Source organism: Pezoporus occidentalis, unplaced genomic scaffold (genome assembly GCF_034315485.1).
Source record: "Pezoporus occidentalis ecotype Australia unplaced genomic scaffold, CSIRO_AGI_Poc_V1 ctg3, whole genome shotgun sequence".
In the NCBI taxonomy this organism is placed as follows: domain Eukaryota; kingdom Metazoa; phylum Chordata; class Aves; order Psittaciformes; family Psittacidae; genus Pezoporus; species Pezoporus occidentalis.
Genome location: NW_026914940.1, coordinates 472,209 through 542,144, shown reverse-complemented (window position 1 = coordinate 542,144; position 69,936 = coordinate 472,209). Strand labels below are relative to the sequence as shown.

The 69,936-nt window shown below is 49.6% G+C and overlaps 2 protein-coding genes across 6 annotated transcripts; one reads left to right on the top strand and one right to left on the bottom strand.

Moving 5' to 3' along the window:
- Positions 1-9,891: 9,891 nt before the first annotated feature.
- On the bottom strand, positions 9,892-32,327 carry TOP1MT (DNA topoisomerase I mitochondrial). Of its 5 annotated transcripts, XM_062626889.1 has the most exons (20): positions 32,188-32,327; positions 30,993-31,099; positions 30,637-30,736; positions 30,449-30,525; positions 30,130-30,223; positions 28,505-28,563; positions 26,369-26,441; positions 24,867-25,792; positions 22,265-22,380; positions 20,266-20,387; positions 18,548-18,670; positions 17,854-18,041; positions 16,916-17,060; positions 15,964-16,107; positions 15,587-15,772; positions 14,873-14,941; positions 13,641-13,755; positions 12,971-13,098; positions 12,199-12,293; positions 11,009-11,162 (listed from the first exon to the last, which is right to left on the bottom strand). In XM_062626889.1, the coding sequence occupies exons 2-20, from the start codon at positions 31,031-31,033 to the stop codon at positions 11,009-11,011; spliced, it is 2,955 nt and encodes a 984-aa protein (XP_062482873.1). In that variant the 5' UTR covers positions 31,034-31,099; positions 32,188-32,327. The 5 variants fall into 5 exon arrangements, with proteins under 5 accessions (XP_062482872.1, XP_062482874.1, XP_062482875.1 ...); XM_062626888.1 differs by lacking the exons at positions 26,369-26,441; positions 28,505-28,563; positions 30,130-30,223; ... (2 more) ...; positions 30,993-31,099; positions 32,188-32,327 and adding an exon at positions 9,892-10,346 and having other exon boundaries at positions 11,013-11,162; positions 24,867-25,188; XM_062626890.1 differs by lacking the exons at positions 24,867-25,792; positions 26,369-26,441; positions 28,505-28,563; ... (3 more) ...; positions 30,993-31,099; positions 32,188-32,327 and adding exons at positions 9,892-10,346; positions 23,683-23,947 and having other exon boundaries at positions 11,013-11,162.
- A 2,790-nt stretch (positions 32,328-35,117) lies between these two features.
- RHPN1 (rhophilin Rho GTPase binding protein 1) lies at positions 35,118-67,135 on the top strand. Its single transcript, XM_062626887.1, has 15 exons — positions 35,118-35,949; positions 46,498-46,616; positions 52,221-52,349; positions 55,065-55,140; positions 55,523-55,600; positions 57,042-57,166; positions 57,458-57,624; positions 58,089-58,276; positions 58,406-58,562; positions 60,480-60,599; positions 63,430-63,624; positions 63,872-63,948; positions 65,128-65,274; positions 66,487-66,645; positions 66,765-67,135. The coding sequence occupies exons 1-15, from the start codon at positions 35,854-35,856 to the stop codon at positions 66,957-66,959; spliced, it is 2,028 nt and encodes a 675-aa protein (XP_062482871.1). The 5' UTR covers positions 35,118-35,853; the 3' UTR covers positions 66,960-67,135.
- Positions 67,136-69,936: the final 2,801 nt, after the last annotated feature.

The following is a 69,936-nucleotide window of genomic DNA, read 5'->3' as shown; positions in this document are numbered from 1 at the left end:
CTGACATGGACTTGCAGAGCAGGACAGCAGCGGTTCCTCGTTGAAAGAGGGCAGGAGATGAAAGGTGGGTAGGATGTGGAGACCAGCTCAGGAGGAAGCAGGGCCAGATACAGGGCATGAGGAGTCAACTTTCACACTATGCATTGGTGCTAGAGTAAAGGGGGTACACGCATGCTGGATCCAGGAAGGAGAAGACACTCTCTGAGAACAGGGAAAGTTCAGGTTGCATGTACGAAAGAAATTCTTTACTGTGAGGGTGCTGAGACACTGGCACAGGGTGCCCAGAGAAGTGGTGAATGCTCCATCCCTGGCAATGTTCAAGGCCAGGTTGGACAGAGCCTTGGGTGACATGGTCCTAGTGTGAGGCGTCCCTGCCCATGGCAGGGGGTTGGAACTGGATGATCTTCAGGTCCTTTACAACCCAAACCATTCTATGATTCTATGACCTGGAGCCCCATCTTTGGTTGGCCATTCAGGGTCAAGCCTGGAGCTTTGGGTTAGCACTGGGGGGGCCTTCTTCCCCCTGCATTTATGCCTATTTCTATCTCATGACTTAGTGCTGCTCTACCAGGCCTGTTATTCCAACCCTAAGCTTGGTGTGGTATCTGACAGATCAGGGAAGATTAAGAGACCCAGAGGAAGACAGGGATAAAGACGCAGTGCTACTGCAACAACCTCAAAAGCTCATATTATGGGTAAAGAACAAGCACCCTATGGATGTGAGCATATATATTATTAGCACCATTGTAGTCTTAACAGTCTGATCCAGGAATCATTGTTGGTCTAGATTTAACCACTATGAGAAACCAAAGAATAATCCTATATATAGAATATACATATATTTATATGTATATATAACACATAATTATTATTAATATTACTATTACACACACTTAGTGTTTTCTACCCCTTTCCTTGGTGTTATGCTCTCCCTTCCCACTCTTGGGGGTTTCATGCTGGTGACATTATATCGAGTTGGCAGCATCTGGAGCCCTGCACCAGGAAAAAAACCATGTTAATGTTATGTTTGATGGCTCCTTCTTCCTCTCCCCAGGTTCCAATCACTCATTTCAACGATGTTTGGTAACATTATTTCTTTTTACCTGCCTTTTTCCTTGGCCTGCAGCCACATGCTACATCCCAATTTACTACAGGCAGTGCAGGGCCTGGAGCACAAGTGTGATGGGGAAGGGCTGAGGGACCTGGGGGGTTCAGTCTGGAGAAGAGAAGGCTCAGGGGGGGACCTGATCGCTCCCTACAAGTGCCTGAGAGGAGGATGGAGCCAGGAGGGGCTGGGCTCTGCTCCCAAGGAACAAGGGATGGGACAAGAGGAACCGGCCTCAAGCTGCACCAGGGCAGGTTTAGATGGAGCTGAGGAACAATTCCTTCCCCAGAGGGTGCTCAGGCATTGGAACAGGCTGCCCAGGGCAGGGCTGCAGTCACCGTCCCTGCAAGTGTTCACACACCATGTAGGTAAGGCCCTCAGTACCATGGGTTAGTGGTGGCCTTGGCAGTGCTGGGGACCGGTTGGACTGGATGAGCTTAAAGGGTTCTTTCAACCTGGTCGATTCCATGCTTCATCACCCCATACCTGCACTCCTCTGCGGCACATCCCACATCTCCGCTTCCCAAGATCTTTGCTGTCGTACCAAGCCTGCACTTCTCTACACTGTGCCCTTGGGTCAGAGTCATTAATACCTCATTCTGCACAGAATAATGGCTTATTGCTGCAGTCTATAGAAACCTACAGCCGCACTATACAAAATACACAGGGAAGTAAAACAAATCAGTTGTAGCCACTTGATCAATGAGAAAAATCGCTCTTATCACTCAGCCAAGTTAATAAAGAAAAGCCTCAGGCAGGGCAAGACGAGCTCAGGCAGAGCCAACCTCACCAGCTCAACGCAGAGGTCTTGCAACCTCAGTAGAAAGCTCTTGGCCCAATACTAGCAATGGCAACGCCAAATGAAAGTGCTGAGGGATAACAAACCATCTTCTCTTAGAATCTCAATGGGGACAAACTGGACTGAGTTGTTCTCTGGTTTATTTATAGGATTGCATCTCCTGGGTTTGTGTTTTGGGGGTGGTAGTGGTTGTTTTCTCGCAGCACACGGGAACTATGAGAATAACCCAGCTCAGCCCCTTGGAGAAGCTCTTTCAAAGGTGACAATACAGGGAAAGGGGGGAAAAAAAGGAAGGGAAAAGGGGAAAGCAAGAGAAGGAGAAACAGAAGGAAAGGAGAAGAAAACTTAGGGGCTCTGAACCCACAGTCCATGCACTTTGCTTGCTTAAGGGCCCACACTGCCAAGCCTGCCCAGCTGGCTGTAGGGAAAGTGGAACTAAGTCCGTCACCACCAAGAGCAGTAAAAGACATCATGGAAGGAGTCCTGAGTGAATCTCAGCCTGCCACAGTGCAGACCACACACCAGTTGTGGAGATGCTCAGCTCTTTGCCAGCATGGCCAAGACCCCGTTGTGTGCTTATGTAGCTGCAGTTCGTGATCCCCCTTGAATGACATGGGGATGAAGCAGAAAGCTGGATGATAGAGGAGGCTGTAGCTATCCAATACAGGATCCCACAGGAGAAGGAAGAGAAGCACAATACAAAGATAAAAGGGGATTGTGCCACTATCCTGGGCCAGGAAGAGCCACCAGAGGTGCTGGGTCCAGCTCTTCATCTCCCCCTCACCACCTCCAAATGTCATCCCCAGGAAGGCAGCAGCAGAATTCACTTGGACTCATCCCATGCCTAATTTTGTTGGGAATCATAGAATGGTTTGGGTTGGAAAGGACCTTAAGATCATCCAGTTCCAGCCCTCTGTCATGGGCAGGGACACCTCACACTAAACCATGGCACCCAAGGCTCTGTCCAACCTGGCCTTGAACACTGCCAGGGATGGAGCATTCACAACCTCCCTGGGCAACCCATTCCAGTGCCTCAGCACCCTCACAGTAAAGAACTTCTTCCTTATCTCCAACCTGAACTTCCCCTGTTTCAGTTTGAACCCATCACCCCTTGTCCTATCACTCCAGTCCCTGATGAAGAGTCCCTCTCCAGCATCCTTGTAGCCCCCTTCAGACACTGGAAGCTGCTCTGAGGTCTCCACACAGCTTCTCTTCTCCAGGCTCAACAGCCCCAATGTTCCATACAGGAGGTGCTCCAGCCCCTGATTAGCCCTTCCTGCATAAAGAAACGGGGACAGTGCTGGGTCCAAGAATGCCCAGGAGGAATGGGCATTTAAACCCTTCGTGTCTTACCCTCTCATAGAAATGGTGTTTGCAGGACCAAGAATGAACTTTGGCAAGCCCGAGATCTGTTTCTGCCTTGGGGGACTACTAAGAATGAAACATGAGGCCCTAATTAAAAGCAGTTGTGATAATTGCCACCCTATTGTCTTCCACTTGGGCAAACTAAGCCTTCAGGAGTCAAAGAGTCCCACTAGAGCTTGAGAAATAGATGGAAGAGATTACACAGAACAGCTCTAGAACAAGAAAAAACAAAGCCAAATTGCTCATCCAAGTACAGACAAGCTGTAGGAAAGGATCAGAGACTTCCTTGTCTGTCCCACCTTGGCAGGTAACTCATCAGCCCTGTTTACAAGGGAAAGGGCAGTCTGTATGCAACTCACCAAGCCCAAATCACAGCATTCTTTTGAAAGGCATCAGCTCCCTGCCTCACCATCCCTCCTGCACCACAGGGCAGTACCAGGACAATAGAAGGGAACTTCTGGAAGCTACCTGAGGCTGCAGAGGGCTCACATCAAGCTCTTCTCTGGCTCACAACAGAAGGAACTCATGAGCACTCGTGGAGCTGTGAAAGCAGTTATTCAAAGGCTTATTTCTGACTCAAGACAATCACCTTTAATTGCAGCTTAATCCAGACTTGAATGAAGAATAGGAATAAAGCAATTTGTTGGAATTCCTCATGCCTCAGCTTGCAGGGGCTCAGGATTAAGGGCTTGAGAAGCTGTTCTCAAAGCTTGGGGCAACCTCAGCTGAAATGAGGTGTTATTCAAAAGGGAAATAAAGAACATCTGGCTGAAAACATCACTACTATAGCTAAAAAGAATGCATAGGAAGAACCAGCCTATGCCTTTCCCATTTATTCCCTGTGGGACATCCACAATGGGCAGCCATCCCCCTTCTGCAGCTGGATAGAGTAAGTGTCAGCTCTCCTTCATCAGGGCATAAACCTGATATCCTGGAGTTTCACCCTTGCTTTTGAAGCCTTTCCTCTATTAAACTGCCCTTCATTTTATCACAGGGATCCCATTTCTCACAGGTCAAGGGTTTGCTTTCCTTGGCATCAGCAGTGCTGCGTTACAAACACATGGCAGAGGTTAATTTTGGTCCCATTTGAGCTTATTTTACAGCAGCCTGAGCTTGGCTGACTGCTGATGAACACAGAGTACACCTGTAAACCCAGGGAGCTCCTTGAGCATGGTTTATTTATGCCAAACCACAGATGTGATCTTCTCTCCTGTGTTGGAATGGGAAATGCCTCCATCCATTCCATTCGGAGACAGAGGGGCCGAAGCACAGCAGCAACAGCCTCAAGTTAAATACTGCTCTACCCCTTTCTTCTTATACTGACAAAAACATTCCCCTTTGAAGTTTCTGTTCCATTTTTCACCATTTTTTCCCCATTTTACATCAGACCTCAAGGGAAGAAGGAGGAAAAACCCTCTGGAAACCCTTCGCATCTTCTCACATCCCCACAGGGGTTTCCCACCTATCAGACTACAGCTCTTCTGTTTTCTCACCAGGGAGAAGATGCAAAGCATAAGCAGGAGTTCAACAGCACGTGCTCCCTGCTGAAGGGTTTTCATCACACCCACCTCCCTCTTTGCACTGATTAAGATGAATCAGCCCAAAGCCCATCTCTCCAACCACCTACAGGTGAGCAAAGGCACCATCGTTAAGCAAACGAAAGAGCAACTAAAGCAGCTTCCGTATCTGCTCATCCTCAAAGTGGTTGAGTCACCATCCCTGAAGGTGTTTAGACAACACAGAGATGTGGTGCTTAGGGACATGGTTTAGTGGTGGACTTGGCAGTGCTGGGTTAATGGTTGGACTCTTGGAGCTTAAAGGTCTTTTCCAACCTAAAGTATTCTAGGATTCAAATAATGTGCTAGGACCCCCATTCCATCCCATGGGCTGCCAATCACAAATGCTATGGAAAGCAGCTTTGGGAAACAGGAGGTTGATGCAATTTTAAGGATCAAGAGGATCCCCATCAAGATGGGCACTCATCCTGAGCTTGACCCATTCCCAGGAGAAAGCATGTGGGAAGGTTTCCGATGAGCATAGCTTGGTCTAAGGACTTTAGAATCATAGAATAGTTAGGATTGGGAAAGACCTTAAACTCAATCCAGTTCAGTGCCATTGTGCCAGCTTTACGTTTCCATCCCTTTAGGATGCTGATGCAGAAGCAACAGGCAGGGACAGGGCTCTATTGGAGCCTTTAACTTCTTATGCAGGAAGAGGTATTGCTTGTGCATCCTCAAGCTATAGATTTGAGCTGGTCCTACCTCCTTCTGCCACATCCCCACATGCTCATGAAGTTCGGTGAAGTCCCATACGTGGGGCTGAATGACCCCATGCAACACAGCAGGCTAGAGGAGAGCAGGCTAAGGTGAGGCAAAGTTGCTGCCTTCAGCTATTCAATGGAGGAAGTAGCTATAGAGACACCCCAGCTCAAAGGCACACAGAGAGAAGACAAGAAGCTGGTTATGAGATGCATCAAGGGGAATTCAAACCAGGTAAAAGCAAGGAAGAAGAGTTTTCCTCAATAACCTCAATATTTCTTGGAAGAGACTGAATACGGGCAGCAGATGCCAAAGCAAGACAAGAGGAACTTCTCACCACCTCCTATCACCCAGAGGTGCCATCACATAGCACAGGATGGCCCCACCACATAGGCAGGGAGACAAACCCCATCTCCCAGAAGGCTCTTTTAAAGCATCATTGTGTAACTAGAGCAGCCCTAAGCCCATCCCAGCATGAGCAAGCAGCTCTGTTTGTGGTGAATTCATCTTGAGGTCTCCTCCCAACCAATATGAACAACAGGCATCTGTGAAAAGCACATTAGTAACCCAAGGCGTTCTAGGGGAAGGTCCCACTTCTGGTTTTGCCTGAAACCAGATCTTCCCTTTTTGGATTGTTTTAAACTGAAAAGAGAAGGAAGCAATTGCAAAGGAAAAAAAAAAAAAGCTCATTTTTTGACTTATTTCACCAGACAAATACTGGCAGAAATGGTAGTATCTTGACTTCAGGCTACCAAGTGTCTTAAGCATCAAAGCAGAGGCTTTTCTATGCTTATAGAAAGCACTTCTTTAGAGAAGCCAAGCTGGAAACAGCACTGGAAGAGCCAAGGCAGACAGGGTTCATCAGAATCATGGAATGATTTGGGTTGGAAAGGACCTTAAAGTCATCCAGTTCCAACCCCCAGCCATGGGCAGGGACACCTCACACTAGACCAAAGCTCTGTCCAACCTGGCCTTGGACACTGCCAGGAATGGAGCATTCACCACTTCTCTAGGCAACCCATTCCAGTGCCTCAGCACCCTCACAGGGAAGAGCTTCTTCCTTGTATTCAACCTGAACTTCCCCTGTTTCACTTTGAACCCATCACCCCCATGTCCTATCACTACAACCCTTGATGAAGGGTCCCTCTCCAGCATCCTTGTAGTCCCCTTCAGATACTTTCAGTTGCTTGGAGTCACTGAATAAGCCCAAACTGTTGGGCTGGGAGAGGGATTCTACCCTCAGAGATGTCTGACTGGGGGCGGGGGGGATGCTCTTCAGGGACTTGAGCAGTGCAAAACCTGTGTCATATGAGGCACCAGGCTACTGCTGCTTTGCACCACTGTGATATCAAGGATGAGCAGCTCAACTTCTCCAACCTGTATCTCACTTGCTTATGGCAAAAGGCCAGGAGGACACTGCCCAGACTTACCAGCCTCAAGCTTAGTTGTTCCAAGCACATTGTGTTACTCACCCCAGCATGAGCTCTTTGATACCTGGCACACACATGAACTCTCCACCTTGTTTTACTTCATACCTCCCACGCATTTAGGCTTCCAATCTTGATGCCACTGAGCTCTCTGACAGAAGTGATCAAGCCCCATAGGGAGACACAAGCCAGGGTGACACCCTTCTGGGGAAGGGACGCTTCATTTAAGCTCCTAATGAACAACCAACAGTTAGTGTTCTGCTGACACTGGCAGATCTTTGCAGCCCTGACATCCAGAGCATCCAAGCATGGCCAAGCAGCCCTACAGTGCTGCACAGAGCCCATCTGCCAGCCTGGACCTCCTTGTCTGCTGCAGGACAAGAAGCAAACACAAGGCTCCTTAGCTGAGCTCTCATTGGAGTTGAACCATCTCAGTTTTGCTCCAAGCATGGCCTCTTGGAGGGAAGCGGGATGCTTTGATACAGACAAGGGAGATGTGGAGGAAAGAACAGCCACCTAGAGAGTCATAGAACAGTAAAGGTTGGAAAGAGCCTTAAGATCACCCCATTCCAACCCCTTGCCATGAGCAGGGACACCTTCCACTAGAGCAGCTTGCTCCAAGCCCCTGTGTCCAACCTGGCCTTGAACACTGCCATGGATGGGGCAGCCACAGCTTCTCTGGGCACCCTGTGCCAGCACCTCAGCACCCTCACAGTAAAGAACTTCTTATCTCCAACCTGAACTTCCCCTGTTTCAGTCTGAACCCATCACCCCTTGTCTTATCACTGCAGTCCCTGATGAAGAGTCCCTCTCCAGCATCCTTGTAGCCCCCTTCAGACACTGAAAGCTGCTCTGAGGTCTCCACACAGCTTCTCTTCTCCAGGCTGAACAGCCCCAATGTTCTCAGCCTGACTTCATACAGGAGCTGCTCCAGCCCCTGAGCATCCTCTTGGCCTCCTCTGGACTTGCTCCAACAGCTCCATGTCCTCCTTACGTCAAGGACACCAAAAAGCATGAAGCACTGCATGCACCCCCTTTGTGGATCCACTGCCCCATCAACGACAGGGTGAGGAGGAACAGGGCTATGTGCTATGGCAATTACCCAGCTTTTCCACCCCATTAACTCAGCAGAGGATCACAGCACTGATGGGAACCTGCTGGAGGAGAGGCCAACGACCATGTTATTCATTTCCCTTTCCTATGGTTCAACAGAAACACCAATAATGCTCATCCAATTGCATCTGACTCCTTTTTCCTGCTACTAGTAGTGAGGAGGACTCTTTCATTAGGGTCTTGGCTACAATTCCTCCTTTATTTGGGATGCAACAAACTTCCTACCACAGTTTGTGGCAAAATAGTCACTTTAACCTCTTTTTGAAGGCCAGAAAGCATTTAAACAGGCTGGGCAGAAAACCATCTCCATCCATTCGGACCACACTGGTTACCTCTGTTACACCCAACACAGGTCAAGGCATCCTTGGCAGGTCCTGCCTGTTGCTTGTGCAGCTGGTAACTAGTCTACCTTTGCCAGAAACAGACCTTGCCACCATTCAGATTGATTTAGATCCCTGATTCAGGAGTCAATTGCCTGCATGAGCTCTTGGGGCTTGGGGAGACACTCATAGAATCATGTTAAGTCCAGTTAGGAGTGTCACAAGCTGTCACCTCTCAGCCAAGCAGAGGAACACATCCTGGTGCAGATGTTAGGACAGCACTGGCTTCACCCCTGCATCACCCCTTGTGTTTGTCACTCTGCTATCATGCAGCAGCTCAATTCTGGTAGCCCAGTTCTGTGCATGGGCCCTTAGGGACGAAGCACAACTGGGGTTTGAGACCTGCAAGCAAGCTCTTTGCTCGAGGACAAAGGATTTCCTATCAAGCCTCACCCCCTGTAGACAACTGAGCATACACAGACCCCAACAGAGAGGCTGGCTCGGATCTCTGCACATCAGCTCAGAGCAGAACCACATCTTGGCTGAGCTGCACAAAGCCTCCACTCACTGATACCCAGGGAAAGCAACACTTCCAGTTTTAATGAAATGCATTTCCAGGACCTGACTTCCAACCAAACCAGCAGGAGTTGAAACCCAAGAACAAGAGGCTTTAAATGAGTGCATGGGAAGCACCAAGAGCTTTGGATTAGAGTGACCTGAGCATCAGCCCTGAGACGCCGGAGAAGGCTGTGCTGCCAATGCAACAGCTTGCTTAACCTGGGATTCACTGGCTTGCAGGCTCACTGCTGCCAGGTACCTGCTGATATCCCTTATTGCTTTCCCCTTGAAAAGCAGCCAATTAAGCAGCAAGAACCAGTAGTTTGTGTATCAGACCCTGCCTGCTCCATGCCCATGGGGAGGATGCAGCCTGATAACAAAGCTCTCACCTCCAGCACGTTGGTACCACCCCCCAAGCTCATCCCATCAGAGCCTGGTCCAGCCCCACAACCAGCATCATCTTTTCCTCATTGTGGAAAGACAATTTAGTTTCTGCTATGGATACAATGAGCCGAACCAGAGCATCCTGAAGCAAGCAGGGGAAAGAATAGCCCCAAATGCAACATCTTCTCCCAGACCAAGGCTGAACTACACAGAGGTGGTTAAAGTGCACTTTGCTCTTGTCAAGGTGCATTTCATCCCTTCAACGTGAAACCTGCTTCTTAATCCATCATCTTCCCCTCCCTCTTCCTCCTCCTCCCGTGACATTCACTCCCTCCCACAGCATTTTTCCCTTTTAATTCTGTTTGTGCAATGGCACCATTTTCTCCTGGAGGAGAAAAGTCACGAACCACCCTCACATGTAAAACCCTTCTTCCCTTCCTCCCATTGCATCCCTGACCCAAGCCCAGGTCCTGTACTTGGTGCTGTCGTTGCCTTATATTTCCCCATTGAACTGATTCAGAGAGTCTGAAAAGGGCAGCACAGCTCCACTACATCAAGGAGATAGGATTAGATCTAATCTTGTTTATAAGCACAATTAAAGCTCTCATTCAAACTTCTTCCCATACTCTGGAGAAGGGAAAGAAAAGATCCAAAGCACTTGGCTACTCTGAAGAGGGATTAAAAGTTCACATCAAAGTCACTGCAGGCGGGATGAGTGTCACAATGCAGCAATACCTGGTTCAACCAGAAACCTGGTGTTTGCTTTTGTATCCAAAGAAAGGCACAAAATACCCATCTCAAACTCCTTCATTAGGCAAACCCCAGCCCCATTGCCTGCAATGACCACGCAGAACATACAAAACCAGCTTTCCAATAGCACCAAAGGAGCACGAGGTAACAGGAAGGGCATCATCTCAGAATTCAAAGTCCTCAGTGGTCATGTCGATCGCCCAGGCAAACTTTTCCCTCTGTGTCTTGTTGTAGATCTTCTCAATGGGCACACCAAACTTCTTACACCTATACAAAACATGGGATCACAGACTGGTTTGGGTTGGAAAGGACTTTAAGCTCATCCAGTTCCAACCTCTGCCATGGGGAAGGACACCTCACACTAAACCACGTCACCCAAGGCTCTGTCCAACCTGGCCTTGAACACTGCCAGGGATGGGGCACTCACAACCTCCCTGGGCAACCCATTCCAGTGCCTCACCACTCTCACAGTAAAGAACTTATCTCCAACCTGAACTTCCCCTGTTTCAGCCTGAACCCAAACGCATCAGTTGGAATGTGCTGCCCTCATCCCACCCTGCTCCCACCACAGTGGTCCTCGGCTCAGGGTGCAGCATCTTTCACCCAAACTCCTTCAGCCCCAAGCTCCTCAAGGAATTAGCTTTGTGTCAACGCCAATGAAGACATGCAAAGGGACCTCTTCTTGCCCTAAACCCAGAAGGAACATCCTGCAACCAGTTACTTGCAGCAAGGGAAGCCTTAGCTTTGGAATGCCCTATCCTTGGCAGTGCTCAAGGCAGGTTGGACATAGCCTGGGGCGACATGGTCTAGTGTGAGGCATCCCTGCCCACTGGAACTGGATGATCTTAAGGTCATTTCCAACCCAAATCATTCCATGATTGTATCTGCACATCTCTGAAGGAATGCTTACCCCATGGGATGCCCAACACTTACCAAGCTATACTAATCCTGGGGTCCAGGTAATTCAGCTTGGACGTGCCCAGAGCTATCTGCTTGTTCTCCTCTTTATCTGTGGCCTGGACATTCAACTTGGCGAGCTGCTCTTCCAGCTGCTTCAACTTCTTCTTCTTCTTCTCCACATTGCTAAGGGCAAAGGAAGAACACCACAGACAGCGTGGTAAAGGGGAAAAGAAACAGAGGTGAAACACAGAGTTCTCCTGGTCTGGTGCTGTGTGAACACATGATGGGAAGCCAATGAGCTTCAGTTTAGTCTCTACACTGACGTTATGTCCTGTAAGACCCGAACCTAGAAACACTCCAGAATGGCAGTTAAAGATGCCATTCAACACTAATCTGTTTCTCAAGTACTTTGACCTGATAAGACACCTTAATAAAGGCTATCACAATCAAGGCAGGGCAAGCACAAAGACCAGCATGCAAGACCATCTCCCTCAAATCCAGGCTCCATAAGCAAGAGTTGCCTCTGATAACCTGCTCTGCATCTCACTAACACAGGGAAACAAGAAACCCCAACAGCAGAAGTTAACATACAAGCCTTGTTTCTCTCCTCCAGCCTCCTCCTATCTTCAGGAATTAAGTCACAGTTGGGTTTTGGAAAGTTGGGAGCAAATCTGGACAGACCCCATGCAATGAGCCAAAGAAGTGGTGAATGCTCCATCCCTGGCAGTGTACAAGGCAAGGCTGGACAGAGCCTTGGGTGACATGGTCTAGTGTGAGGGGTCCCTGCCCATGGCAGGGGGTTGGAACTGGATGATCTTAAGGTCCCTTCCAACCCAAACCATTCTGTGATTCTATGATTCCTGCAGAGATCAGGCTACAATCTCCCACTCAAGCATCCCTCAAGAAAACATGCATCAAGGCCAGTCTGCATATCCCCGGCTCCAATCTCATGCACCATGGCATTTGTAGGATAAGCCCAAGCCACTAACTTGGGTTGAAGTCACAGTATTCAGTGAGGTTGCCCTATCACAAAGGAATTCTCCTTGAAGAAGCTCTATACAATCCTGCTGTTGAAAGGAATCATCCACAAGACCTTGACCCATCTACCAGGCTGCCATGGGACAAGAGGTACCCAAGCTGCACATGGGGTGTATGACCACCATCTCCATCTGAACTGAGATCCCTCTGCACAAGAGGGCTGTAAGGAAGAGTCACTCACGCTTCTGCTTTGGGATCTTTTGTGTCATTGAACTCATCTTCAGCTTTCTTCAGCTCTTCTTGGGCTTCCTCCACTTGCTGTTTCTTGGCATTGATCTGTGCAGGTAAACACAAAGTCAGCCCATGGTCTTCTCCCCCTCTTCTTTCATTTGACACACAACTCCTCACTTATGAGCCCTACTCTATCCCCAACAACTGACCCCTGCAGCACTTGCTGGAGCTCAAGCATTTCTTAGCATCTTGCAAAATAGGAACAGAAAAAGAGGTGATGGGTTTAAACCGAAACAGGGGCAGTTCAGGTTGGATATAAGGAAGAAGTTCTTCCCTGTGAGGCTGCTGAGGCGCTGGCACAGGGTGCCCAGAGGAGCTGTGGCTGCCCCATCCCTGGCAGTGTTCAAGGCCAGGTTGGATGAGGCTTGGAACAACCTGCTCTAGTGGAAGGTGTCCCTGCCCATGGCAGGGGCTGAGACTGGATAAGCTTTAAGGTCCCTTCGCACCCAAACCATTCTATGATTCTATGAAAAACCACCCAAACCCTGTCCCAGGTTGCTTCATCCAGCACTTGAACTTACCCTACCCCTCTCTACCTCTGTGTTGCTGCTGTCTCTGCACTGATTAAAAAGGCCTCTATTCCTGGTTCATCCTCTGTCATGCTTGATAAATGTGATCTCTTTAGGCATCAGGTTATTCTCCATCCCCTGCCTCCTCTAACCCCCAAAAAGAACACATCAGAGGGAAGATCATGTCTGGGGCTCTTGTTTGGTCTGTCTCACCTTGGTCTGGAGGATTTGCATTGATTTCTCATAGGTTTTTGGTGTAGACCTCTGATGGTTGCACAGGATGGCCACCGCTCGGTTAGCTCGGTTGTAGGCGAGGAGCTTTGCTGCAACGCTGTCTTCAGCTGGAAGGAAATGGAAGCATCACCATGTCTCTGGGATACAGTTGGGAAGTCAGGAAAGGCAGGTAACAAACCAACAGCAAGTTGTTTGCCTTTCCCAAGGGAGAACAATACTGGCTGTGGAAAAGGACACTTGAGCATCACCGAGTGATGCATGAGCGATGAAGCACAATATCCAAGGCAGGCAAAGATAATGCCACCAACCAGCAATGCAAAAGGGGGAAGGATCGTGACTATCTGATTTGCTATGACTCCCATCGTGGCTATCATGACCCTCCATGACTCCCATCGTGGCTATCATGACCCTCCATGACTCCCATTGTGACTATTAGTCAGAGAAAGTAGCTATTTCTCACTTAGCACAGTTGCCAACCTTCTCTATGCTCCCTTAAGTTTTGTGGTACATAACTTACAATGCACCCTACAACGTGGAGCATCACCTACCAAGGAGAGGACCTAGGGACCCAAAGGGATGGATAGACATGGCTGAGCCCATTGGTCACACAAAGCAGCTGGTGATACCACACACACTGTTAGTAACTCACAGTTAGTAAGGGCCTTGAGCTGCTCCTGCAGGGTGATGGAGGCGTTGTAGGTCCTGAACACTTTGGCAGTCAAACCATCCATCAGATTCTGGAGGTGTTTGTTCAGGATGGATGTCTGGAGGGAGGAAAACAAGACAAGTGTGGGGGAAAGGAAGGAAGAGAACAAACAGAAGTTGTGACAATAAAACCTTCAGACCCCTTCAGACACTGGAAGCTGCTCTGAGGTCTCCATGCAGCTTCTCTTCTCCAGGCTCAACAGCCCCAGTGTTCTCAGCCTGGCTCCATATGGGAGGTGCTCCAGCCCCTGATCATCCTCATGGCCTCCTCTGGACCTGCTTCAACAGCTGCATGTCCTTCTGATGTTGAGGACACCAGAACTGCACCCAGTGCTGCAAGTGGGGTCTCATCAGAGTAGAGAGTCAACAATTTCTGCTCATCCATGTCCAAAAGGACGCATCTCACATCTGACATACATCATATCTGATCTCTGTTCTATGGAGCACATGGGGCTGCATTAGGACTGGAAACAGGAGATGCTAAGTTATCTGTGGTTTGAATTACACCTTATTTGTACCAAGAAAGCCTGTCCCAGATAAATGCTACATAACCAGACAAGAGCAGGCTCTTCACTGGCAAGATGGGCAAGTAACTTTGTAGGTGATGCAGGCAGAGTGATGGGTGGCAGCTTTCTATTTCCCATACTGAGGAAGAGGAGGGTTTTGGAGGGGTGCAGCTTGTGCAGGAAGGCTGCAGCACCTCTCCCCAGCATCCCTGTGCTCCTGCAGCCTCTCACACTTCTGCTGAGCCCCAGCGAGGTGTAAAAGCAAAGAGCTGAGGTTTGACACCTCCAGCAATGCCCCAAGCAATGTATGTGTGGGCAAGTGTTCCCAGGGTAAAAATAGAGCCCAAGCAGATGAGTTAGAGGAGGGAAGGAGCAGAAAGCCACCTCCTCAGCAGGGACACAGGTAACTCGTGGGCGCAGAGAACCAGAGATGCTACCAGTGCAGAAAGAGGATGGAGAAAGATATCACAGCATCCCAACAGCCTGTTCCAACAGTTACAGTGATGCCTCTGGAGGGGAGATAGTTAAAACCAGGGTCAGGGGTGCCAGTGATGCAACACCACACGCTGGACAAGGGTGTCATGGGTTTGTTTCTACTCCCTCTGGGCCATCAGTGATGCTTTAAAAGCTTCCAACCCCAACTGTTCTATGATTCTATGTACCAACTCACTTTGAGCCTGTCAAAAAGCTCATCTGCAGGGCTCTTGTTCTTCATAAACAGCTTCAGGTTCTTGAACACCTAAAAGAAGAGGAAAGGATGGCTCTGGTCAGGGACAAGAGCAAACTACTCCCAGACATCTCATCTCCATCAGTGTCCTCATTCAGATAGTCCCTGATTCAGACTCATAATACACATCCTACCACACCTCCAACCTTCCCAATTTCATAGATCCCCAAAGTCACTGGTTTCACAGGCTGTTTTCCCCCATCTCTGCTATCCTTGGCACTCCAGTTCCCCCACAAACACCATTAAAGTCATCTACCCCAAGGGCAAAGCAAAAGAGCAAGATACCAATGAGGACAGTTCAAGTCCTAATGCCCACCAGTCAACTGAGGATGCTCCAGCAGGAGACAGGACTTCTCTGATGGTTTATGGGCTAGAAACCTTCAGCACCGTGAAAGCCCTACCCCTATGCTTGTCCAGGACAGGGTTAACAACTGTGTGTCCTCATCTTCAGGACAGGGTTAGTAACTGTGTGGCATCATCCAGCCCTGTTGCATGTCAAGCACATGCTGCCATCACGGTGTTAAGCGCCAGGAGGCATCTTTGGAAGAGGTTTCAATGCAGATTTGGGGCTGGTGATCCCTGAATAAACTGAGCCACCCATCTAACACTGCACTAAGTTGTGATGTTGGTCACTGCCTCCACTTCTGCCCCCCTCACCGGCTTCTCCACGGACACTTTGTTGTAGTAACGGATGGAGTCTTTCCCAAGGAAGTCGAACTCCACCACGTGCTTCTGCCCATCCAGCTCGGGGTGCAGCCTGATGTGCTCCACACGCAGGGAGCAGCAGCCAACTGTGTCTGCGGTCTCACCTTCCTCCTTCTCATTGCCAGCTCGCAGGGCCAACTGGAAGGAGACCACAGGTTACCCAGCCCAGTTCCCCTTTCTGAGGTTATCTGGGGCTGGAGAAGAGAAGCTGCGTGGAGACCTCAGAGCAGCTTCCAGTGTCTGAAGGGGGCTGCAAGGATGCTGGAGAGGGACTCTTCATCAGGGACTGGAGCAATGGGGACCTGGAAGCCAGGTGAGACCATGGATACCTTATCAATGAAGTAAAGGGCCACTGCTCTTTGCCGCTCCTTCATCTCCTTGGACTTCCAATCGATTTGGTACTGAGCACGGATCTTGTGGACAACATCCTTTAAGCGCCGAGCTAACTCATACTTCTGCCAGTCCTTCTGCCCCTGGAAACACAGGCAGAGACTTCTTCACCAGTGCCCCATCTTCCTTCCACCCCAACCAGTCAAGCCCTGCTCTGGGAGCACCTCCAAAACCTAAATACCGCCCAAACCCCATTGTGTTCCTAAGACCAATGAAGTGGCAAAATCAGAGCAGAAACAATTCCCATTGGGTTTCTGTGCCCTCTGCTGACTGGTTGGGTTTGGGATCCTGGACAAGTCTGAGCTGCTCATAGTCTGGTGTCCTCCATCAGCTAGCACAGAGCCAAATGGTCAAGCACTGCATGGCCATGACCACTGCGGCTTGGATACCACCATGGACTGACACAATGCACTTCAGCTGTGCCCAGCTTCCATGCAGTGTCCTTGCTTGCTTTGAGGACTGGAAATTGCTTTAAATCACCTTTCCCTCCCCAAAAAGCATTCACTCACTTCCATGGCACTATAGACTGATCCCACCTCCCCTACCACCCATTTAATAGCAGAAATGAATTCAACCCCATTGACTCTGGTCCTCTCAGCCCTTGTCTGGCCTTCAACATCCTTCCCTGGACACACAAGCAGTATGGCACAGGGATGGCTCCGCAAGTAGCAAGCCATCTCACTGAATAGGATTGATGCTTAACAGGCATCTCTGCCCTTTCCCCCCATCACCCAATGGCACACCAGTTTAGTTTAGCCCTTTTTGGGGTGGAAAAGTACGTTTTTGGTGACATAGAACCCACTTCTCCACTTTCCCCTGATCTTTCCCCCTGACTAAAAGCCAGTGGTCCAAAAGGCACCAGCTCTGCCTGAACAGCAGCATCCCTCCAACCTTCAGCTTGGAGCTGGGGTTCAGCATGATGTACTTCAGTGTGTGCTGGATGTTCTCTGTCCACGAGGCCAGCCAGGTAACGGTGTTATCGCAGCGCACCTCCTTCCACTTGTGTCCTTGTGGGGGCTCAGGGATCTTGGAGTCCCTGTGGGCAGAGCAGGGTTACAGCCCTCAGACCATGAAGAAACAGGTCATCAGCTCAACCCTTTCTTCACAGTCAGCCAAGGATGATCAAGATGTTGTAGTACCGCTTATAGTAAACACACAGCCCAACCAGAACTGCTCCACAACATGAACTGGATGATCTTGAGGTCCTTTCCAACCCAAACCATTCTATGATCAGGTCTTTCTCATTTGGATGCTGAGGAAGACAGGAGGACTTGCTGGGCTGGTGGGGAGGTGTTTTAAATCAAGGTCACAATGCCTTCATATGGGTGGTTTAAGACCAATCCAACTCCAGTAACTTAGAGGGCAAACCCTCTTAATTCAGTCACTGCTGTCCCTCGCTCCAGTGAGTATCATGATGCTTCCAGCCACCAAAAGGGACTCTTGTTTAGGAGGAAAGCCATTCCTAACGTGCTTCATCTGGGAGAGGAGCACAGAAGGAATACGCAGTTGTCCCTTCTTCAGAGAGACCACAGGAGCACTGCAGTGCTCGCAGTTAATGTTGGGTGAACAGTGTGGGCACCAGGGAGATGGGAGCTGCGCTAGCAGCTTCCTGCCCACCATACACTGATAAAGAAACCAAAAGTCAGACCTAATTGCAAAGCACACCTGTGGAGGTGATAAAAGAGCACCATCGAGCATCAAGTTCAAACCTCAGGGTGCGCAAAGGAGTGACTGTAGGAGATAGCAAACCCCACAGGAGCTGTAGGTAGAGGTGAGGTGCTCACCCCGGTCCCAAAAGCAGCCCCACAGCTCTTCCCATAGCAACTCACTTGCTGCAGTTGATGACAACATCTTCTGGCATGATCCTTTTCTTCAGCATCCCCATCTTGGGGTGGTCACCACGGCCACGGAAGAGCCCTGGCGGCTCGGTTTTGAAGTTGCCTATCTTCTCCCGGTGCCCATCCAGGATGCAATACCCATATTCCTCCTGGATCTTATCTGCCTCCTCCTTCAGCTTCTGGAATGAGCATCACACCACAATCATCCCATGGGATGATGCCGAAACCCCGTAACTTGAGACTACCTATCAGCATCCCTAGGGATGCTCGAAAGGCACAGAGCTCAAAGGGTTAGAGGAAACATGGGTCCAAATCCAATCCCCCAGCACAGCTCATCTCCACCTACTTTGCAAACACTCACAATGATGCCTTCCCAATGCAATATGCTGATGGAACAAGCCTACGTGCCACCAACCCATTAGCAAGTTCCACCATCTCTAGACCAAGCAGGACCCCAAACCATCGTCCAAGGATGAGGGGAACCCTACAAAACTACAGGACACACAGGATCTACAGAATGCAGTTTAATGAAGAGAAGGGTGATGGTCATGGGGACAGAGAGAGTCCAAAGGGCAAACAGGACAGGGCGTAACATGAAGAAAGGAAAGAAGCAGGAGCCAAAATACCCCAGGCTGGTCCCAAACCTTATCAGCCAGTCCTGGATGCCATAGGAAACAGTCCTCACCTGCTTCTCCTCTTTGGGGAGCGCTTTCCGTGCCTCATTTTTGTCCACGAAGTACTTGTGGATCTCACTGAAGTCGCACTTGTCCAGGTCCTTGATGATCTTCTGCTCCGCTGAGGTCATCTCCTGAGCAAGAGGTGAGAGGGGATGGGCAAAGCCAGGAGGCAAAAGGGACTCCACACAGAGCTGCTGCCTATGAGTCTCCTTCACACACAAGGAAGGAGACCTACATGGAACAGTCTGGGTTGGAAAGGACCTTAAGATCATCCAGTTCCAACCCCTGCCATGAGCAGGGACGCCTTCCACTAGAGCAGGGTGCTCCAAGCCCCTGTGTCCCACCTGGCCTTGAACACTGCCAGGGATGGAGCATTTACTGCTTCTTTGGAGACCCTGTGCCAGTGCCTCAGCATCCTCACTGAAGTGAGAACTTCTTGTTTATCTCCAACCTGAACTTCCCCTGTTTCAGTTTGAACCCATCACCCCTTGTCCTATCACTGCAGTCCCTGATGAAGAGTCCCTCTCCAGCATCCTTGTAGCCCTCTTCACACACACTGGAAGCTGCTCTGAGGTCTCCACGCAGCTTCTCTTCTCCAGGCTCAACAGCCCCAGTGTTCTCAGCCTGGCTCCATACAGGAGGTGCTCCAGTCCCTGTTCAACCTCGTAGCCTCCTTTGGACTTGCTCCAACAGCTCCATGTCCTCCTTATGCTGAGGACACCAGAACTGCACACAGTGCTGCAAGTGTGTCTCACGAGAGCAGAGCAGAGGGGCAGGATCACCTCCTTCAACCAGCTTTTGATGCAGCCCAGGACACAGGTTATCTCTGGGTTGTTAGAACGTGCCAGTTCCTCAGGAAGCCCAGCAGGAAGCAGCTATCACATCTATCCCACTCCATCCACCCTAAGGGCACACAGAGCTGCCATGGCAGGAGGGCAGGCTGCATGTGAGCTTGCACCCAGAGCAGCAGAACACAGCCAGGTCTGGAGCACAGCAACCTCTAACCTCTGCTGTGGACACAGGTGGTCCCTAAGCCTGACAGCAAGCAGCACCAAAGGTGTCTGGGGACATAAACTGGCCCTAGTAAGGTCCTGCTTTTATTTGGGGACTGAGCTTTGGGACCACGGGGTTAATCCTTTAGAGGAACATAGGGATGCTGGGGATGGACTCTTCATTAGGGACTGTAGAGACAGGACAAGGGGTAACGGGTTGAAACTTAAACAAGGGAAGTTTAGATTGGATATAAGGAAGAAGTTCTTTACTGTAAGGGTGGTGAGGCACTGGAATGGGTTGCCCAGGGAGGTTGTGAATGCTCCATCCCTGATGGTGTTCAAGGCCAGGCTGGATGAGGCCTTGGGTGATATGGTTTAGTGTGAGGTGTCCCTGCCCATAGCACAGGGTTGGAACTGGATGATCTTAAGGTCCTTTCCAACCCAAAATATTATATGATACTATGATTTGTGATGTTACCTGCAAGTCCCAGCAACAACTTTCTTATGTAGCATCACTAAACCTCAGAAGGAACACAATGTGAAGCCCTCAAGGATGCTGCAGGCAGCAAGCCCTGGTCCAAACCCATAAGGAACCGTATCATTTAGAATCTTACCATTATAAGCCACAAAACTCATCCCCTCCACCCCACACTGTACTCTAGGATCTACCTGGGGACAACAGGTTTAATGCTGAGTGTTTAATGCAGAGGATAGACATTAAGGAGGGTAGGTACCTTCCTCCAGTCATTGAAGAAGTTGGTCTGGAAGATCTCTTTGGTTGTATATTCGTGATCAAGCATTTTGGCATAGAAAGTGGCAATTTCCTCCGTGGCCAGGCTCAGCTTCAGGGGTTTCCCTGGGAAGGGAGAGGACCTTTAGCATCAGTGATGGGGACAGCTCAACCCCACAGCTCCTCCAAGCAATTGGTTGATGAACCCTCATGCTCAACAGTGCCCAAACAGGGATGAGGGGTGAGAACAGACACTGGCAGGACTTCAGCATCCCCTGTGGGATGCTGAACACTTCAGCCTTGCCTCTGGATCAACACCCTGAGCACTTGCTGAGCAGGATGCTGCCGCAGCAAGCCTGCAAACACACCCTTCATCTTCTCCAGAGATGAGGAAATCATAGAATAGAATCATGGAATGGTTTGGGTTGGAAGGGACCTGAAGAGCATCCAGTTCCAACCCCTGCCATGGGCACAGACACCTTCCACTAGAGCAGGTTGCTCCAAGCCCTGTCCAACCTGGCCTTGAACACTGCCAGGGATGGGGCAGCCCATTTGTTCCCCTGCAGAGCTCCAGGGAGTGGTTCCATTCTCTCCTGCACCACACTGTGGGGTTTGGGGTTCCTGACCTCCACCTCAACTGCAGTGCACACTGGCTCACAGCCTTACAGGAGCCTCACAACAACCTCCATACACCAGCCCAGCCATGGTGCCTTCCTACTTTGCGCTGTTGCCTGTCTGCAACCAACCTTTTCCATCCAGGAATGGTGACACCTTTCAGCAAGTGACCCATCACCACCCAATATCCCAGGCCAAAGCCACCAGCCTGCATGCACACAACACACAGATGGGTCTCCAGCAGCTCAAAATAAAGTGCAAACCCCATGCAAGGACCACACAGAGCTGCCAGGGTTCCTCTTCATAGAGCCAAGTTCGACAATCACATCGATGTCCCAGCAGTGCCCTCTGGTGACAGCATTACCAGACGCTTAATTTTCCCAAATTGGCCTTTTTTCCTCCTTTTTCTGCTCTACAAAGTCAATGGGCTTCCTGTGCCTTATGGAGGGGGCTTAGGAGGACCAAGATCCTACAGGACTGAGGTTCCCTCCCATCTCTGGCATCCCTTGGTCAAGTCCTAAAGTCCTTTAGTCCTTTATGTGTTTTTCCCCTCCATTTGTTAGAAAACAGCTGAGGGATGAAGCTGAGAGAGGGAAGGAGAAAACAGCCCATGAGGAAACCAAGCACCTGTCCTGTTGATATCAGCCCCTCACTGATGCACTAAGGTGCTGCAGTGTGATGCACAGGGACGTCAGGAACCATGACCAGGAGCTTGGAGCAGCCCAGCCAAACCCTGCAGCCTCTTGGTGGGCAAGTGATGCATTATCAGTCACTGAGGCCATGGGACAGGCAAACTGCATCTCAAAAGCTAAATCCCATTTTCCTGGCTTGTAGGGAAACCATCAGGAGCTGCCTTTAAGCTCAAACCCAAAAGGCATCTTAATGAGGAAATAAATGTGGTCTGGAGGAAATAAACATCTTCACAGCAGGTACATAAGGATTTCAAACAACAGCATCAAGATGCATTGCTTCTCCTTAGGCAACTTGGGGTCTAGACTCCCCATTGCATGTTCTGCATCCAGGAGAGGCTGTGAACAGAGGTGCACATCCCAGATTCACACATGGTTGCATTACAGCACCATAAAACCAGCTGCAAACAGCTGCATAGGAGCCCTCACCCTGCTTGGGGTGCTCTGCATGGGCTGGCATGCATGAAGCACCCTGCAGCCATCAGGGTTCATTAGCTCCCTGGTAAACCTATAACTGCTACTGTGTGCAAACCCCTCCAGCTTCAAGCCAGGGTTCTGGCTTTAAAGGGCCTAAATATCCCATTGGATAACAGTGTGCGGTCTGCAATACTTCCCCCCTTATAGAAGAGAAGACAGTGGCTCTTTGGGCAGGCAGAGGACAACTCCACATGCCCAGGTCCCATCAGAAGGGGGACGTACCATTATAATAGAACTGCACATCCTCAGGCAGCGGCTCATAGAGGGGGGCAAAGTAGGGTCCTCGGTGCTCCAGCTGGATCCATTTTATCCCATCTTCTTTCTTCTCCTCTTCCCACCTGGGACAAGTGCACAGGGACCCATGAGAGCATCCCAACCATGGAGTCTGGGATCTTCTCCCAAGAGAAGATGCTCTGAGCAGCGACGGTTGCCATAAAACCCAGGTAAAATGCATTGTCTCTGCTCCTGCCTCAGTTTCCCCATTCTTTCAAACAAGGAAGACTGCAATAGAACCTAGGGGAAGGGGTCTTGAAGGAGGAGACACACTTGGTGTGGTGACATAAAGGGATACATAGGGAGAATGAAGGGATGGCTCAGTCAACCAAACACCTGGGCATAGGCAGAGACCCCATTGCTGAGCCACAAAGGCTGCTTAGTTTGCATAGGAGCTGCAAGCACTAAATCATACCTTCTCTTCCCTCCCTAACCCTCACTGCCTCTTCTTCTTATTAAAGAGCACCCAGACCCAGATAAAAATAAGGTTCAGAGGTTCATGTGCATAGGCCAGAGATGAGCAACACACAAATTTAACATTATACCCATGATCTTAAAGCAAATAAGATGTTCTTGCATCTCCCCCATCCAGAACAAGCAGGATTTTAATGTCACTGCAAACATTAGCTGCGAGATTAGGCTTTAAAAGGCATTTAAAATAACAAACATATAGTATATATATGTAACATATATATATGTACTATATATAGCATGTAACACCCACCCTCAAGATCAGAATAGCATTAAAAGAGATAACCAGAGGTTAAAGCGCTGCTGACACCAGTGCACAGGATCCCTACCCTGGGGCTCTGCACCAGCCCCTTAACCCCAACATCCCTGGAAAAACACAAGGATTTCTGGGGAAAAACACAAGGATTTCTGGAAAAACAACACAAGGATTTCTGGAAAAAAAAAAAAAAAACCCACAAGGATTTCTGGAAAAAAAAACACAAGGATTTCTGGAAAAAAAACAACACAAGGATTTCACCCCAGGGAAGGAAACACTCCCTGTTGGTGGCTGGACTTGACGATATCAAAGGTCTTTCCCAACTTATTTAAGGCCGAGTTTGGGTTTCTTGCTCCGCAGCGCCCCGGAAGCGCTTCTGACCGCTCTCCTCCCCATTAGGAACCGCGGGGGAATACACCGACTGCATCATCAAACAATGAAACGTGCCAGGAAAGCATAGGGAAAGATAAAGAAAACCCAACAGGCTACAGAAAATTTGGCTAAAAGCATCGTGGAGGCAGGCAGCCACAAAGGGGATGCGCAGGACGCTGCAGCAGTGATTGCAGGACACAGAATGGCTTCATTTCTCCTCCCAAACCTATTCAAACGCCCATCCCATCAGAGCATCACCTTCACTCACCTACCACAGCCCCCCGAGCCCAACCGCAGGCAAACTGGGGTGAACTGGGGGTGATGGACCCCGCGGCCAAGCAGCAAGGAGGTGAGATGCCGGTACATGGCACCAGTCACGCACAGAGCATCCGATGCGGGCGGATGGATGCTCGGGTCATCGCAAGCATCCTGCTACCCACCCGGGCACGGCGGCGGTGGGACCACCGGAGGCATCGCTGTGAGAGGGCACCAACGGGCTCGAGCAGCGCAGGTTGTGGCACTTCCCATGTGGCATGGCAGTGCATTATGGGAAGTGTAGTCCTTGCATGTGTTTTGGGGTAAAACTGCCCCAAATTGGGCTGATGCCATGTACCAGCCTCTTGCCTCTGTGCCAGCCCCTCCAAACAAGGCATTATATAGGAAAAGAAGCTGCTTAGTCTCATTTTTCATGCCATCCTGTGCCCCCCCCAAGAGCCATCCCATAGGTCTAGGCATCCATGGACACCCCTGGGCGAGGTAACAACCTAAAAGCTCCCCACAGGTCGGGTTTGCAACCGGCTCTAAATCATCCAGCTCCCTAAATGCTCCTTTATCTTTAGGTATTGGGGTGCTCTGGGCGACAGTGACACCATGTGGCTAAAGCCACTGCTCCCAGCCACCTACAAAGGCAAATACAGCCCTTCCCTGTGCTCTCCTATCAGGAAAGCTTGCCTGGATCATCCAAAAACTGCTGCAAAAGGAGGCAAAAAGGTAAATGAAGCCTCTCTACACCTGCCTGTTATAGGTCCCACTGTCTTAGAAGTGGTTTTATTACAGGGGTGTGTGTAAATCATCTCTTTCACCAGCCACAAGCATCTCCCTTCCCTGGGTGGGCATCAGCAAAACCACTTTCAGGAGGAAAACATATTGTATGTGCTGTTATAAGGCTGAAGCATACTATTATACAAGTATTATTGTGGATGCAAACCCTTGTGTTCCCTTACCCTCTTCCTCCTGCCAAAAGCGCCGAGTTAGAGGGTTAAAACATAGCAGAGAAGTTAAAATACAGTAATATAAACATAAATAATTTATATAAAATTAATTTATATAAATATCTTGTTACCAAGATATAGTAAGAAAAAAGCTGAAGCTTTACCCTAAGAAATAAAGCTAAACCCCCAATTGCATTAGGGTTAGACCTGCCCACAGGCCCAAGGCATGCAGGACACTTACCATTTCCACTTGTTTTCAGTGGCCTCTTTTTCTTCTTCTTTCTTCTTTTTGTTTTCAGTGGCCTCTTTTTCTTCCTCTTTCTTCTTTTTAGCCTTTTTATTCCTCTTTCCCCCTCCTTCTTCCTTAGATTCCCTCTTTGGCTTCTTCCTCGGGGTTTCCTCCTCTTCACTCTTCTCCCCCTTCTCCTCCATCTCCTTCTCTGCCTTTTTCACCTTCCTTTTCCGTGGCACATCTCCCTTCCCTTCCTCACCCTCCTCGTCTTTCACCTCCTCCTTGATACCTGCACTCTGTGTCTCACCCCATCCTTCATCCCCTTTCTCATCCACCTCCTTCACCCCTTCCCTATTTTCACTTCCCACCCCATCTTTCTCCTCCAGTTCATCTCCCACTCCATTTTCTCCTTCCTCTTCATTTGCCTTCTCCAGCTCTTGCTCTTCCAGCTTTTCCTTCTTTATTGTCTTCTTCCCCATCTTTCGCACCTTTTTAACCTCCTTGCGCTTCCCCTCTCGTCCCTTCTCCTGCTTTTTCTTCATGCCACCCTGTTTCTGGGTGTTGTTGCTGCTCCCTTGCTTGGCTCTTCCCCGTCCCCTTGTCTTATTGCTGCCCCCATCAGCACGTTCCTCCTTGATGCTTTCCATCACATTCCCAAGGCTTTTATCCAGTTTATCCTCCTTCCTCCCTCTTTTTCTTTCCTCCACTTTATCCTTCTTCCTCCCTCTTTCTCCCAGCAATCCCTTTTCCTTCTGCTTCCTTCGCTCTTGCTTCTCTTTTCTTGTCAGGCCTTGGGCATCCTCTTGTTGCTGTAGGACAGGGAGGTCCAGCTCCTTCTCCTCACCTGTCATAGCAGTGAGCCCCACATCCATCTCCAAAGGCTCTTCAGAGATGGATGGAGCCTCGCCAGCAACACCATCACTTGGCTTTGGGACCTGCAGGAAGCAGCCATAAGGGAAATCACGGAATGGTTTGAGTTGGAAGGGACCTTAAAGCTCATCCAGTTCCAACCCCTGCCACGGGCAGGGACACCTTCCACTAGAGCAGGTTGCTCCAAGCCCCTGTGCCCAACCTGGCCTTGAACACTGCCAGCGATGGGGCAGCCACAGCTTCTCTGGGCACCCTGTGCCAGCGCCTCAGCACCCTCACAGGGAAGAGCTTCTGCCTAAGAGCTCATCTCAGTCTCCCCTCTGGCAGGTTAAAGCCATTCCCCTTGGCCTGTCCCTACAGGCCCTTGCCCAAAGCCCCTCTCCAGGTTTCCTGCAGCCCCTTTAGGCACTGGAGCTGCTCTAAGGTCTCCCCTTCAGGAGCCTTCTCTTGTCCAGGCTGCCCCAGCCCAGCTCTCTCACCTTGGCTCCAGAGCAGAGTAGAAGGGAAGAATCCCCTCCCTTGACACTGGGAATGGAGAGAGATTATCCCAAAGACCAGGTGAAAGGAGGAGGTACCAAGGGATGTGCCCAGTGCAGCACTGGGTTTAGGGGGTGACAGTCCCCCTGCCCCGCTTTCCTTACCCCAACTCCAGCCTTGGTCTCCAAGAGCTGTTGTCCTGCTGCAGGTCCTGCTCTCCCAGGTTTGCACTGGGATCTACAACAGAAGCACGGACACTTCTCACTGCCTTGGTGAGCAGCAGCATCCACCTCTTCCATGCAAAATTAGGGGATGCTCCCAGTAAAGTCCTCATTTCCCTTCAAGCATGGCAGCACCCTGGTGCTGCAGCAGGTGGAGATACCCCAAAGCAGCAACAACTGGCCCCAGGTTGCAGCTTATCATAGAATGGTTTGTGTTGGAAAGGACCATAAAGCTCATCCAGTTCCACCCCCTGCCACGGGCAGGGACCCCTTCCACTACAGCAGCTTGCTCCAAGCCCCTGTGTCCAACCTGGCCTTGAACACTACCAGGGATGGGGCAGCCACAGCTTCTCTGGGCACCCTGTGCCAGCGCCTCAGCACCCTCACAGGGAAGAGCTTCTGCCTAAGAGCTCATCTCAGTCTCCCCTCTGTCAAAAAGGGAGGTGGGAAACTCATCTTTGAGTCGCTCATGTTCCAAAAAGCAAAGCAAGACATGAATGGCAAAGCAGCAAACACAGCCTAAACCAAGCTTATGTCCTGCAGGTTGAGCCTACATCTCCACAGGGTTGAGGTGACAATGTCCCCTTGCACACATGGAAGCTTGGCATGTCCCTGACCGGTCATTACCACCTCCCAACAGAGCAAGATGCCTGGCGGGATGCAGAGCATCCCATCTCCAGCTTGTGATCAGCACTACCACCAAAGTAAAAGCCCAACAAGTCAGCTTATCCAGACCAACCACAGCCACATTCCTCCAATCCATGCCAGGCAAGCTTAGGGCTGAGCTCAGGCCCTTACATGAGTCCATAATGGACTGGCCAGACCCAGGACCCATCTTTCACCCCTCCTGGCATCCCTTAGCAGGGCCAGTTTGGAAGCATGGCCTGATGCTACCCAGGAATGAGGTGGGAAGCCAGGTTTCCTCTCCCAGAGAGGATGTCGATGGTTCTCCTTCACATCCAGGTGACCACAAAGACCCACAGTTTCTTCTTTTAGCCAAACCATCCCATAGACATGGTTCTACAACACCAAGTGAGATTTTGGGCTCCTTTATAAGAATCCATTTAGGCTGATGCTAAGTTACCAGCCTGTGGGACATCAGAGCAACACAGGGCTCCGGAAAGCCTTTGAGCCTGCTTAGGATGGAGGCAACAAGTCCTCATAACCAAACCAGGCCCTGGATGTCTCCCTGCAGCCAGAACACACCTTACACAATCCCCACTGAACTCATTAGGGTGAATGTCCCAGCAAAACACACTCAGCCCCTCCAATCTCATTAGCACATCCATGACTCAGAAGGTCCTGCCACCACTTGGGATCGGCTCCTTCCCCACAAGGTCTTATTAGAGGCCTCTCACTGGACATGAAAGCCCCTGTCTCTAAGAGGCAAAGAGGATTAGCCTGCTAAAGACCAGCTTTATGAGCTCAGCTTCCTATCTCTGCTCAGATCTAGCATGGAGCAAAGGGAAGAAACACCCTTTTCCCAGGTTTTGGGAGGCTGGTTGTCCCCACCAGCTTTTCCCCACCGCCTACCTCTGTATTTATGTAGGTATGTGCACCTGAGCAATCACAGCCTGCTGACTCCAGCAGCCTTGGGGAGGTTGGATGGGGACAGGAGCCTCCATTTCCATCCTCAAAGAGCTGAGCTTAGGACACTGCACTAGGCCATGGTGGACTGGTCAGAACCATTGCCCATCTTTCACCCCTCCTGTGGCATCCCTCAATAGGGGCAGTTGGGAAGCATGGCCTGATGCTACCCAGCCTGATGCTGGGAAGCCAGGTTCCTCCTCCCAGAGAGAATGAGAATGGCCTTTCTTCACATCCAGGTAAGCACAAAGCACAATTTGGGGCCCCAAATTCCACTTGTGATGGTTTTTGGTGGGCTTTAAAGTCATTGAAGACACCAGGACATGGCCAAGCTGCCCAACGAAGGCGTCAGCAGCAGGGATACAGAAGGGATACATCAGCTCAGTGGTACAGGAAGGAAAAACAGGGATGTACAACCCCATGGCAAAAAGAGAAAGGACAAATTTAAAGTTCTCTGGCCAAAAAAAGCATTCAGGAAGTGGCCCAACTCACCTCAAAGAGTCTTCTGGCCCCACTGATGGCCCTTGGTGCAGGGTTGAATCAGTCTCCTCCTGAAAGGTATTAAGTGTTGATATGGGAGAGGTTAGCTGGCATGGGTACCCCAACAGCAGCATCACCCCCAAGCAACCACTCATCCCCTGTGATAGCCAGCAAGGCAACAATACCCATGTCCCATTGACATCCCCCCTTCCTCATCCATCTTGGTGAGGAACCAGGAGCCCAAACCACCTTTTTCCAAGTGTTTTTCCAAGCACAAGGAGAACTTTGATGCTTTATGGGCTTAGGAAATCCCCTTCTGACTTCCAACAGCATTGAATAGGTATTTTATAGAGCAAATACATGTGAAGTCTCACTGCTCCTCAGGCACCTGCTCACTGGATGTGTTGCTGCTATAAGGGACAGAAGGGATGGGAGGGCTCCAAAACAAAGACGTATGAAAGAGCAGCTTATGTGCATCCACACCAGCTTGGTCCTTAGAAGATTAAATGACCCTTACAGCAGATGGCAAGAGGGAAGGAGAGATGGGGGCAAAGCCACAAGGTGGGAAATACAACAAGGGTGACCAGAGGGCAAGGAAAAGAAGGGAAAGCAGAAAGGAAAAGGAAAACATAGAGGAAACGGAGACAGGACCCGAGGAAAATGAGCTCAGAGGGGACTCCAACCAGAAGGGTTTGCACACTTGTTTTCAAAGCTGAAGCCAGGTTGTTCTGCATCTGACCATGCAGCACCCTGAAACCCATCCCAGCTTCACCCAGCACATCAAGGCTCTTGTTCTAAATCCCAACTTCCCCAAGTTTCTCTTCCAAAGGCTTTCAAGGGAGGCCAAAACCACACAGGGATTTGTTTGAAAGCCGCTGCTGAGAAGCTGCTGGGTTAAAACTCATTAAAGGGGGGGGGAAAACCTGACTTAATTACAGGTTGGTTACAGCAGCATAACCTTCTGTTCCCTGGGAATACGCCTGCTCTCGACTTCACAATCCTTCAGTGCTGTCAGCAATCGGGTTGGGAAGTTCAGGAGCAGACAGCCACGGTCTTCCAAAACATATCCTGCATGCAAATGCCTGGAGCTTGCACTGGGAACACCAGGACATGGACCACAGGCACCCCTGAGGGGTTTCAATGCTGCAGCATTGATAGCATCCATGCAGGAGGGTTTGCTGACCTTACAGACCTTGTTTGCAAGAGGGATGGAGGCTCATGGTGGGCAGGAGGAAAAAGCATCTCTGCTGGGTTTTGGGGTATAAGTGTAACATAGCGTGGGCAAAGCACAACGGAGAGGGAACTTGTGCTCCTAGCATCATCCAGGAGCAGCAGTGGAGACCAAATGCCTCAGAAAGGGATGCTGTGAGGATGAGTCTTATCCCAGCCTCATGCTTGGAAAGTGATATAGACACCCAGGTGATCCCTATTAATGCCAGTTCATGCTCTTGTTCCAAGACTCCAATGACTGTTTCAACCCCAAAACCACCTGAATCTGAGCTTTGCTGTTTAACTTAGTCCAACATGGTCAAAGGATCCCTTTCAGATCCACAAGTCAGACAACACCATCCCCACAGCTCCCTTAACAGCAACCCACGAGTACTCCTTAACTCTTAAGCACAGAGACCACCACGTACCAACCCAGAAGCAGCTCCCTCCTCTGCTTGGATCCCATCCTGCAGGCTCAAACCGAGTCCTTCCCCTTCTTCAGCTTCTTGCGTTAGGGAGCTTCTTAGCCAAAAAAAGGAGAAGAAGAACACAAGGTTTTCCCCAATTAAAAGCCACCTTTTTGATGCTCAAAGCTGACCAGGGAGAGCAGAGATGGACGCTGCACTCCCATGGATGGCTCTGGGGTGAACCCAGATGGGGAACCCTAGTATGGAGGAGGCAAACCCCTGCAGCTCCCACTTCCTCCTTGATTCCCACCATCCTAGCCCCATCCAACCAAGGAGTTACCTGCTGATGATGTTTTCCTGCAGCGGCTTCACCTTCATCTCTAGTGACTTCTTCTTCTTCCCTTTTACCACAGAGGGCTGTGCACCAGGATAATACAAAAGAGAAGGAAGCTCATGCACTGGGTTTGATGTCCACAAAACAATAAGGACAGACACAAGGGTCAGAGCATGGAAAGGACTGGCTAGTACCTCCACTGTGCATGGCATCTCCTCTGCTTCCTTCTTCATCACCTTTCTCCTGGGTGCCTTCAACTCCCCGTCCTTATTCCCTGACTCTCTCTTTCGCTTCCTATGGACAAGGGCAAATATATCCCACTGAGGCCAAAGAGGCCATTCCTTCAGCAAACCCCTTGGTGGTGAGGATAAACCATGGTGTGATGCTACCTTATGTCCAAAAGCACCAAAATGGGCTCCCAAATGGAAATTAAAGGGATTTCCCTGCTTGTCACTTCAGGGCTGAGCTGCCCAACAGAGCCACCACCACCAAGTGTGATAACATTATGGTGGCCCCCCAAAAATACCCTTCCATACCCCATAGAACTCACCTGCTGCCGTTCTTTGCCCCACTGCCCCTTGAGACCCCCATGGCTCTGTCATCCACCAGCTCTTCAAGATGTGTTATGGGATTAAAGCAGCATCTCAAGGATGGTCACTGCAATGACACGAGAGAACTCATGGCTGGTAGCACCCCAGTTCTGCTCTTGAAGTAAACCCCAACAGATGCTTACTCCACAGCTCAGTTTGCAACTATGGGATCAAGATCATTTTAACAAGGATTTGGGGATCTCAGCATGGAGCAATGCCTTATTTTGCCCCCAAAATCCAACATTTTGGGGCACATTTTGCTGGGTATCATCCCCTTCCCCACAGCCTTCTTCAAATGGAAAAGCCTCGAGTTCTGTCCCTGAGCTGCTGTTGGAGGTGGTAGAAGCAAAATTGCTGCTAAAACAGATAGCAAGTCCCCCCAGACTCACATATCCAGGTACAGGGGTGAATTTGCACCCTCAGAACTTGCTGGGTATCCAGCAAGTGTTATCCAGGCCTTAATTACATTCAGAAAGCAACCACGCTGGAACTATAATGAAACACAGCTGAAAGACAAGAGTAAAGATGAGATATTGAGTCCCCCACCAAAGCAGGCAGCTACCACCTCTCCTATCCTCACAGCTATAGCAACCAGATCCCCCCCCCAAAATCACTGCTCCCCTAGAAGCTCAAGGCCTCAAAAAGCACAAAAGAAACTCAAACAGCACCAAGTTGGTCCCTATCTATGAAGGTTTCCCAGCAGTGGGGAGGAAAGGGGGCTTCTCAAAGAGAGAACAAGCTACAAAGCACCACAAGACATGCTGCAAGCTTCCCAAGGAGTAGAAAACACATTCAAACCCTCTATGTTTTACCACCTTTACCAAGCTGTGGGTACTTGTGGCTGCTGGTGGAACCACACTCACCCAGGACAAGGCATTGCTCCAACAAAGCATGGTACAAGATCTTACCCCAGCTGCCTCCCAAGGGAAATGCTCCCCCTACAAGTCTTATTTAAAGACTCCCTCAGCCCTGATTGGAGGCTCCCAGCTCAAGATGCACCCTGGGAAATGGAGTTTTAGCCCAAAAACTGGAACTGAGGGGAATCCCCTAACCAACATCTCAACAAGGAGAGCTGCTGGGAGGAGAGCGCATTGCACCACTCAGGTGTGGGATTGAGCCAAATGCTTTGCTTTAAAGCAGCTTAAGGAAAACCACCTTTCATGTGATAAACCCCTCTTCAATTAGTAAATTAGCCCCCAAATCCAGCCTTGCTCAGCTGCCTCTTACCCATTAAAGCCCCATGGTTGGGTTTAGAGAGGTCTTTGAGCCCAAACTTTGGAGGCAGAGATGCAGTCCTGCAGGGTACCATAAACTGGTACTTACAACCCTCATCCTGAAGCACTCACTCACCCATCCTGCCCCTCTCCAGCCCTGTTCATGCAGGTGAGTCCATTGCTTTCACCTGCCCACTTTGCCATCAAGCAACTCATCGCAGCTGAGCTTCAATTGGCATCAGCCATTCCCAATCTGGTGCAAGCAGGGAAGAGAATGATGCAAAGGGACGTTGCATAGCAAAGGTTGCCCCAAAATTCTGGGTTTTGAGGGAAAAAAAAAGGCATTGCTCCATGCTTAGGTCCCCAACCAGGGCACGTAGCGGGGCCACGCGTTCCCCTGGGAAGGTGCCACCTGGTTCTTCCCAATGATGCTCCCGGTTTGTGGCCGGGAGCGGAAAAGCCCAGAGGCAGGGCTGGCTCCAGGAAAACCTCTTTGATCTCCATTGCGCCATCCCAGGAAAAAGCATCCAAGCCACCTTTCTTGCTGGATGAGTAAAAGTTGTCAAGGGATGGGAGCCAGCCCCGGGGTAGGGAGCAGGAGAGGACGACTTCGTGCTGGGGCTTGCTCCCTCTTGGCCGCTTTCTGCCAAGCCAGGGACTCGTGTGTGTTTCGTTTTCTTCCCTCTTCCCCCATGGATCCCATCTAGATTTATGGTGCAGGTTTATCCCAAGCTCCCCATGCCATTTGGGATGTTCATAATGGGAAGCAATGGGGTTTGCAGTGGGTAAACTGGGATAAACCACTCCTAACTTAGACCAGCTCCAGTTATAGGTCCTAACCAAGCACAACCTGGGTTAGACCTCTTAATGACTGAGTTTTATGCCATTTCCCTTTGCAGATGGCCTTCGGGATGGGGGAGATGGAAGTGGGATGGCTCCATCCAGGGCTCTGCAATGGGGAAACGTGGACCACAAAAGGAATGTGGCTCATCGTTGGGGAAAACCAGGCTGCAAATGGGGTCTCTGCATGGTCCAGTGACACCACAGTGAGCTGTTGAGGGATGTATAGGTGCTAATATCCTATGAGCTGTCAATCACAGCTCCTTCATTAGCTTTAGTAGAGGAATAAATACCTCTTCCTGCACACCCTCTGCTGTGTAGACAGTTGCAGTCACACAATTAAAGCACTTTTCTTTGCAAACTGCTGCAATATTCATCCAGAAAAGCATTGCTGCTATTCCAGATTAATCAGTAATTCCACTTTGTTGGTCCAGCAGCTCCTTTAGGATTGGGAAATCCAGAAGGGAGAGAGAAATCCTTCCTAACACACTCCCTTGTGTGGAATCGCACAATCCTTGAAGCCCCAACAAGGAAAAGCTGGCTGGAAAAGGTGGAAATGGTTTCATATATTTAGCCAGCTCTAGGTTTATTCAGTATAAAGGGGTTAATGTACGCTGGGATAATTTGTTTGCCCTTGTTAAACAGCACAGAGTTCCCTGTATCCTGTTGACATGAGTAAGATTCATCACACACAAGCGTGGTCTCATTAACTTCATTATGAAAACGAAGCTAGATCCTGATAAAGACTTAAGGGACCTTTGGGTGGTGACACACACAGGTGACAACCAGCTCAGCATCCCCATGCTGGGCGCTGTATCCGTTACAACCCTGTATGCACCTTGGGAATGGGATTTTCCCAACTCTTGGATATTTTTCCATAATATTTTATCGGATTTAATACTGTTGCTTAGTCTGACTCTTATGATCCCGATTGAGAGTAAAACCCTTCTATGGTTCAACCATATGGCTCAGAGGAGGGAAAATGGGGTAGGGTTTGCTTATATCTGCCTGGAAATAGCAAGAAATTGGGGTTTACCTTATTTCATCATATATTTTTGTGTTATATTTTGTATTATATTGTGTTTTGTACTAGAGCAGCATCTTATAGCCATAGCAGGGCAAGGGCACAGCAGTCCCGGTGTTGCTCCAGCAGCTGTGCGAGCTGCAGTGCCCCCCATCCAGATGTTTTGGGGTTCATTTGGGGGGGGGGGAAATGATGCAGCCAAGGGACCACACAGAGAGCACCTGGAGCATAGCATTGGGCTAGAAGGCTGAATGGAGGCGCCTGTGGGTGCTCCCTTATTGCACCCCACACCACAGCAGCCCAGATGTTGCGGGGGGGGGGGGAAGAAGCCAAAGAGGGAAGAGCGGGGATTAAGGGGGGGGGGGGGGCATCCAGATGTGTCCAGGATGGGGGGGATGCCGGCTGGAGGTGGGATCAACCAGATGTGGATGGGGTGGGAGCGGTCACGCACCCAGACGTGGGGCGGGCCCCCCGAGGGACGAGGCGAAGCCCCGCCTCCCCCCCGTGACGTCACCGGCGTTCTAATTCCCTCCGTTGCCACGGGCGACGGGCCCTCCGCCCCTCCCCTCCCCTCTCCGTTGCTCCCCCCCACCCCTCTCCTTTCTCTCCATTGGCTATCACAGCCGTCACTCAACTCCATTCCCCTCTCCCATTGGCTAAAGCTGCTCTTAGCCCCGCCCCACAACCCTGCTTATGCCCCGCGCGGCCCCGGGGCCGGCGTCGCGTTCGCTCCCGGTCGGCAGCGCCCGGCGGTGGGGCCGTGAGGGGCGCCGAGGGGTGAGCGGGGCTCAGGGCAGCCGTGGTGTGGGGTTACACCCCCTAAGGGGGGCGGCTGTGGGGCTTCCCCTTGTCTGGGCTGGCTCTGTGACGGGGGGGGGACTGTAGGGTTTGCCCCCCCCTTCGGCTGAGGTAACGCTGCACGGGGGGGGGGGGGGGGGGTCTGAGGGGATTTACCCCCTTTACCCATGTAGGGCAGCTCTATAAGGGAGTTCTGTGGGGGTTTGCCCCTATTCCCTAGCTGGGGTAGCTCTATAAGGGGGTTCTATAGGGGTTTCCCCGCTATTTGGGGTAGCTCTGTAAGGGGAGGGTCTGTGGGGCACCCCCGTTTTGGGGTATATATAAGGGGGGGTGTCTGTAAGCTTTGCCCCCCCCCCCATCTTAGCTCTGCAGGGAGGGTTTATGGGGCTTTGCCTCCCATATGGGGTATCTTTGTAAGGGGGTCTATAGGCTTTTGCTTTTCTTTTACCCCCACCCCATTTGGGTACCTCTGTAACTTGGAGGGGGTGGGGGGCTGTGTAGTTTCTTCTCCTCTATAGTAACTCTGTAAGGGAGGTCTGTGGGGTTTGTCCCCCAATCTGGGTTAACTGCAAGAGGGGTCTGTGGGGTTTGCCCTCCTTTACCCGGCCCCCCCAGCTGGTGTAGCTCTGCAAGGGGGCCTGTGGGGTTTGCCTCCCCTTATAGAGGGGTTTGTGGGGCTTCCCCCCTTCATACTGGGTGTCTCTTCAAGAGGGAGCTCAGGCTGTGGGCTTAGATCTAAGTAACTGTTATATGTATGGGGACTTGTAGCATAAGTGAGCAAGGGCTAGTGGGGGTTTGAGCCCCCCATATAGGGCAGGGCTGGGCTCTGAACCTCCTTCAAGGGGTTAGCAGGGTGTGGGGCTACCCAAGGAGAGGGCCTCGATCCACCCAGTGAGGCCAGGCAGGAGCCCCCTCATTCAGCCTGTGGATGCTGCGCTCCTGGAGATGATGCCACCTGAAGAGGAGAGCCCTGATGGGGAAGGGGACAGGGACAATGCCCTTGTCCTCCTGCAAGGTCTGAAGAGCAGCAGCACCCGGAAGGTGAGGCACCGCGGTGGGGTGCCATGGTGGGGGGTGCAGGATGGCAAAGCACCCAACTGATGCTATATGGGGCTGGGTATCCCTGTTTGGGCTATGGGGATGGTGGTCCCCATGGGTGGGAGTTCAGGTTCATCCTGGCTATCAAACCATGCTGAGAGGGTCAGGGTACAGTTTGATAGGTGATATAAATGTGGCCATGTGCTCATCCATAAGCGGATTTACACAACTGTCTCTTAGCTCATTGTCTCTTAAACTCCACTCCTTTACCTCTTTTTCCTCCACTAATTCTGAGCTTCCTACTGACTACTTTTAACCAAATTCTCCTTTAGTTTGGTGTTTTCTCCTTCTTGCCCATAGGAAGATGGTCCAGCCCAGCACTGCCTGTCCCTCTTGCTGTTTGAGATGTATTGTTCACGGACAAACTTCTCCCTTGGGAAGTTTGCTGTACATGTGAGATGGGGCTGATAGCCTGTTGCCCTCACTTGTTTAATCAGTAACAGCATGGTGAAGCCAGTAAGTGTTGTCCTCAGACTGTGACCAACCCCACTGATTGGCTTCCCTATTGTCCCTTGGGTGTCAGTGCATGCTCCTGGGGTTGAGGAGGCATTAGGGTGTGTTTCTTGCAAGAAAAGGTGGGTAAATGCTCTCTTTTGGGGTCGTTTAAGCAGTTTTCCCGTTAGGTCTGCGCCCTGGGAGCCAACTTTATAAACCTGCACTGAATTTTCCCTGTAATCTGATCTCTCCATGCAAGTCTGTAATTTTCAGAACCCGTTCTTCAGCAGAGACCTGCACTTCTGCAGCCCTTTGGCAAAGAACAGAGCCCAAAAAACAAATAAGCAAAACTACAACCAGGCTCTGTAGAGGTGGTTTATTTTGTGCCTCTTTCCTGAGTGAGGGTTGAGATTGCAGCCAGGGCTGAACAAGGATCAATCTGATCTTCAGTCACTTGAGCCTGGACTCTCCAGCTGCAGCTAAAGAGGTTGCAACCTTAAACCAGGTTGGAGTTTATGTAGGGCTTGTCTAAATAGGTAAGGGGAGATTAAGAGGACTTTGTTTTACCAGTTTATTCTGTGTATGGACAGGGTTTCCTTTATATGAGCAATTGGTTTACCCTGTTTGGACAGAGAATAACATAGGAAACTATTACAGCTCTTTGGGGGGGGAACTGGCAGGGTATCTACAGCGTCTGTCATAACATGATTGCTTTCCTCGTTAAAAAAACAAAGCCCCTGATTAGATTTCCTGTTAAAGATACCAACTTTTTATTTCAAAGAAATGATCAATACAACCTCCTGTAGTTGTTTGGTTGTTATGGGGCCGTTGCACATTTGCTTACTTGCAGGGGATCCTGCCCACTGCTGTGCTGGTGATTATTTGCTTTCTCTGCTAGGGTTCATGTACTGAGGCTGAAGATTTAATACATCTGTTTCCTGCTGGCACCCTGCCCCAGCTCTCACGATGCCCTGAGCCTCCCCCAGCTCTCTAAAGCAGCTTCACCCTCCTAAACTGAAGCTGAATACAGGTTTTGCTGTTTAAAGCCTCCCAGTTCTCCCATATCTTTATTTTTCTCCCTTCACCACTTTATTTTTCCTTCCTCTTCTGAGTGCATTAGCCAAGAGCGAGGCACTTTGTTGGGCAATGTAAAACCTTAATCCTCTCCTCATTTGTTAAAAGGCTGTGGTGATGTAACCATATTCTCAATAAAAGGTTTTAGAGGTTTTAGCTGGTAATGTCTCCCACAGAAACCCAGCTTGTAGCTAGAGTGCTTCATGAGATTAGGGTAGTGATAGGGACTTTTCTATATAAATACATGTTCAGGGAGCAAAAACTGCTTGTTGTGACTTAACTGTTGCTTATAGTAATAGCTCATGTTCTTCTCTGAAATTGGAGAAGGAAATCATTGATAATCTTTTAAAAAGGAGGATTTTAAAGCCTGCTTTTGTATGTGGAGTGTGGCTTTTGTTTTGCTCTCTAGCCCATGGGCTAACAAAGCTAAACCAGGGTCACTTGGCCACTTGTCCTGTGCAGGCCTGCCATAAATTTGTGGGTTGCAAAGGGGAATAATAATCCCACTTGACAGCTCTGGCTCTATCAAAATAACTTGTAAACCATCATAGTTCTGGAAATAAAGAGGTGCTGAGAGCTTGATGATCCAGTTACCCTGTTTCTACTGCATGTTTTCCAGCTGCTGGATCATCTGTGTGCTAGGAAACATCCCTTTTTGGGGGTCAAAACTGAGTGTCAGGGAATATTATTGCCCCTGAGAGAGGAGGAGAATAAGTAACTGCATGTTTTATATTGAGTGGGGGGTGTTGTAAGCATTTACTGGGTAAAACCTGCAGGTTTGGGGTTGTTCTTAGACACCATGTGCTCATGACCACAGGGTTGAGGCTTGTGGATCAAGGATACCTCTGTTAATGACACAGTGACTTGTAGTAGTGCTTCCCAGAGCTGTAGCAATTGCTGTCATAGAACCATAGACTATTTTGGGTTGGAAAGGACCTTAAAGCTCATCCAGTTCCATCCCCTGTCATGGGCAGGGACACCTTCCACTAGAGCAGGTTGCTGCAAGCCCCATCCAACCTGGCCTTGAACACTGCCAGGGATGGGGCAGCCACAGCTTCACCAGGCACTCTGTGCTAGCACCTCACCACCCTCACAGGGAAGAACTTTTCTTGCATACAACCTAAACTTCCCCTGTTTCAGGGAAACCTTGAAACCCATCACCCCTTGTCCTATCACTCCAGTCCCTGATGAAGAGTCCCCCTCCAGCATCCTTGTAGCCCCCTTCAGACACTGGAAGCTGTTCTGAGGTCTCCACACAGCTTCTCTTCTCCAGGCTGAACAGACTCAACTTTCTTAGGCCGTCATCTTTGACTGTACCTTGTCTCTGCACAGATATTTTACTCTAGTTTTAACTACAGAGCAAATGTCGATATTCTGGAGTTTGCCTTGATGCAAGCTATGTGAAGTGGAGAGCAAACACAGCTTAGACTTGACAAAATGTCATGGAGTTGGTCATCACTGCTTGAATTGCACTTGATGGTTGTTGCTTGACCTGCCATGCTCTGATCTTTGGCTCTTCAGTAATCATTTCTGCTTGGGTTGAAGGCTTCCCGGGTGCAAGCCAAGTGATTTCCTTGTTCTTTAGCACCTCTGTGCTGTTTTAATTCCATTGTGAGTGCAGACTGGTAGTGCTGGGTTGGTCACTCGGTGGTGGTGAATGCTGGAGGAGCTCACCCACTTAACAGCTTTGAAGCCTGGGGACCTTAAGGGTTAGTAGCAAACCATCCCCAGCACTGGCATAGTTTTTCATTGCCCATGAATCCTGGTCCTACCTAAAGGAATTCTCCTTTGGATGAAAGAACAGTTTGCAGATGGGATGATGCTTGGAGTCCAGTGGTTGTGGTAGCTCTGTCTGAAGTGTAGCCCTCATGGGTAGTGGGTGTTAAACTGAAATATCTCAGGCTTGTTGTAGCCCTGCTTGGCTTTACCTTCAGAGTTCTAGGGTTTATTTACTGTATCCTGTCTGCCTGTTCTCTCCCTGTGTGTGTAGAAGGAGCACCTGCGGTGGCTCTTGTGGGAACTACTGGGGTAGGGATGAAGTGGAGGTGAGATGTGGATCCAGGCTCCAGAAGAGCTGCTGCCATTTCATCTGAGGGGTGTATTTGTGCCCTGAGCAACCAACCTCACCTATTGCTTAGTGAAGAGGGAACAAGGGAGCACTGAAGAGGTTAAAAGAGTGAAATCCCAATGGGTTGTCCAACAGGAAGATGAACTATGTCCTCTTCCTTCAATGGGGAAGGGCTGAATAGTAACTCTTATAAAATCATAGAGTAGTTAGGGTTGGAAAAGACCTTAAGATCATCTAGTTGCAGCTCCCCTTTTGACTCCCTTCCCTTAAATAAAGCAATAAGCTGTCTATTCCCTGGGAGGGATAATTTATACAGTTAATACAGAATAATCCTCAAGGATTTAGGGAACATATGCAGCACTTTGGGATAATTGAAACGCTGAAGGCAGTTGAGGCTTCAGGAGATGCAGCAGTGGAGCATCACTGGTACCTTTCCCAAATGCAGCCGGGTTATGCTGAACATCCTCGTGATAACCACAGTCTCCCGAGTTGGTCTCAACAACAGAAGCTGAGATGGACCTCGTTCTGCCTTTGGTCCTCAGCTATGTCCCTAAACTCTGGTTGTCTGATTATCAAACACATCAGCTTTGCATTATGAGACTAGGGGTAAGCTCATGTTGCTGGCCATGGGGTACTCGGCCTGCAGTGCAGATGTACCCATATGCAGTGCATGATTTTAATGACAAATCTCAGTGCAGATAACTTGATTTCCATCAATGTTTCCATCCCATATTGAAAAAGAGGGGCAGAAATGCCTGACTCTGAAGCAGCAGCTCATCCCTTACATGTTGCATTGCCTGGCACCAGGGTTCACTTTATCACTGCCATGTGGGCATGCAAACAGCTGCTGCTGTGCCCCCCTTGCAGCTTTCTCCTTGAACTTCCCTGTCCTTGGGGATTTGAAGGTTGTCCAGTTGGAGGTGATGTCTGTAGGGCCTGTGTCAGCACAAGGTAATGACTCATGTCTTGCCACTGACATATTATGGATGTCACCAGACTATGTGCAAATTAAACTTGAGCTTCTCCTATTCTGTGGGTGCTCTTCAGCTGTTCCAGTTTTTAGAAGCCTTGATGGTGACTTTTGTGACTAAAGCTGGTCTTGGAGATCATAGAATCCCAGACTGGGTTGGGTTGGAAGGGAGCTTTAAGCTCATCCAGCTCCAACCCCTGCCACGGTCAGGGACACCTTCCACTAGAGCAGGTTGCTCCAAGCCTCTGTGTCCAACCTGGCCTTGGGCATTGCCAGGGATGGGGCAGCCACAGCTTCTCTGGGCCTCAGCACCCTCACAGGGAAGAGCTTCTGCCTAAGAGCTCAGCTCAGTCTCCCCTCTGGCAGGTTAAAGCCATTCCCCTTGGCCTGTCCCTCCATCCCTTGTCCAAAGCCCCTCTCCAGGTTTCCTGCAGCCCCTTTAGGCACTGGAGCTGCTCTAAGGTCTCCCCTTCAGGAGCCTTCTCTTGTCCAGGCTGCCCCAGCCCAGCTCTCTCAGCTTGGCTCCAGAGCAGAGCTGCTTCAGCCCCCACAGCATCTCTGTGGCCTCCTCTGGGCTTGCTCCAACAGCTCCACGTCCTTATGTTTGGAGCCCCAGAGCTGGATGCATTATTCCAGGTGGCGTAGAGGGGGAGAATCCCCTTCCTTGACCTTCTGGTGGTACAGCCCAGGATAAAGTTGACTTTCTGGACTGTGAATGGATCTTGTTCAGGTCCCATGGATTTATACACCTCCTCTTGTTTATAACTTTAACAGCATGTCCTAGGCTTGTGTTTTACCTTCTCACAGGTGTCACAGTAAGGGCTTGTGGTTGTCCTTTGATCATAGTTATCCTTTGATCACTTCACATGCTGTTTTCAGTTTTGCTTTTACTCATTTGCTTCCAGCAATTGAGCTCCTGTTTTTCTATCAGAAAATAAAGAGCAGAATTGAGTCCCTTTGTGCACAGCTTTGCCCTTTGGACTTGCTGGCATCCACCTCTTCCTCCAGGTGATTAGTTTTATCTGTTATTAGTGCTGGGAAAGCTCTGAGGCAGTGGCCTTGTTTTGGAACCAGGGTCACAGGTGAGTGCTGTAGGTGTGCCTCATCACTCAAGACATCCAGGCTCCATCTCCTTGTGTTTACTGGAGTTGTGAAGTGCAAAGGTGATCATCTCTAAACAAACATTGCCTAAGGACTTGCTTATAGAAGGAAACCAAACCACATAATTGCTCTATTTAACACCCTAGATGGGTGCTTTTGAGCTGGAAGAGGTGTTGGGGAGTGAACAACACCATTATATCATTGTGTGCTTCCTGCAAATATAGGGTTTGAGTTGGCTGCAGCCTTGACATCCCTCAAAGGGGACCTGTTTGTCTTGGCCTCCTCTGGAAAAGAGGTCTTTTGGCCTCTTTCTTGCCTTTTCTTCCTCATATGAAGGCATTGGTTGAGTACTTTCTGTAACACCGATGTCTTCCCATGCTGAGGGTTGAACACAATGTCACTTGGCAGATGTCTCCTGAGCATCAAATTGGCCTTTCTACAATTATACTGCCTCTAATCCTGCTTTGTCAGAGGCAATAATCCTCAGAGCTGCACACGACTCATATAACTTAATGACCCACGTTCATTTCATGGCTCTCTTAACAGGCACTGTTCTCTGTGTACATACAAGCTATGCAGTTCTTTGGCTCCTGCACAGTCTATGGGCTCTTCCAGTACAAGTTATGTCCTTGCCTCTCCTTTGTGAGAGCTTTAAACTAGGAAGGCTGAGAAATCTCATATTCAACCTGGCTGTTTCTTAAGCACACAACTTTACCCTTCTATTCATGTCCCTAAGTGCAACCTAAAGCCCATGAAACTGGTTCAACCTTAAAGGGTTGACCTCAAAAAAGAATTAAGCAAGGACAAAACCATTTTATAACCAAATAGCACATTTTGGTGGTGGTTTTTGATTTTTCCCTTATGTGAGGCATGATCAAATCCGTCACTGCTTACTTTAGGAACTCTGCTGTAGTTTTTAGCTTGGAGAGTATGGGCACAGGCAAAGCTTTGGGTTCCTTTGAACACAAGCTGTTGGAGGATGGGCTTTCCTCTTGTGTCTTCATCTTCCCTATCTACCTTTTGATTTAAATACGGCCTGTTTTGCTCATGATGGTATTTCCTTTCATATATATATATATGGTAACCTGGCCTAAGCATAATGTTCTGAAGCTGAGTTTCCTTCATGCTCCTGTATATGTGAAATAGCACCACTTCTGCTGTGCTCCCGGAGCAGCTGCAGACTGGGCTTGATTGTTCCCCATGGTGGCCTTGGCATAATGCTTATATTAGTCCCTGCCAGCCAAGAGTGATGCTTTGGGACCAGCAGATCTTCTGGAGGTGAGATGTGCTGTAATCCCATGGGTTACTGCGCTTACTCAACCTCATAAAGGGTGAGGAGGAAAACAATGTGTTGGGAGATCACATGAAGTCCCTAAGGACAGCAAGTCTCAAGATCCTTACTCAACATCTTCACAAGGCTTTGGTGTTACATCAGGTGCTCCAATAATACCCGACTTTCCAGTATGGTTTTGCTGTTGGCTTAGAAGCCTGGATAATTATCTTAGGAAATCCATTTGAGAAGACATAATTTGGATGGGAGTGAGGAGAATGGGACTTTGCAGCTCTATGGATGGCTTAGTGTCTCTCAGAAGAAGTCTAGGTAAATTGTAGAATGGAATCTTGGATGTTCTGGATGTTGTTGTGCTGTGTTTGGTCCCCAACTGCATCAGGGCTTACAAGTGTTCCTGGAGGGCAGCTCCTTTGTGTTCTTGTGGAAAGATGAAGACATTAATGATCATCAGCTCTGATTATGCTTGAGGGGGTTCTTGTTCATCAGCTGTGACACTTTGACTTGAATTTTGCCTCTTGGTGTTCTCAGGCTGGGCATGGGAGAACTGTGGAGCTGCCTAGTCATTTAGTTAAACCCCTTAATGCTTTTGTAGTGAAGAGGTTTTAACACTGTCATTCTACATTTTGTAGAGCCATCCTAGTGTCTTCTGATGCCCCTTTTCTTCCTTATTTTCTTCTTTCCTTGCCTCCAGACAAGGAGCTGTTCATGGACCTTCTCTGTGGTTTCAGATAGTCCTTCCACTTGTACCTTTTCCATCATATCTCACCTGCAGTTCCTCTGGCCTCCTGCCTATGTATTCAGGAGGTCTTTGCTCCTCCCTTAAAAACCCTTTAAAATTCTTTGACCACTTCTGAGCAAAGCTTTGCAAGAAGTGGAGATGCCTCAAAGGTGAATGAAAGCTCCTGTAGGTATTGCTGAAGGCAAAGAGATGCTTCCCACCTCCACCAATTGCTACTGGGGCTGTTGAGTTTTGGATGAGGCTTTCTGGCTCTGGAGGCAGGGAGAGTCCTGGTTCCTGCTCAGTTCCGTGTATTTGTATATGTTTGTGGCTCTGGGAATGACAAGTGCCCCCCTGTAAACCTGAGGGGCTGCTGAAGTTTTAATATGCACCACCTTTTGTTTCTCCTTTTCCTTTCCCTTAAGCTTTAACTTTCATTTCTGGTTAATGTCTGTGAAGAAACATCATTGAAGGCACAACGCTTGTAATCACCCTTTAATAGAAGGAGTACTTGTGCAACATCCTGGCCTATGTCTGCATGAGAAGCTTCTTTCTAGAGTGGAGTTTGATGTCTCTTTTACTTTGAGGGCCTCTAGGGTGCTCAGCTTTGAGTAGTCCCTGTGTGGTTGGCTTCTAGTTTTCAAGGGCCATGTTTAATAAGGACTCAAGCTTCTTGCTGGAGAGAACATGGTATTGTCCATTCTTGGGCTTCATGGTGTCTAATTCCTCATCCTTCCCTTTTCAATTTATGGATTTTTCCCAATGGAGCCAACAGTGTGTGCAGGATGTGCGAGTACCCCCAGGGTACTTTGAGATCAGCCTTTCATGTTATTTGCACCTGACTGTCTCAGACCCAAGATTTGTACAGCTATGGGGGTGTTTTCCTTAACATCCCACTTAATTACTTTTGTAGAGTAATCCTGCTCCCCTGCTCCCAGCTTGTTCCATCAGTAATTTCAATGGATTACTGTAAAGCACTAAGCCTGCAGATTTATGGACCAGATGGAATGGCTCTGATTCCTCAGTCTCCAATTAGGAGCTCGAATCTTCCACTTCAATGAAAATGCCCATGTTAATCCAGCCTCTTTTCAAAGGGGACACCACTTAATGGCCTTCAAACATAAGAAACTAATGTTCAGAAGCTGAAGTCCATGAAAATGCCAAGTTTTCCATTCCCTACTTCATCAAAACTGGTCTCACACCTTTTTGAGCAACAATTTCTCTTTTTTTCCTTTTCTATTTCTCTTAGGAAGATAATTTTAGAAGCAAATTCTCCCAGAGTAACATTTGGACCTACAATGTTTGTTGGAGGGATAACCAAGCATTGACCTGGCTTGTTGGATCTGAGACTGTTGTGACCCATCCTGGAGGATAAGACTTGAAGCCCAGAGACATGTCTAAATGGAAGAAATTAGATGAGAAGGTGTATTGGGCTGGATGAGTGGGCACTCTTGGAGCTCTGTAGAGTCTTTTAAGTGGCAAAACCCCTTCATATGGAGACAAGGGGTCCACCAGCTCTGGTGGAAGAAGAGCAATGAGGAGCAGTGTAAGACTGATGTGCACAGCAAATAGAGGTTTTATAAAGGAAGGCAGTTGGGGCTGTTCAGCCTGGAGAAGAAAAGCTGCGTGGAGACCTCAGAGCAGCTTCCAGTGTCTGAAGGGGGCTACAAGGATGCTGGGGAGGGACTCTTCATCAGGGGCTGCAGTGATAGGACGAGGGGGCATGGCTTCAAACTAAAACAGGGGAAGTTCAGGCTAGATTAAGGCAGAAGCTCTTCCCTGTGAGGGTGCTGAGGCACTGGCACGGGGTGCCCAGAGAAGTGGTGAATGCTCCATCCCTGGCAGTGTTCAAGGCCAGGTTGGATGGGGCTTGCAGCAACCTGGTCTAGTGCAAAGTGCCCCTGCCCGTGGAGGGGGCTAGAACTGAATGATCTTAAGGTCCTTTCCAACCCAAGCCAGTCTGATTCTATGAAATAATGCCTTTGAGGAATTTATTTCAGTGCCTCAGTGGATCTTCATATGTTCTTGGAGGGATCTGCCCATGTTTTGCACTGATGTATGAAAAGCAGGAGGTCTCCATCCTCTCCTCTCCATCTCAACTGACCAACTATGTGCTCTCCCAAACAAGGTTGTTTTCCTGGGTGTTTTTGGTTGTTTGGGTGTATTTTGGGTTTGTTTTATCCAGGGGTCTTTTAGAGCCTCACTTCATCCATCTGAACCTCTCCTCAGACAATGGAAATCATTCGCTTGGGTAGAGCTTTTGTAGCGCTGGATTCAGAGACCCTCCTTGTTTCAACTGCACTGCCTGGGGCATCCCATAATAAACTTTTCCCTCCTGTGAGACAGAGGGATATTGCTGTCTGTCATTTCCTGAAGTCAGAGATTAAATGTGTTTCCCTGTCTGCAGAAAGAGCCAAAGCCAAGGAAGGAGGAAGGGATGGAATTCGTTTACTGCTTTGTGCAATTCATTTCTCCACCCCTGTGAACTCTTGACTTGCCATCTGCACTTGATCCCCTATAGCTTGAAGGAGATGAAAACACTTATAGGCATGGGGTCACATCTGTTACAGAGCTTGAGGGTTATATAGAGCTCATCTGCAGCCCCCTGGGTCTTGTCTCATGTCTGGATGATAGGACATTAGGAAAGAGATGCTTAGTTCCTGTTCATGGTTGCATTTGGGAAGCATTTTCTGAGTAATTTAGGAAATAAAACCCAACACATGGTGTTAAAGACTAAACCTTTTATTTCAAGTGCAATCCCAGGCTCTCAAAGTGCCATTTCTAACCATAAAGTGGTGCTGGTTTTCTGGTGAGACCCTGCCCTTCTCTCTCAGCAGGGCTGTGACCCATTTGCGCAGACCCAACGCAGCAAACTGCAGCATCGCCGGGCCCGGATTAACCAGCAGATCAACAAGGAGATGAGGATGCGAGCGGGGGCAGAAAACCTCTTCAGGTGAGTGCTGGTCCCCAGAGCATCCCTCTGGCCCAGGAGGGATTTGCCAAGAGATAGAAATCAGTTATGTAGTGATGGTGGAATCCATAATTTCAGCATTAGCTGCTTCCCTTGATGGTGGCTGATGCTGAAGCTGTGGCTGCCCCATCCCTGACAGTGTTCAAGGCTAGGTTGGATGGAGCTTGGAGCAGCCTGGTGTAGTGGAGAGTATCACTGCCTGTGGCAGTGGGTTGTAACAGGATGAGCTTTCCAACCCAAACCATTTTATGATGCTGGCCCTTCCATGGCTATGGTTGAGGTATGTTCAGTGTTCCCCAGGCCTTGCAGCATTCATCCTGGATATAGCTGCTTGATTCAATGCTAATGCTATGAATTTTAACGAAAACGTATAGTTTTAATGTCCTGCAAGGCTGGTACAAAGCAGGGTGTGAGCAGATGGAATAATGGGAATAAAAGTTTAACTGGGTTTGAGCTTGGACTGCAGAGCTCCTGCCTGATAACCCCAGGGAGTGAGTCACATCCAGCTTGATTTCCAGAAAACCCATCCCAGTGCTTCCAGCAGAGCAGAACCTGAAAATTCAGGCATGTCTTTACATATGGGCATGGCCTTCACCTTCAACAGGCTCTTCACCCTGTCAGAAGATGCATTTATGGGATGGTGCAGCAGTTGGCACCTTTACATGGCTTTCAGATTGCAGCTGGACCAGCACAAGGAGAGCCTGTGCATTACTGCCTTCCGCTGTATAATGTTCATGATACAAAGACACAAATTTTGCTGCTATTTTACCTTATTTTAACCCAAGGATGACCTTTTTTGTAGGTCTTCTGTATATCTCATGTTCCTGTAGGATATTGGACCACATGGAGGATGGTCATGTCCTTAAATATAAGGAAATATCGTAAGGCTGCCCTATAATAGCCTTTTGGGCATATTTTGCCAGTTTATTTTCTCCAATTAAATAACTGTTATATGTGAATATATATGACTATTCAGTATATATGACTATATATTGAATGATTTAACATCAGTGGCCTGGAATTGAAGGGAATATTGAATTCCATACTGAACCTGGAACAAGGGAATAATAGTTTTTCCACCAAACCATAGGAAGAAATGGTGCTTTACTGGTGGCTGACACCACTGGTGCTTCCCAGGGGAGGTGTCGATACAGTCCTTGCACACTACTGCTTCAAGCATGCTGCTATGCCTCATCTAATTAAACTAAGGCCATGAAATCTCATCATGTGCCTCTTCATGTGCCTCTTTTTCATTATTAAAAGCAAATAATACATAGGGGCAAATGTGCTGGCTCAGCAGAAATGTGCCTGGCTGCAGTTTGGGTGCAAACAGTGGGAATCATCACTACATGCAGGGGAGTGAACAAGAATGTGATGCAAAACACATCTTAATTACTCAGCCAGGGCAATGCAGTGATGGGGCTGCCCTCTTTTTGCTGGATCAGCACTTTGAATGTCCTTTGGGAGCAGCCACTTCTCCCTCCCTCCCACACGTCCACTTTGCGGCTGAGTGATAATGGGGGTTTCTGGGTGATGTGATGCCCAGAGCTTAGAAAATAGGGGAAATCTAGGGGGAAGAAGAATCAAGCTTGGGCCTGAAATTAAAGGCTGAGGTGGGGGATATTATATTGTAAGGTTTATTGCTTAAAACCTATAGACTTGAGTTGCAGGGAGAAACTTCCTTTGCATGTAAGTGCTAAATGGAAATGGATTAAAGCTGTGGATTGCCCAGCCTGAGTTTGCAGCTGAAACAAACCCAAAACAACCCCCAAATCTCAATGCTTTAAAGAAAATAACTTCCTGAACTGTTCTCTTGAGCATATCAGCCTCCTTTCCTGGGGAGGTTGCTATGAGTGTGGTGTTGGAACTAAAAGATACATGTGGTGTTTGCTTGGTGTGTGTTAAGAGGGGTTGTTTGCTGGATAAATAAAGGGGAAGAGGCAGCAGAAAGCTTTTCTTTTCATGTTCTGGGATTGAGAGAAGCAATGGGGGAGATAAAAGTGTGGCAAATAAACCATTTCCATAATGAAATAAAGAATGAATCAGAAATCTTTGATGTTGGTTAAGCAAATAATGATTGTCTCCATCAACCTCCTCTATGAAGTTACATAGGTTCTGTGTGCTCATATAGAGCTCAGTGCTTGCGCTGGATGGAGACCATGAGGTGCATCAGCGCAGGTTTGCACACAGAAAGATCAAGCGCTCCTCTAAATTCTCGCTCTGATAGGTAACTGTGCTCTTACTGCTTCATGTGGCCCTTGCAGAATGCAAACTGAAGTGCTCCAAAGTGATATTGGGCTTTCAAACCTGATGCCAAGTCTTGGAAGAACTTGCATGCACATGTAAAATACTGCAGAGCAAAATTGGGCTTTGGAGGGTGGTGTGTCCTTTCTGCTTCAGAACAGGGGTGAAAGCACTGGTCAGAAATATATCATGGATATGTGTAAATGTTACTCTGGTGCTGCAAATCAGCTATTAGTAATGTAAGAAAAGAATATATAGAGATATATAAAATGGGAAGTTCAGGTTGGAGATAAGGAAGAAGTTCTTTACTCTGAAGGTGGTGAGGTGCTGGCACAGGGTGCCCGGAGCAGCTGTAGCTGCCCCATCCATGGCAGTGTTCAAGGCCATGTTGGATGGAGCCATGGGCAACATGGTCTGGTGTGAGGTCATCCCTGCCTATGGCAGGGGTTGGAACTGGAGGATCTTAAGGTCCTTTCCAACCCAAACCGTTCTATGGAATGCTGAAGGATGTTTAAATAGAAGTGGCCACGGAGATATTTGGACCTGTTGTGATTTTGCTTGGTTTAGAATAAAACAAATGCATTGATCTTGGGAAAATCCCAGCAAAGAGGAGTCAGGGGAGGAGACACTAAAGGACCAGCATCTTAAAACCAGCTTAATACCAAGTCAAATGCACCATGTTCTGCAAAAGCTGGGGGAAAGCAGAGCTAGTGTTGTTTTTCCTGGAGCATGGTTTAGCACTAGCAGCCAGAGCCCCTCTGGGCTGAGGACTGCAGCTGTCAGCTCTGGCTTATCTCTCCCCACTTTCCTTTGGAGCAGATAAGGAAGGTGTAATCAGCCTGGGAGCAGGCAGCTGAAATCAGTCCTTGCTGTTTACATCTCCTAATGGGCACAAGTGGGGAAGGGAGGGCAGGGTCCAGCTCTGCTAATGGGTGAGTACAGCAAGCCTTTTCTTATAAAGAAGGGGGTTTTGCACCCAAAACTGAAATTTTTCTCCTCAAACCTCACATTAATCACTTTTATTTGATGTGGATGAGCAGCTTGAATGCTCATAGCCAAAGCTGAAGCTGCACTGGAGGTGGCAGTGTAGATGGGCAAGGGGAAGGTTGCTCTAGGGCAGAAAGAGCAGGTTCTCCCCCTGTGCTGGGCACTGGTGAGGCCGCACCTTGAATCCTGTGTGCAGTTCTGGGCACCTCACTACAAGAGAGACATTGAGGTGCTGGAGCGGGGCCAGAGAAGTGCAACGGAGCTGGTGCAGGGCCTGGAGCGCAAGTGGGATGGGGAACGGCTGAGGGACCTGGGGGGTTCAGTCTGGAGAAGAGAAGGCTCAGGGGGGGACCTGATCGCTCCCTACAGCTGCCTGAGAGGAGGATGGAGGCAGGAGGGGCTGGGCTCTGCTCCCAAGGAACAAGGGATGGGACAAGAGGAACCGGCCTCAAGCTGCCCCAGGGCAGGTTTAGATGGAGCTGAGGAACAATTCCTTCCCCAGAGGGTGCTCAGGCATTGGAACAGGCTGCCCAGGGCAGGGCTGCAGTCACCGTCCCTGCAAGTGTTCACACAGCGTGGAGACGAGGCCTCAATGCCATGGGTTAGTGGTGGCCTTGGGAGTGCTGGGGAATGGTTGGACTGGATGAGCTTAAAGGTCTTTTCCAACCTGGTTAATTCCATGATTCATCTGAGCAGGGTGCAACAGTGTAAGGAGTTTTGTCTGGCCTCAGAAATTCTTTATGCTGAGGTGGTGAGGCACTGGCACAGTTTGCCCAGAGAAGCTGTGGCTGCCCCATCCCTGGCAGTGTTCAAGACCAGGTTGGACACAGGGGCTTGGAGCAACCTGCTCTAGTGGAAGGTGTCCCTGCTCATGGCATGGGATGTGGGACTAGATGAGCTTTAGGGTTCCTTCCAGCCCAAACCATTCTATGATCATATGCAAGGCAAGAGGTTCTTCAGGTAGGTTTGGATGGATGCACTTGGAATCACACAATTGGATAACTTCATCTCTATTTCTGAGTGCAACCAAACATTGACAAATAGAATCATAGAATAGTTAGGGTTGGAAAGAACCTTAACATCATCAAGTTCCAGCTCCCTGCCACCGCCAGGGACACCTCACACTAAACCATGTCACCCGAGGCTCTGTCCAACCTAGCCTTGAGCACTGCCAAGGATGGAACATTCACAACTTCCCTGGGCAAACCCATTCCAGTGCCTCACCACCCTTACAGTAAAGAACTTCTTACTTATATCTTCCTCTGTTTAAGTTTTAACCCGTTGCTCCTTGTCCTATCACTACAGTCTCTAATGAAGAGTCCCTCTCCAGCCTCCTTGTAGCCCCCTTCAGATAGTGGAAGGCTGCTATGAGGTCTCCACACAGCTTCTCTTCTCCAGGCTGAACAGCCCCAGTGTTCTCAGCCTGTCTTCATACAGGAGGTGCTCCAGTCCTTTGAGCATCCTCATGGCCTCCTCTGGACTTGTTCCAACAGTTCCATGTCCTTTTTATATTGAGGACACCAGAACTGCACACAATACTCCAGGTGAGGTCTCACAAGAGCAGAGTAGAGGGGCAGGATCACCTCCTTCGACCTGCTGGTCACGCTGCTTTTGATGCAGCCGAGGATACGGTTGCTTTCTTGGCTGTGAGCGCATGCTGAAGCTGACTCATGTTCATCAACCAACACCCCCAAGTCCTTCTCTGCAGGGCTGCTCTGAATCTCTTCTCTGCCCAACCTGTAGCTGTGCCTGGCATTGCTCCGACCCAGGTGTAGGACCTTGCACTTGGCATGGTTAAACTCCATGAGGTTGGCATCAGCCCACCTCACAAGCGTGTCGAGGTCCCTCTGGATGGCATTCCTTCCCTCCAGGGTATCAACCGAACCACACAGCTTGGTGTCATCGGCAAACTTGCTGAGGGCGCACTCAATCCCACTGTCCATGTCAGTGACAAAGATGTTAAACAAGACCGGTCCCAACACCAATCCCTGAGGGACACCACTCGTCACTGGTCTCCAGCCGGACACTGAGCCATTGACCACAGCTCTTTGTGTGCGGCCATCCAGCCAGTTCTTTATCCACCGAGTGGTCCATCCATCAAATTGATGTCTCTCCAATTTAGAGACAAGGATGTCATGCAGGACAGTGTCGAACACTTTGCACAAGTCCAGATAGATGACATCAACTGCTCTACCCCTGTCCATCAGTTCTGTAGCCCCATCATAGAGGGCTACCAAATTGGTCAGGCAGGATTTCCCCTTAGTGAAGCCATGCTGGCTGTCACTAACCAAATGGGTGCAAATAGAGGCACTGATGAAATGGGGGAGGTTTGATCCATGTTGTGTTATCTTGCAGGGCCACCAGTAACCACAAGGTCAAAGAGACAGTTGCCCTGGAGCTGAGCTACGTGAACTCCAACCTGCAGCTGCTGAAGGAGGAGCTGGAGGAGCTGAACAGCAGCATGGATGTGTACCAGAATGACAGGTACAGAGCCTATGGAGTGCAAAGCACAGCTTTTTCAGCTGGCATTGTATTATTACTGCTACTAGTAGCTGATTTTTGCTTTTCCTGGGAGCAGGTCAGCATCTTTCGTGTACCTATTGCTCTGCCTCCTGCTCTGTACAGGGTTTGGCCCTCTGGTAAGGACCACTAAGTAGTGGCTGAAGGATAGGGGAGGACTTGGACATGAGCCTGGAAGCAGTTTTTTGTCCTGGGAACATCAGTGTTTCATTTATAGAGCTGTAAGGTGACCCAATTCAACCTCTTCTGCTAGTAGATACTTAGATGTTTGGGGATGTATGGTGCATAGAATCATAGAATGGTTTGGGTTGGAAAGGACCTTAAGATCATCCAGTTACAAACCCCTGTGGCAGGGACACCTCACACTAGACCACATCACTCAAGTCTCTGTCCAACCTGTCCTTGAACACTGCCAGGGATAGGACACACTGGTGTCCCAGAGCAGGAGGAATAGGTTAGAAATGACCATCTTTACTTGTATCATCCACTTTCCTGAGTAAGAGATTTTTCCACCATGTGAAATAAGGTTTTTAGCAGAAGAAATTCCAAGTGAGGCACTGGAATGGGTTGCCCAAGGAAGTTGTGAATGGTGAAACACTGGCACAGGTTGCCCAGAGAGGCTGCAGATGCCCCATCCCTGGAGACACTCAGGGTGAGCTTGAGCAGGGCTCTAAGCAACCTGGTCTAGTTGAAGTTGTCCCTCCTTATTGCAGGGGGCTAGACTTGATGACTTTCAAAAGTCCCTTCCAACCCGAACCATTCAGTGGTTTTATGACTTTATGTCCATCCACATGCTTTTCCCAATGCTTGCTCCTTCTCAGGGGAGGATGGTTGTGGTAGTGGGAATAGAAAGAGGTGCAAAGACCAGGAGAGCATCAGTGACTCCATCCTGTAGGTTACTGCAATGACATTAAATGTGTGACCAGGATGATCTTGGGGCAGAAATGAGTTAGGTTCATGGGATCTCCTATGGGGAATAAAGCCAAGTGAGCCCTATACGTCTGCCACCCTTGGGTGTTTGTAGTCAGAGGGTCTGTAGCCTCTGAATGGAATCCTGGATGTTGATCCTTCTTCTGCACTAGAAGCAGGGATGCAACATCTGTGTTGCATGCATCCTCCCAGAGTTCTTCCTTATCAGGGCTCAGCTTTTCTTACCTGCCTCTGGTTTGCCCTGGTTTAAATAGAAACCAGCAACAGCAGCAACCCCAAACCCCTGCCCAGGCCGAACAAACACTCCTTTGTTTGCTGCAGGCATTGGATTCGAGCGGAAATCTTGGTAGGGACAAACAATAATGGCTTTTCTGCTCTAATTATAGCTCTTGAAGCTGTTTATTCAGTAGGAAGGGATGAGAATGTGGGTGCAGCCTCCCTGCCCTGCTCCCCTGGTTTCTGCAGCTTTCTTTGCCTCTTTTCCTCCCTGGATTAATGAGTGATGTGCTCACAAGTTAGCAGCAGTTTCTGGAGGGAAGGAGAAAGAGTTGTGCAAATATGGGTTGGGAAGAGCTTGATCCTGCCTGACCCAGCTCCCATCTCACCCTGTGCCAGACTTCCTTGTCTCTTTAAATTAGGCCAAGCGGCCAAGGATTCAGTAACGTGGCTCAGTGATAGTATTGGGGGCATCCGCAAGGGATAAATGGGTATGAGGGAAAGCATTTGTGGAGCAAATTTGAGCTGCAGGTGCCACGTTCTCTGTCTTTGTGTACAGGAATTGGGTGATGGGTTCAGCTTGTAGTGATAGGACAAGTGGTGATGGATTCAAACTGAAACAGGTTGGTGATAAGGAAGAAGTTCTTTACTGTGAGAGTGGTGAGGCACTGGAACAGGCCGTCCAAAGCAGTAGTAAGTGCTCAAGTGGCAGTGTTCAAGGCCAGGTTGGATGGGTCTTGGAGCAACCTCGTCTAGTGTGAAGCATCCCTGCCCATGCAGGGGGTTGGAACTGGGTGATCTTAAGGTCCTTTCCAACCCAAACCATTCTATGATTCTTTGAAGGGCTGTGAATTGCATGCTGCAGGCTCTGCTCTTTATACACACAATTCCTTTACCTGTTGGCAGCAGAGAATCAGAATAGCTGCTAAATCCCCTGTCAGGGAGAAGATGGTCCTTTCTGGCTGTGGTTCTGCAGCTCTTCTTCCTCAGTGCTGTACACCTGCCCCGTTTTCATGCTGAAATACAAACCACTCCCTAACTGGGTGTTCCCAATATCATCATCATCTTCAGGGCTTTACAATATCAACTGAGCTCTGTAATAAGAGCTATTAATAGACAATTTCTTTTAATAGAGGTAGAACATGTCAATATCAGGCACAGTGTGCAGCCTGAGCAAGGCTTTATCAGCACCAGAGCCCAGATTAGCACATAGGAGTGGGTGAGTCCATGACCTGTGCCTGGTTACCAAGGTATTAAAGCAGCTTCATTGCTGGAGCTGATTTTGTGGCTGTTACCTTTGTTAGGGAGTGACAAGGAGAAGCTGGAGGAATAAGGGTGGTAGGTTCAGGTTCTATGCTTCTCTTGTACTGCCATTTCCATTGGGAAGAGCATCCTTCTGCTGTGCAGAATTGAGTCCTCTTCTAGTTTTAGCACAAACCCAGGGCAAAGAGCTGCTTTATTTTAGTCCCTGACACAAAAGGTCTCTCTAAGGCTTTTAAACCAACCACCAAATATGTTGCTGACTTCTTCCAGTGAGTCCATCAGCGTCCCCATGATCCCTTTGGGTCTGAAGGAGACGAAGGAGCTGGATTTGCTGACACCACTGAAGGTGAGCATCAGGGTTCCACACTCTTGACGTGATGGAAGATGATGGAAGGGAATGACTGTGCACTTTGGGAGATATTTCAGTACCTGGGGATTGTTGGGTGCTGTAGAGGAGATGCTGCAGCAGCTCCAAAACAGTTTCTGTCTTGGAAGAGCTGCAAAACCCCAAGTTTATGTAGAGGAGCTGGACTTAAAAAATGGGAAAATGGGAGGTGAGGGTCTAGAGATATTGAACACCAAGAGCCAAGCAGGGAGGATATGTTTTTCACTTGTGGGGAGAGCTGGCAAGTTGCTTATACAGAACAGCCCCAAATCAGCCTTTAAATCATGCAAATCTGTTTTAAAGGGTGACTCAAGGTTTTCTCTTCTCTTGTTACCCCATCCAGGATTTCATCAGTGAACACTATGGAGAGGAGGGCATCTTGTTTGAGAAAGAAATCAAAGAGTTCATGGAGCTGAGGCAGGTTGGTATCTCTTCAGTTACAAAGTCTTGCTTTGACTTGTCCAGAAACACTTGTTGAAGGTGCCACATTTTGCTCCAGGGGTCTCCTCATCCTCTCTCCAAGCTGCATCCTTATCCTTCTGTCTTAGGGTACAGGATTCCTACACTAAGCACCAGTAATCATTTGTGACTGTTCACCCCAGTAAGGCCAAACAACTGCTCTCTCCCCAGTTAGCATCTGGAGAAGGGGAAATGTAAAGCAATCCAGTAAAGGTGGATTTGCTCCTCTCCTATATAACAGCTTTTGTAGGTTATTTCATGTTTTGCCTTTGGTTCAGGAGACTGGAAATAAAGAGACTGGATCAAGCCCTTATGAATGGGCCTGATCCTGCTTTTAGCCTGTGGGAGAGGAACCCTGCAAAGCCAGAAAATGGCAAAAGGCCTGTCTTTAACATTAGTTGTTAGGAGAGCTCTGACCCTCCTCACCATGTAAGGTCAAAAGCTCAAGGGCTTTTATTAAAAGCATAAATCCTATTTCTTCCATGGCATTTGTTTCATGAGACTTTGTATGACTTTCTTTTGAAAACAATAATAATCCCAGCCTGATTTAGATGAGCATCACATCCAGCACAGCTCTCAGGCTGCTGGCTCCAGGGTTGGGCGCCCCATCACCAAACTGGTACCTCCCCAAACTTTCTTGCAGCTGAATCTGTGCCGTGGGGCTGCCTCCCACTGCTGCACAGCATCTTCACTGCATTTCCCCCTGTGCTGGGCACTGGTGAGGCTGCACCTTGAATCCTGTGTCCAGTTGTGGGCCCCTCACTACAAGAGAGACATTGAGGTGCTGAAGTGGGACCAGGGAAGGGCAGTGGAGCTGATGCAGAGCCTGGAGCACAAGTGTGATGGGGAACAGCTGAGGGACCTGGGGGGTTCAGTCTGGAGAAGAGAAGGCTCGGGGAGGAACCTTATTGCTCCCTACAAGTGCCTGAGAAGAGGATGGAGCCAGGAGGGGCTGGGCTCTGCTCCCAAGGAACAAGGGATGGGACAAGAGGAACCGGCCTCAAGCTGCACCAGGGCAGGTTTAGATGGAGCTGAGGACCAATTCCTTCCCCAGAGGGTGCTCAGGCATTGGAACAGGCTGCCCAGGGCAGGCTGGAGTCACCATCCCTGCAAGTGTTCACACACCATGTAGCCGAGGCCTTCAGTGCCATGGGTTAGTGGTGGCCTTGGCAGTGCTGGGGAACGGTTGGACTGGATGAGCTTAAAGGGCTTTTCCCACCTGGTTGATTCTATTGATCTAATCCTATTGATCATATTGATCTGATCCATTTGATTGAATAACTCAGGTGGAGTTTTCCCCTCCCTGGCCTGACCAGCATGTGCAGCTCCATAAATCCATCATTTCCTCTCCTGTTTTTCTCCCTCCCTTTCCCACCCTCATGTCTCCTCTCCCATCGTTGCAGGCGATGCGCACCCCAAGCCGCAATGAAGCTGGGCTCGAGCTCTTGATGGAGTATTACAACCAGCTCTACTTCCTTGACTGCCATTTCTTCCCTCCCACCAAAAGCCTGGGTGTCTACTTCCACTGGTTGGTGCAGTTTTCCCCATCCCCCTTGGGGAACTGTGAGTGGGGGGGAGCTGGGATCAAGCCTCCATGGTGGGATTGCTGCCTCTGCAGCAAAGCCAGGGCTGGTGGACATAAGGAGGTGGGTTTGCTGTTGCCATGGGTGAGTTGATTAGGGGATGCAGGGGAAAGAACACACCCTATGGGGATGAGCTGTGATAGAAACAGTGGCTTTGGGCCCATAAAGAACACTGAAAACCTTCCAGCCTCCTTCTCCGTGTGTAGTAATGGGCATCCAACTCTTCCCTTCCCCAGGTACGACTCGCTGACTGGGGTCCCATCCCACCAGCGAGCACTGGCCTTCGAGAAGGGCAGTGTGCTCTTCAACATTGGAGCTCTGCACACCCAGATTGGAGCACGGCAGGACCGTGCCTCCCTGCCAGGGCTCAACCAGGCCATCGATGCCTTCCAGAAGGCAGCAGGTATGTGGGTTCCCCCCTTCCCTGGCTCTCTGAGGGCAGCATTTCCCTGGGCTGGGAGTATTCCACATGTGTGCATGGGTACAAGTTGGTACCATGCTGCTTCTGTGGGTGATGAAGAGAAGCTGGGATGACCCAAGAGCCACTCAATGTGGCTTCCACACAGCAGTAGGGATGTTCCAGCTGGGAACAGGAGAGATGCTGATCTGTCTGCAAGCAGCTGGGAATAAAAGAGACCCAACAACTGTGGTTACCCAGGCCTTTGGAGAAGAAAGATGTGGGCACAAGGATGGTTTAGATAGCAAGGGAGGGATGCCCCATCTTTTTACCCACTGGTTATAGTGAGATGTTTCTTGGTTACTGGCTCTTCTCCTCCTGTGCTGCTGGTGGGGAAACCTCCGTGGTCCAATAGCCTGACCCTCCTGCTTATAAGCCCCGTGGCTACCAGGAGCTTCTCCTTTGTGCAGGTGCCTTTAACTACTTGAAGGAGAACTTCTCCAACGCTCCCAGCTTGGATATGAGCGCTGCCTCTCTGAACATGCTGGTGCGGCTGATGGTTGCCCAGGTCCAGGAGTGTGTCTTTGAGAAGATGACGCTGCTGCGTGCCCAGCACGACTTCCTCACACAGCTCCAGCTCGCCCAGGAGGCAGCAAGGGTGAGCACCATGGGGAGGAGAGGACTCGGTGGGGATGTTACCACTGGAGAGGTTCCTTCTGTGGCCTGCTGTCACTGTCTTTTGATGGATGTCCTACATCTCAGCCCATGTTGTCCCTTCTACCCACAGGTAGAAGATGTCTACTCTCTGGTTCACCAGACGATGACGCAGGCCCACGTGAAGGATTATGTTCCCTTCTCTTGGACCACCATGGTCCATGTCAAATCGGAGCATTTCAAAGCCCTCTCTCACTACTTTGCTGCCATTGCCCTCTGTGACTGCCCTGGTGAGTGTTACATCTCAGAGGCAGCTGCCTGCTCAGCCAAGTGCTGGCTCCACGTGATAGCCTTTTGTTTAGGAGGAGGGGTTGCAAATAAAGAGGTGGAGACATGCACAGGGTAGATGGATACAAAACCTAAAGTTTTTGAGATGTTCTGCGCTGTTGATCTTGCTTATTGACTCAGGGATTCATGCGTGAGGCAGATTTCCCTCATACTTCTGGTTTGCACAATGCTTGCTAAGTCTTCCTAAGAAGGTGAGCAAAAGAGGTGCTGTCGAGATGTCATTTGCTGTCCCCTTTGGGACTGGGTGGGTAAAAAGGGGGTCAGCTACCTGTTGACCATGTGTGTGCCCATGTTCTCAGCTGGGTATCCTCTGGGGCACCCATTACTTGTGCCAGGACAGCTGAGGGCTTCAGAAATGAAGATAAACCCAGAAGAACCTTGAATTTAATGGCTGGTTGTTCTGGGAATCCCATGGTGGTGAGTACTGGCAGCGGGGTACATGTGGCTGTGATGGAGCCAGGCTGATATGGCTTCATGGAGCCAGCTGGAGCATGGATATAGGATCCAACACATGATCTCCATTGCATGATCACCAACACCCTTACAAGCAGTTTTGGGTCAGGCAGAGGATCTGGGGGCAAGCAGGTGATGCACACACTGTGACCTGTGGAGCTGACCCATCACTTGATGAGGTGGCTGAGGCCGGGCTGGAGGGTTCTTGGGGGTGGCTGCCAAAGCAGAGCTGTGCCAGTCATGGGGAGAGCTGCCAGTGATGGTGACTGCTGCCAGACTTTCCCTGCATCCTCCCCCATTCCAGAGCCTGTCCAAACCTTGCTGCAGGGCTTGTGTCATGTGGGTGTTGCAGAAGCAGAATTGAGCTGCTGGAGCAGAGCTGGCAGACAGTGAGGTGCAACTTAAAGACAGAAATGGCAGAGAATGGTGATGGAGCTGGGTTTGATGTGGGGTTACAAGGGACAGGGCAAACCTCTCCCCTAACATTTGGAGGCTCCTGGTAACCTTAATGGTGAAGGAAACACAAATCTGGTGGAGATGCAGAATTTGTATGTCTGGGGATTGCTTATTGCTGCATCCAGAGCAATGATGTTGAGATCTCAGCTGCTTCCTCACTGCCTTTCCCTGACCCCTTGTTCAGAATAACAGATCTTTAGCTTCCATAACCAGCTGGCAAGAAACTCCTTAAGCTGCAGTTTAATCCCCCAGGGGTGCTGCACAGGGAGAACCAGTTCCCAAGCTTTGTGTTCTTCCTTTTGGACCAGGAAATCCACAAAGGTCCTTGGGAGCCTTTTGAATGCACTTTGTGCCCAGGGAAGGAGGCTGCCATCCAACCCTGAGCTCCCTGTGAACCAAAGGGGATTAGGAACAGGTTTGGCTGGAAATAAGGGTGTAAAAAGGACACATACAGAGCCCAACATGGTGCTCAGAGCTCTGAATCCATCTCAGTTTCTCCATTGAAGGACCCCTTTGGTTGTACTGCAAGCTTTGTGCTCATGCAGGGGTCCCAGGTACAGCAAGGAGGGCTCAGCTCCCAGATTATACTTTGGTCTACCCTGCTGTTGTGCTTTAGTTGTTGCTTCCATGTCGCTAGCCTCCAGATGAGGAAAACCCAGGGCTCTTTATTTCCAATCCTGCTTCCAGATTGGAGCAAGGAAGGGAAGGGGGCAAAAGAACCAGATACTTGTGCTATGCCTTAAGTGTGATAACTCTTCCCTCTCCCCATCAGTGATGCTGTGGCTGTCGCAGGCTGTAGTTGGGTGAGAGGAAGCTGCTGCTGAAGTTTGGGGCCATGTGAACATGGATGTGGCTTCATTGTCCTCCTGTCCCCACTGTCTCAGGGGTCTGGGTGGTCAAGCGGTGCCTTGACCTCTCCAAACTCATCCCCTACCATCTGTTTCACACAGTGGCATCTGATGCTGAACTGCCAGAGCAGGAGAAGGCTTTTATCCAGTTCCATGTCACCATGCCAGAGGGACCATCACTCCGTGTCCTGCTGCAGGACCCTGAGGAGAGGAGGAAGCTGGGTAAGCACATTGATGGGGGCAAAGCCCCCAGTGCTTGCAATGAAACCTTGATATATGAGCAGTGAGCCCCACAGTAACCCTATTCATGGATGCATGGTCTTCACAAAGGTGTGTGATGAGCTGTTGTGGGGGGTTTCTCCATGAAAGTACATAATTTTGAGGCTTTCTTTGGGAAGAGCCTTTCCTGGGAAGGCAGGAAAGCATCATGGATCTCTATTAGGGTGCTGAGGACCAACTCACATTGCTTGCACCAACTTTTCCAGCCAAGTTTAACAGTAAAACCTCAGGCATAAAGATGTTCTAAGCAAGGTAACATCACCCAACACAGTGTGGAGAAATCCACAGGGACACAGAGATCCTGGAAGCTCCTTGCTGCTGACTTGGCTGGATCACAAGAAGACACAGCAGATGCCAGGGGGTGGCTTTTTTAGCTGCATCAAAAGGTTTGGGAAACAAAAACTTCCTCCCATGTGGATTTTCAGCTTGAGGGACAAAACCAGAGCGTTGCTTATTCAGCTTAAGTCATGATTTGGCAGCTCCTCCCCAGGGAGGCTGAAAGGAGAGCAAAGCTCAGCACCCTGGTTTTTGGGTGTCATCTGTTTGCCTCCCCCATGAGCTGCCTCCTGGTGCTCTTTCCACTCATTGCACGTGTGTGAAAGGAGACAGGTCCCACCAGGAAGGAGTTTTTATCACATCACCAACCCCAGCAAAATTCTCCTGGCTGCTTGGCCAGATTTACTGCTGGGGATCAGAGGTGAAGGACATACAATGAGAGACTCTTTATACCCCCAAACCAGAGTGTTATGGTAACACCACCCCAACACCCTCAGCTGCTGTCATCTGGTGTCTAGAATCATAGAAGGGTTTAGGTTGGAAAGGAACTTAAGATCATCCAGTTCCAAACCCCTCCCATGGGCAGGGATGTCTCATACCAGACCATGTCGCCCAAGCTCCGTCCAGCCTGGCCTTGAGCACTGCCAGGGATGGGGCAGCCACAGCCTCTCTGGGCACCCTGTGCTAGCCCCTCAGCACCCTCACAGGGAAGAGCTTGTTCTTTACATCCAACCTGAACTTTCCCTGTGTCAGTTTAAACCCATCACCCCTTGTCCTATCACTACAATCCCTGATGTAGCCCCCTTCAGACACTGGAAGCTGCTCTGAGGTCTCCATGCAGCTTCTCTTCTCCAGGCTGAACAGCCCCAGTGTTCTCAGCCTCTCTTCATGTATGATATACATCAGCCCAGCTTCAAGCTCTACCTGTGCTCTTGTTGAATGGAGCTCATTCCCCACATCTGCTGGTGAAAAATGAGCATGCAGCCACCAGCCTCAGCTCTGGGTTTGGTTTATAGTAAAGGAAGAAGCTTGTGGCACTAAAATCATCTCTCTGGAAGGATATTTCCCTCCCTCTTCCCTTGTCTCCTGGTCTTACAACATTAGGTTTTCTCAAACATAATATATTCCCACATTTTAAGCAGGGTGGAGCCATGGACTTCCATGCCCAACCTCCGTTCCCTGTAATCTCTTGGAAATCCCAGGACAGTCACTAGATAGTCATTAAAACCTAGTTGCTTTCTTGCTGGCAGTGGATGCTTTGATAAAATAGGATTGATGGATATGATACAGTTTTAGGGGGAATCTTCCTCTCTGTGTTCTATTCAGCCTCAAAATACTTCCTCGAATGCGACTTATGGAGGAAAGTGAAGGTCTTGAAACCACTGCCTTTAGTCCACATAAACCTGGAGCAAACCCCATCATCTCCCTGGAGAAGAGAAGGCTGCGTGGAGACCTCAGAGCAGCCTTCCAGTGTCTGAAGGGGGCCTATAGGGATGCTGGGGAGGGACTCTTCATTAGGGACTGTAGTGACAGGACAAGGGGTAACGGGTTCAAACTGAACCAGGGGAAGTTTAGATTGGATATAAGGAGGAAATTCTTTCCTGTTAGGGTGGTGAAGCACTGGAATGGGTTGCCCAGGGGGGTTGTGAATGCTCCATCCCTGGCAGTGTTCAAGACCAGGTTGGACGAGGCCTTGGGTGATGTGGTTTAGTGTGAGGTGTCCCTGCCCATGGCGGGGGGGTTGTAACTAGATGATCTTAAGGTCTTTTCCGACCCTAACTATTCTATGATTCTATGTTGCCACCGTGTGTCCTAACCGAGAAACGCAACAGGCACCCGGGTTTCTATGATACGAGTGCGTAGACAGAGCTTTTTTGGTAGTTTAGCTTATATAGCTGTTTTCGTGGCTGCTTCGTTTCCATGAGGATAGAAAACGCATTGAAGGCAACTTAAGAGGAGCAAAGCAAGAGCAGATGCCGAAGAGGATGGCAAGCAGGACCTGCGGGGCAATGAGAAGGCTTTCCTTAGCCTAGAAAAGAGGGAGACGTGTTGCATCTTCCCGAAGCTGTCACCAGGAGGACAAGGCTTGATTGTCCTTCGTGTATTTGCCCTCCCGTGGGATGCAAGGTGCCGGAGAGAAGTTAATTTGCAGAGGAGATTGAGGCTAAAGCATTAGGAGGGACTTTGGGGGCGGCACAATGTGGTGGCAGCTCCTTTGCTGCTTGCTTTTTGGGAACATCTGCCAGCTCCGGCGCCGGGGGAGTGAAGTAGGTCACCCTTCAAGGTCCCTTCCCAGCCCTACATCGGGGGCTCGAGCTGACGGCTGGGACCTACTCCATTTAGCAGCACGTTGAACGCCTGGCAGGCTGCAAACGTGACTGGGCTGTCCCTGAGTCACGTCGGGGTGGCACAGCCCTGGGAGCTGCTGTCATCTGTAGGCAGCCGAGAGGGAACAGCTCCTCTCCGCTTGGGCTTAGATCTCTCTGCTCCTTTGCAGGCAAAGCGCATCTGAAGAAAGCCATCATGAAGCACGAGGAAGCCATGAGGATTCACGGCTTGTGTAAGATCCTCAGGAAGATGGATATCCTGCAGGAGGTCCTCTCCTTTGCCCACAAGCGTTCGTTGAGCAAATACTCTGAAATCGACCATGAGGAGGACTTCTTTGAAACTGGAGATGCTCCAGATATTCACCGTAAGTGAAGCTGAGGTTGCATGGGGTGGGCAAACTCCCATGGCGAGTTTGGGGCATGTTGCTGGGGACCAGAGCTCCCTGTCATCACAGGTAGGAGCCTGGCTCCGGGTTGCATGTCTGGCAGCTGCCTGAGCACATTGCAGCTCTTATGAGTTGTAAAATCCCTCTTCAGGGAGCACAGTGTAGAGGCAGAAGCTGCCACAACTGCCTGACCACAGTGTGTGTGCTTTCCTCTCCCTTCTGCCAGCCAAAACGCACCAGAAACCAGAGATCAAACCCCCCAACTTCTCCCAGGTGAAGGTGACCGACCTCTTCCACAGGCTGGTACGTACAGCTATGGGATGGAGGGTGCCCCATGGGAGCAGACATCTCCTCCTCCCCTGCATGCTCCGCTTGCCTGGTTTCCTTCCTCCCCTTTCTTTCTGTCTCTTCTCCCTCTCTGGTGCAGCCATTGCACCCATGGGCAGCTTTCCAAGGAGGAAAAGAAGGCAGGGGCATGTGCAAGAGGAGGGTTAGGGTGCATGGATCTGTCTTTGTAAGACCTGAATGGGTCACAAAGCTCCACCAGTGCCCAGTGGAGCAGGACAGGCATTTAGGGTGGGTTTTGCCTGAGAAAGGACCAAAGGGACCCTTTAGAGGAAGCTTTCTGGGGGCAGGATGGTGCCAGCTGAAAGGCACTAGGAATATCCCACTGGATCTTTATATCCCTCCCCTCTTTAGGTTTGCAGGGTCCTGGGGAGCAGAACTGAGCTTTGTGGCTGCTATGGGACCTGATTGTGCTGTCCCTGTGCCCCATGCACCCCAAGGGCTGTGCAGCACCCCAGGGAAAGGTTGATTGAACAGCCCCAAGACAGGCAGGTATATCCTGCTCCTGTGGGAATAAAAAAGTGGGGGAAAGACAGGAAGATAGGATGGATTTGGCCGGATTTGACCACTACCTCACACCCTGCTACTGGTCCACCCTAGTTAGGCTGCATCCCCCAGAGCCAGGCAGCAGGGAAAATCCTCACCACCCATCATCCCTCCTTGGGTACTGTTGTTTGTTCCTAAACAGGGGAGTTAAGGAGCCAGGGAATTAAGCTCTTCCCATCAGAGCTTTATGTTTTTTTTGCCCCAGGATTATTATAGTGTCTAGATAGATACCAGCTCACTGCTGTGCCTTGCAGGAGTGGGGCAGTGCTGGGAGAGATGTCCAGACCTTATCTCTGGGCAGAAACCTCTTAAGGTCCTTCCCAACCTGCACAAAGCTACTGCTGCTCGTAAAACCAACATCTGGCATGGGCTTTTAAGCACCTCTAGCTTTATAGTGCATAAATCTACCTTTTGGGTGTGCAGGAAGTGTAAAACTCCGGCCAGGGTCCAAATCACATCCTTAAAGAAAAGCAAAAGATGCGCATTCTTGCTCTGCCTCCTCCCCATCACTGGGTGTTTTGCAAGGTTGCACGTCCCCAGGGTGTTGTTCTTGCACCAAAATGTTCTTTCCATCTTTCTACCTCATCCCAGGGGCCCCTTTCAGTTTTCTCAGCCAAAAACAAGTGGTACCCGGTGCGGAGAGTCCATCTGATGAGAGGAGAGAACGGGTTTGGATTCACACTCCGAGGAGACTCCCCTGTTCTCATTGCTGGGGTTATCCCAGGGGGCTGTGCTTCTGTGAGTACCCCAGGATCTTCTTGTCCCCATGGGGATGCTGGGATTGAGATGTCAAAGGATACCTTGAGGGGTATTGGGGTGGTTTTAGGTCTTAACACTCAGTTGATAACTGCATTGGTGTGCTGAGGTGGAGACTCATCCCTGTCAGATCTCAGCCTGGGGTTTGCAGGTGGGTGTCAGGAAATAATTGAGTTGTTTTTAATTCCTTAGGAGACAGCTAAGGGAAAAAAACACAGAGATTAGCTCAGTTTGTAACTGCTGGCAGCTTCTCTTTGGCAAGCACCCAGCTCCCTTCTCCCCCATTTTGGGACGTGACAGTGGATGGAACAAGATGGCAAGTCTGAAACATGAGTTAGAGCAGTGAAAACTTATTTCTGGGCTTTCTGATGTATCAGGGGACGCTTTGTATTCCAGCAGAAGCTTTCAGGAGCAGGCTGGTGGGATGTGCAAAAGGTCTCCCTCTTCCCTCAGCACTGTTCAGCATCAAGTCTGCCATCCAGAGCCCGGCATCTCTGTAACAACATGCTCTTGGCAGCAGGATTTCCCTTTTTCGGGAGACTAAATCTTCTCAAAGACCATATGTGGTCCATATCTTGTCTCATGGGCTTTATTGCACTTAGCTGGGGTGGGATTGGACTCCAGATAGACATCAAAATGTGGTTGTCCTGTGTGGATAAGCTTCTAAACCTCCACTGCAGCTGGCCTGACATGTGCTGGCTGAGTTGCTTCTTGGTCTGATGCTGTCCCCACAGCCCTGAGCTGCCACGTCAAGAACCTTGTTGATGCATTGATAGATGAAGGGTGTGCAGAACCTTGCTGAACCTGCTGTTTTCTGAAGGATCAAGGCTTGCAGGCAATATTTTTTTATATATATGTAATTTTTTCTGTAGACCTGCAGCATTTAACCTTTATGAGAGTCAGAGCTGGATGCTTTTTTTTGCAAGGCTGGATGTTGATTGTGGTCGTCTCCAGCAGCAGCAAAAGAGGTGCTTAGTCTCTAGAGCATCCCACACGCTGCAGAGCAGATGTAAAAGCTTTAGGATGATGAAGGCATTGTGTGTTTTATGCTGTAGGTGGAGGATGGACCCCGGCCCTCCTTGTGGTCTGTATCTCTGTAGGGCTGGCACCCATGGAATGGGGTGGACGTCAAGCAGACCACACGCAGTGACATCCATGAGCTCAAACATGTGCATCTTCTCTCTTTCCCTGCAGGAAGCTGGGTTGAAGGAAGGAGACTACATCATCTCAGTGAATGGCAAGGATTGCAAGTGGTCCAAGCATGCTGAGGTGGTGCAGCTGCTAAAGAGCACTGGGGAGGAGGGAGTGGAGATCGGTGTGATAACCCTGCAGGGCTCGGAGGGACCGAAAGCTGTAAGTCACATCCCAAGCCTTAGGTGGGAAACACAAGAGGTTCCCCAGGCTCCTGCTGGCATCTTGTCTGCAGCTCATGTGCTGTGCTGTCTTCATATCCCTCTCTGCTTCCCAAACAGGCAGACAAGAAGGCAGCAGCAATGTCCTCGGGCAGTGGGGTGCTGAAGAGCAACAAGGAGAACAGCCGGAAGAGCTTGATGAACAGCAAGAGCGCCAGCACGCTGCTGGTGTGGAGCAAGAAGAGCAAGCGGAGCAAGAAGAGCACCTACGGCATCCCCTTCACCACGGTGGGAGACAACGAGGTCATGTACTGAAGCAGCTACAGGGTTAGTTTGTGTCCTACCACTCCAGGGCTGGCTGCCCATGAACCCTTGCAAGCACTGGTGGCCTCCAGGCTGTGCTGGTGTCGGTGCTGCAAGGAACCCCCCCTGTCCCAGGGATGTGCCGCTGGTCGGATCCTCTCCAAAGAGGCGAGTGATGCACAGCACCAGCTCCTCCATCTCCCTTCTCCTGTGTTAAACCATCCTTAGCCTAAACAATACGGGGAAACACTGATTTATCCTTGATTTTTAACTTTCATTTTGCTCTTAGGGGGCACCTGGGGGGCAGCTGTACTTCAATATAAAGCAGGGACTGGTTTGTGTCTTCTGCTTGGTGCGAGGAGCAGCCAAACCAAGCCCCAGCCATTAAAGCAAAAGCTGTAACCTTCTTTAGCATCTCCTAGGCTTTCTCTGCAAGGTAGAAGGTGGCATCACTGCTCACCGGGAGCTGCTGGCAGAGCTGAATCCAGTTCCACCTTCAACTCCCCTTTTTCAGGAGAGAGGATAGTGTGGGACTCGTGATCCCATTGTGGGGTCCAGCACAGGCAGCAGCGGGCTGCGCATCTCTGCCATGATACCAGTTAGGGGACGTCCCAGTGACATGGGTTGAAATTAGAATGGTTTTGACCATATTTTTAGTGCTTTTTTGTTTGTGTTTTATTAATAACCACCCAGGTTGGTGCAGCAAATGCAGCTCAGCTGCTTCTTTGGAAGAAAAGGGAAAGACTTAAGGTGCATTTGTCTCGCTTCTTTTAATCAGTAGACGTGGATTGCCCTAAATATGTGAGTAGATTAATAGCTAAGAGTCTTGCTGGGTTTTTTTTTTTGCTTGGTATGAGATTAAAATTCCAGGAAGATAGCTCCTCCAGATTATTAAACTACTAAATTTGTGCTAGTATTGGATCTTGCACACGTTGCTAATACCCTAACACTGTGCTGTCAGCATTCATACCGGAGCTGGGCTGATGGATACATGCATCTTGGTAATTGTACTGGAAACGCTGGGAGACTCCGAATACGCTCTTAGATATATTGGCACCATTTTCTCCATCCCATTTCTGCCTCGTGCATTATTTTTCTGAAGGCTAAAGAGCTGTCTGCTCTTCAGTGCTTGGATGATCTTGGTAGGTATAAAATACCCTTCAGAGATGCAATTGTATTTTTGTACTTTTTAAGTGGTGACACATTTAGTTTAAAGGAGTGAACGTGCAAGGGATATCATCACGAGTGCATCCCCATGGGGTTGTATCATGACTTCTTGGTGGCACAGTGCCCGAGTGCTGAGCTTTCAGCCCTGGTTTTAGTTAGGGAGAACTGAATAACGTAATCATGGAATGGTTTGGGTTGGAAAGGACCTTAAGATCATCTAGATCCAGCCTCCCTGCCATGGGCAGGGATGCCTTACACTAGAGCAGGTTGCTCCAAGCTCTGTCCAGCCTGGCCTTGGAGCTTTCACCACTTCTTTGGGCAACCTGTTCCAGTGCCTCACAGCCCTCCCAGTAAAGAACTTCTTCCACAGGGCTTCTAGCTCTGTATTAACAACCAAGAAGCCTCTCTATAGACTGAGACATCATCAAACCGGATTAGAGATCCGGCTGCCACCATCTGGTGCAGGCAGATTTCCTGCGTCATCTTCCCAGCTGCTTGAGTGCCAAGGAAGGCGGTGGGTTCACAGGAAAGGCCACCTTCCTGCTAAAGCATCCCAGCAGCATCTTCCCCCTGATTCTAAATGTGTTGCCAACAGGGACATCTTGGAGCTGGGGATGTATTTATTTAGAAGCCTGCACGTCGCGTTTCCACCCGCATCACCCAACTCCTCCATTGGCATCAGCGGAGGGGTTGCGTGTTGTGTGAGTTGGATGATTTCCCTAACACCAGTGGTTTTGTTTTGGTTGATTTTGTACATGGACTCTCACCTTTTATGGATTAAAAAGCACTGATTCCAAAACACTTTGTAGTGTGCATCTCTGTTGTGAATTACTGCGCAGGTGGGGATCAAGGTTGGGTTTCCAAATGGGTCATTTTTTCACCCATTTTCATTTGGATCACTTAAATCTGAAGCTGTTGAGGTTTGATGAGATCATTTGGATCTCATACAGCCTGACCCAAAGCAAACCAAAGTCCTAAACACCCAGATTAACCCTTGGTGAGACATTGTCTTCATCTCCAGCATGGTGAAATGGGAGCTGGGGCTTTGTCCCGTGAGTTATTCCATGGAAGTAATGTGGAAGGTGAGAAGGCTGGGTCCACTGGGGGCTTTTCTCCTGGATAAAAGGAAGGAAACTTCAAGAAAGTCATGTTTGCTTCTCACAGCAGGGTTGTGTGAAGCAAACTTGGTGGGATTTGGGGTTTCTTTTGGTTTTGGGTTGCCAAAAAGGGTTTCCAAACCTCTTGTTTTTGGAAGAGCACATCAATGGGAACAAAGACATCAATGGAAACAAAGGCATCACTGGTGCTGGAGGAGCTCATGGGTAGCTGACAAAGAGCAATGCCTTGACATGGGACTCTCCCCCACACCTTTTCCCTTTGGAGTCAAGTGTTTCAATGGAGCCCAACTCTCCACCATACAGGGAGGATGACCAAGCCCATGGGGCTGTACCATGGGTCCTGGCAGCACACAAGTCCTTGGCTCAGCGAGCATGCACCCCATGGGAGATAAAAGGACAGAGTAACTCCTCTTTGGAGGCACAGAGGTGCATTTAACCCCCCTTAGATGGGACTGAACCAGGGTGAGTGCTTTCAACATTGGGTTAATACACAAAAGGGTGGTGGGAGCCTCTTTCTCCTGTCTACCAAACCAGAGTTAAAGCATTATCTGCCTCTTTTATCACATCATCTTGTAACTGAAGGTGTTTTCCCTTCCACCAGCCCTCCTGTACCCAGCTCCAACCTCAAAGCCACCCACAGGGAGTCGTTCTGCTGCAGAACATCCTTTTCCCACCTACGCTCAGTGGCTGTGGGAAACCCGTGA

Coding starts and splice junctions, on each gene's coding strand:
- TOP1MT (XM_062626889.1), bottom strand. CDS start 31,033: ATGGGGGTCTCAAGGGGCAGTGGGGCAAAGAACGGCAGCAG. Junction 30,526..30,636: donor AGATGCCATGCACAGTGGAG/GTACTAGCCAGT, acceptor CCTGGTGCACAG/CCCTCTGTGGTAAAAGGGAA. Junction 30,224..30,448: donor CAGGAAAACATCATCAGCAG/GTAACTCCTTGG, acceptor TTTTTGGCTAAG/AAGCTCCCTAACGCAAGAAG.
- RHPN1 (XM_062626887.1), top strand. CDS start 35,854: ATGATGCCACCTGAAGAGGAGAGCCCTGATGGGGAAGGGGACAGGGAC. Junction 55,141..55,522: donor ATTTGCTGACACCACTGAAG/GTGAGCATCAGG, acceptor TACCCCATCCAG/GATTTCATCAGTGAACACTA. Junction 57,167..57,457: donor CTGGGTGTCTACTTCCACTG/GTTGGTGCAGTT, acceptor TCCCTTCCCCAG/GTACGACTCGCTGACTGGGG.